Source organism: Oncorhynchus mykiss, chromosome 18, assembly GCF_057628025.1.
Source record: "Oncorhynchus mykiss isolate SJ-2025 chromosome 18, ASM5762802v1, whole genome shotgun sequence".
In the NCBI taxonomy this organism is placed as follows: Eukaryota; Metazoa; Chordata; class Actinopteri; order Salmoniformes; family Salmonidae; genus Oncorhynchus; species Oncorhynchus mykiss.
Window position 1 is genome coordinate 15,096,325 of NC_143039.1, and position 71,846 is coordinate 15,168,170.

The following is a 71,846-nucleotide window of genomic DNA, read 5'->3' on the forward strand; positions in this document are numbered from 1 at the left end:
ATTTTGGGTCCTGTTGCATCACCCAACTTCTGTTAAGCTTCAGTTGTCAGACAGATAGCCTTATATTCTCCTGATAAACTTGGGAATACATTTTTCTGTCGATGATAGCAAGCTGTCCAGGCCCTGAGACAGCAAAGCAGCCCCAAACCATGATACTCCCTCCACCAAACTTTACAGTTGGGATGAGGTTTTGGTGTTAGTGTGCTGTGCCTTTTTTTCTCCACACATAATGGTGTGTGTTCCATCCAAACAACTCAACTGTAGTTTAATCTGTCCACAGAATATTTTGCCAGAAGCGCTGTGGAACATCCAGATGCTCCTTAATGAACTTCAGATGTGCGGCAATGTGTTTTTTTGGACAGTAGTGGCTATTTCTGTTTTGTCCTCCCATGAACACCATCTTGTTTAGTGTTTTATGTATCGTAGACTCGTCAACAGAGATGTTAGCATGTTCCAGAGATTTCTGTAAGTCTTTAGCTGACTCTAGGATTCTTCTTAACCTCATTGAGTATTCTGCGCTGTGCTCTTGCAGTCATCTTTGCAGGACGGCCACTCCTAGGAAGAGTAGCAACAGTGCTGAACTTTCTCCATTTATATAAAATTTGTCTTACTATGAACTGATGAACATCAAGGCTTTTAGAGATACTTTTGTAACAATTAGGTCTTCTGATATCTCTCTTGTTCGAGACATGGTTCCCATCAGGCAATGCTTCTTGTGAATAGCAAACTCACATTTTGTGAGTGTTTTTATAGGGCAGGGCAGCTCTAACAAACATCTCCAAACTCGTCTCATTGATTGGACTCCAGGTTAGCTGACTCCTGACTCCAATTATATTTTGGAGAAGTCATTAGCCTAGAGGTTCACATACTTTTTCCAACCTATGAATGTTTAAATGATGTAATCAATATAGACAAGAAAAATACAATAATTTGTGTGTTATTTTTTTTACCTTTATTTAACTAGGCAAGTCAGTTAAGAACAAATTCTTATTTTCAATGACGGCCTAGGAACAGTGCCTTGTTCAGGGGCAGAATTAAATATTTGTACCTTGTCAGCTCGGGGGTTTGAATTTGCAACTTTCCAGTTACTAGTCCAACACTCTAACCACTAGGCTACCCTGCCACCACTATGTTATCTGTTGTTGTGACTAAGATGAAGATCAGATCTAATTTTATGACCAATTTATTCAGAAATCGAGACAATTCCAAAGGGTTCACATACTTTTTCTTGCCACTGTGTGTGTGCAGATAAGTGTCAGTGTGAGAGGACTGGGAAAGAAGACACTGATAGAGAGAGTCCACTAACTAACAAGCTAAAATAACCTCTTCTTGAACTTCAGCAGAACATCCATCATAGCTTGTATCCCAAATGGCACCCTATTCCCTTTATAGTGCACTACTTTTGACCAGAGCCCATAAAGCATAGTGCACTACTTTAGACCAGAGCCCATAGAGCATAGTGCACTATGTCGGGAATAGGGTTCCATTTTGGATGCAGGCCATACTCTGTGTAATGAAGCCTACACATGCACTTCTCCCCCTCATTCACTCCCTGCAGTCCTCTCTCCCTTCTGCACCTCTCCTCCTTGACTGTACTCCATCCCTCCATCCCTCTGTATATCTTCTATTATCTCTAACAGACAGTCATCCTTCTCTCCCTCCTCTAGACCTTCTGCTCTATCCCGCCCCCTAGTGTTTGTTATACGTCACTAGTTGGCCAGTTTGTGCACTGGAGAGAATGGTGACTAGGTAAGAGATGAGTCCACAGCCAATGGGTCATTATGTTGACCGACAGGATTGGTCAAGCTGTTTTACGATCAATCAAAGGTGACAAAACACACACACACACACACGATCGGGGTGAACAAATACAGAAGAGCAGAAACATACCCTCATGAAGGCTACAGGTATTGTACACACCACGATAATTAACACACACACTCAATTAGCCTACAAGCACAAACATATTCAAGTATTATCCTTCACTGACTGGTGTTTATTTAGAGGATTAAGTCTAAGATTTGTAGTCTTCTGAGTATTGTTCAGGGTTGGAGTCAATTCTATTTAAATTCCAGTCAATTCAGGAAGTACACTGAAATTCCAACTCCAATTATCTACGATGCTTTTCAATGAGGAAAATTTGGAATTGGATTTACTTTTCGAAATTGACTGGAATTGAAATGGAATTGAAATGGAATTGACTGGAATTGAAATGGAACTAACTGGAATTGAAATGGAACTAACTGGAATTGAAATGGAATTGACTGGAATTGAAATGGAATTGAAAGGGAATTGACATGGAATTGAAATGGAATTGAAATGGAATTGACTGGAATTGAAATGGAATTGACTGGAATTGAAATGGAATTGACTGGAATTGAAATGGAATTGAAAGGGAATTGACATGGAATTGAAATGGAATTGAAAGGGAATTGACATGGAATTGACATGGAATTGAAATGGAATTGAAATTGAAATGGAATTGACCCCAGCTCTGTTGCGGTTACACATCATGCGTTCTACCAGACTGGTCTCAGAACATATTTTATATTTTACTAAAATCTGTGCCACTCCAATAGAACATCTCCTTTTTGGCATATGTAAATCCACGGACACTCAAATGAGTATGATATGTTACGTTGGTATGACAGTAGGTTACTTAAGGCAGAGCAAACGTTTAGCAAGCCAAAGAATACATATTTCAATCTAATCACAGACAACTTTAGCATTTTAGCAGCTTTGCAGCTACTTACTACTTTTTAGGTACTTTGCAACTACTTAGCATGCAAGCTAACCCTTCCCCTAACCCTTTAATCTAACTCCTAACCTTAACTCCTAACCTAATGTAGCACATCAAACTAAAGCAGTCAAGTGTGATATATCAAACTAAAGCAGTTGAGTGTGATATATTATACTAAAGCAGTTGAGTGTGATATATTATACTAAAGCAGTTGAGTGTGATATATTATACTAAAGCAGTTGAGTGTGATATATCATACTAAAGCAGTTGAGTGTGATATATTATACTAAAGCAGTTGAGTGTGATATATTATACTAAAGCAGTTGAGTGTGATATATTATACTAAAGCAGTTGAGTGTGATATATTGTATCGTAAGCAGTTGAGTGGGATATATCAGTTGAGTGTGATATATTATACTAAAGCAGTTGAGTGTGATATATTGTATCGTAAGCAGTTGAGTGTGATATATCATACTAAAGCAGTTGAGTGTGATATATTATACTAAAGCAGTTGAGTGTGATATATTATACTAAAGCAGTTGAGTGTGATATATTGTATCGTAAGCAGTTGAGTGTGATATATCAAACTAAAGCAGTAGAGTGTGATATATCATACTGAAGCAGTCGAGTGTGATATATCACACTAAAGCAGTTGAGTGTGATATATCATACTAAAGCAGTTGAGTGTGATATATTATACTAAAGCAGTTGAGTGTGATATATCGTATCGTAAGCAGTTGAGTGGGATATATCATACTAAAGCAGTTGAGTGTGATATATCATACTAAAGCAGTTGAGTGTGATATATTATACTAAAGCAGTTGAGTGTGATATATTATACTAAAGCAGTTGAGTGTGATATATCGTATCGTAAGCAGTTGAGTGGGATATATCATACTAAAGCAGTTGAGTGTGATATATCAAACTGAAGCAGTTGAGGGTGATATATCAAACTGAAGCAGTGGAGTGTGATATATCACACTAAAGCAGTTGAGTGTGATATATTATACTAAAGCAGTTGAGTGTGATATATCAAACTGAAGCAGTGGAGTGTGATATATCACACTAAAGCAGTTGAGTGTGATATATCATACTAAAGCAGTTGAGTGTGATATATTATACTAAAGCAGTTGAGTGTGATATATTATACTAAAGCAGTTGAGTGTGATATATCGTATCGTAAGCAGTTGAGTGGGATATATCATACTAAAGCAGTTGAGTGTGATATATCATACTAAAGCAGTTGAGTGTGATATATTATACTAAAGCAGTTGAGTGTGATATATTATACTAAAGCAGTTGAGTGTGATATATCGTATCGTAAGCAGTTGAGTGGGATATATCATACTAAAGCAGTTGAGTGTGATATATTATACTAAAGCAGTTGAGTGTGATATATCGTATCGTAAGCAGTTGAGTGGGATATATCATACTAAAGCAGTTGAGTGTGATATATTATACTAAAGCAGTTGAGTGTGATATATCATACTAAAGCAGTTGAGTGTGATATATTATACTAAAGCAGTTGAGTGTGATATATCATACTAAAGCAGTTGAGTGTGATATATCATACTAAAGCAGTTGAGTGTGATATATCGTATCGTAAGCAGTTGAGTGGGATATATCATACTAAAGCAGTTGAGTGTGATATATTATACTAAAGCAGTTGAGTGTGATATATTATACTAAAGCAGTTGAGTGTGATAGCAGTTGAGTGTGATATATCGAACTAAAGCAGTTGAGTGTGATATATCAAACTAAAGCAGTTGAGTGTGATATATCGTATCGTAAGCAGTTGAGTGTGATATATCAAACTAAAGCAGTTGAGTGTGATATATCAAACTAAAGCAGTTGAGTGTGATATATCACACTAAAGCAGTTGAGTGTGATATATCACACTAAAGCAGTTGAGTGTGATATATCATACTAAAGCAGTTGAGTGTGATATCACACTAAAGCAGTTGAGTGTGATATATCATACTAAAGCAGTTGAGTGTGATATATCAAACTAAAGCAGTTGAGCGGGATATATCGTATTGTAAGCAGTTGAGTGGGATATATCATACTAAAGCAGTTGAGTGTGATATATCGTATCGTAAGCAGTTGAGTGGGATATATCATACTAAAGCAGTTGAGTGTGATATATTGTATCGTAAGCAGTTGAGTGTGATATATCATATCGTAAGCAGTTGAGTGTGATATATCAAACTAAAGCAGTTGAGTGTGATATATCGTATCGTAAGCAGTTGAGTGTGATATATCAAACTAAAGCAGTTGAGTGTGATATATCATACTAAAGCAGTTGAGCGTGATATATCAAACTAAAGCAGTTGAGCGTGATATACAGTGCCTTGCAAAAGTATTCGGCCCCCTTGAACTTTGCGACCTTTTGCCACATTTCAGGCTTCAAACATAAAGATATAAAACTGTATTTTTTTGTGAAGAATCAACAACAAGTGGGACACAATCATGAAGTGGAATGACATTTATTGGATATTTCAAACTTTTTTAACAAATCAAAAACTGAAAAATTGGGCGTGCAAAATTATTTAGCCCCTTTACTTTCAGTGCAGCAAACTCTCTCCAGAAGTTCAGTGAGGATCTCTGAATGATCCAATGTTGACCTAAATGACTAATGATGATAAATACAACCCACCTGTGTGTAATCAAGTCTCCGTATAAATGCACCTGCACTGTGATAGTCTCAGAGGTCCGTTAAAAGCGCAGAGAGCATCATGAAGAACAAGGAACACACCAGGCAGGTCCGAGATACTGTTGTGAAGAAGTTTAAAGCCGAATTTGGATACAAAAATATTTCCCAAGCTTTAAACATCCCAAGGAGCACTGTGCAAGCGATAATATTGAAATGGAAGGAGTATCAGACCACTGCAAATCTACCAAGACCTGGCCGTCCCTCTAAACTTTCAGCTCATACAAGGAGAAGACTGATCAGAGATGCAGCCAAGAGGCCCATGATCACTCTGGATGAACTGCAGAGATCTACAGCTGAGGTGGGAGACTCTGTCCATAGGACAACAATCAGTCGTATATTGCACAAATCTGGCCTTTATGGAAGAGTGGCAAGAAGAAAGCCATTTCTTAAAAATATCCATAAAAAGTGTTGTTTAAAGTTTGCCACAAGCCACCTGGGAGACACACCAAACATGTGGAAGAAGGTGCTCTGGTCAGATGAAACCTAAATTGAACTTTTTGGCAACAATGCAAAACGTTATGTTTGGCGTAAAATCAACACAGCTGAACACACCATCCCCACTGTCAAACATGGTGGTGGCAGCATCATGGTTTGGGCCTGCTTTTCTTCAGCAGGGACAGGGAAGATGGTTAAAATTGATGGGAAGATGGATGGAGCCAAATACAGGACCATTCTGGAAGAAAACCTGATGGAGTCTGCAAAAGACCTGAGACTGGGACGGAGATTTGTCTTCCAACAAGACAATGATCCAAAACATAAAGCAAAATCTACAATGGAATGGTTCAAAAATAAACATATCCAGGTGTTAGAATGGCCAAGTCAAAGTCCAGACCTGAATCCAATCGAGAATCTGTGGAAAGAACTGAAAACAGCTGTTCACAAATGCTCTCCATCGAACCTCACTGAGCTCGAGCTGTTTTGCAAGGAGGAATGGGAAAAAATGTCAGTCTCTCGATGTGCAAAACTGATAGAGACATACCCCAAGCGACTTACAGCTGTAATCGCACCAAAAGGTGGCGCTACAAAGTATTAACTTAAGGGGGCTGAATAATTTTGCACGCCCAATTTTTCAGTTTTTGATTTGTTAAAAAAGTTTGAAATATCCAATAAATGTCGTTCCACTTCATGATTGTGTCCCACTTGTTGTTGATTCTTCACAAAAAAATACAGTTTTATATCTTTATGTTTGAAGCCTGAAATGTGGCAAAAGGTCGCAAAGTTCAAGGGGGCCGAATACTTTCGCAAGGCACTGTATCATACTACAGCAGTTGAGTGTGATATATCATACTAAACGATACTGGTGCAATCAAGACGTAGGATACGTCCTACAATTCATATTATATTGTACGACCGCTATTACGTTGGTAAGCCAATGTAATGTAATCTAATGTAAAGTAACATATCATACTAAATGGAGTGGCATGGCTACGTTTGCTCTGAGACCAGGTTTCAGCGGTCTACACCATGAGGCGAGAGCCAGGGATGTAGTGAGACTCTTTCCAGATGTTTGTCTCTCCACAGTTCTCTGTCTTCCTCTTGCACTGGTAACAGCGGCGGTACTGCTCACACTGGTCAATCAGAAGACTGCTCCCAGACCTGTCATAGACATCAGAGATCAACGTCAGAATGTGGTCAATCAATCAGCAGACTGCTCCCAGACCTGTCATAGACATCAGAGATCAACGTCAGAATGTGGTCAATCAGCAGACTGCTCCCAGACCTGTCATAGACATCAGAGATCAACGTCAGAATGTGGTCAATCAATCAGCAGACTGCTCCCAGACCTGTCATAGACATCAGAGATCAACGTCAGAATGTGGTCAATCAGCAGACTGCTCCCAGACCTGTCATAGACATCAGAGATCAACGTCAGAATGTGGTCAATCAGAAGACTGCTCCCAGACCTGTCATAGACATCAGAGATCAACGTCAGAATGTGGTCAATCAATCAGCAGACTGCTCCCAGACCTGTCATAGACATCAGAGATCAACGTCAGAATGTGGTCAATCAGAAGACTGCTCCCAGACCTGTCATAGACATCAGAGATCAACGTCAGAATGTGGTCAATCAATTAGCAGACTGCTCCCAGACCTGTCATAGACATCAGAGATCAACGTCAGAATGTGGTCAATCAATCAGCAGACTGCTCCCAGACCTGTCATAGACATCAGAGATCAACGTCAGAATGTGGTCAATCAATCAGCAGACTGCTCCCAGACCTGTCATAGACATCAGAGATCAACGTCAGAATGTGGTCAATCAATCAGCAGACTGCTCCCAGACCTGTCATAGACATCAGAGATCAACGTCAGAATGTGGTCAATCAATCAGCAGACTGCTCCCAGACCTGTCAGAGACATTAGAGATCAACGTCAGAATGTGGTCAATCAGAAGACTGCTCCCAGACCTGTCATAGACATCAGAGATCAACGTCAGAATGTGGTCAATCAATCAGCAGACTGCTCCCAGACCTGTCATAGACATCAGAGATCAACGTCAGAATGTGGTCAATCAAACAGCAGACTGCTCCCAGACCTGTCATAGACATCAGAGATCAACGTCAGAATGTGGTCAATCAGAAGACTGCTCCCAGACCTGTCATAGACATCAGAGATCAACGTCAGAATGTGGTCAATCAGAAGACTGCTCCCAGACCTGTCATAGACATCAGAGATCAACGTCAGAATGTGGTCAATCAATCAGTAGACTGCTCCCAGACCTGTCATAGACATCAGAGATCAACGTCAGAATGTGGTCAATCAATCAGCAGACTGCTCCCAGACCTGTCATAGACATCAGAGATCAACGTCAGAATGTGATGGTACAGATAGCAGACGTCAACTATCATGACAGTGATCGACTCAATCAGCTGGTCCCAAATCACTACCTTTTTCTCCTTCTTAACCCTAACCCCCGATGCTAGTGTATCTGAAGGGTCTGGATAGGTATAAACAGTGTAGTGGTAGATCTGAAGGGTCTGGATAGGTATAAACAGTGTAGTGGTAGATCTGAAGGGTCTGGATAGGTATAAACAGTGTAGTGGTAGATCTGAAGGGTCTGGATAGGTATAAACAGTGTAGTGGTAGATCTGAAGGGTCTGGATAGGTATAAACAGTGTAGTGGTAGATCTGAAGGGTCTGGATAGGTATAAACAGTGTAGTGGTGGATCTGAAGGGTCTGGATAGGTATAAACAGTGTAGTGGTAGATCTGAAGGGTCTGGATAGGTATAAACAGTGTAGTGGTAGATCTGAAGGGTATGGATAGGTATAAACAATGTAGTGGGAAAGCTTCCATCATATTGTTTCCATCTTACAGATCTGTAAACATAGAAGGGTTAGGGCCAATCCAGGTTGTGATTTGAGTATATTACTTGATGAATTCCTTCTCCTCTCTGTCTCGGTGGCGTTTCAGTTCGGCGCTGCGTCTCCAGGTGTCCTCCAACGAGGCCCTCAGGTTACGCAGCTTCTCAAAGCGGTTGATGTGGTCGTTTATCAGTCTGCCAGGAGAGAGAGTGAGAGGAAAATATAGAAACAGAACATATAGACAAGACATCGCATATAAAATGGCCTTTAACCTTGAACCATTCCATATACCATTTTTTTTCTGCATTCTCATTTTATTCACTCACTTTCTGAATTTCAAGTGGAGAATTTCACCCTCCCCACTCCCCCGTCTCTCCATGACTCCCTCTCGCTCCCTTTCCCCCACCTCCCCCCCCTGCCTTCCCCCTTCCACTCACTCCTTCCTGTTCCTGTTGAGCATCTCTCTCTCGTTCTTCTGTTTGGTGCTGCGGTTAAGGAGCAGCTCTTTTCTCTTGTTATTAGCCGTGGTCAGTTGTTCCTGGGAGACCTTCTCCGCCCGCTGCCTCTGCTCTGACAGCCCAGCAGGGGTACAGTCCAGCTGGCCAAACACAGGGCCGTCCGAGTCGGGCAGGCGCGCTGGGAGGCCCGAGCCCTGGTACTCCACCTGGTAGATACGTTAATTAAATAACATCCATTAGATTTGTGGAGCATCAAGATCCTCAAATTATTTGTCTACTCAACCTGGGTGAAGATTACAATCACAGAGGAGCTCACAACTACTGGAAACTCATCTGTCATCTATAAGTACTGGAATCTCTCAACTATGACTTCCTGTTCTCGGTTAAAGAAGAGCCATTTGATTGGCAGAGCATGAAGATCACCAGTGTGCTGAGATTGTTTTCTACTCAACCTGGACTAAACATAGACACCACAGAGGAGCTGGACTACTGTTCAACCTGGACTAGACATAGACACCACAGAGGAGCTGGACTACTGTTCAACCTGGACTAGACATAGACACAACAGAGGAGCTGGACTACTGTTCAACCTGGACTAGACATAGACACCACAGAGGAGCTGGACTACTGTTCAACCTGGACTAGACATAGACATCACAGAGGAGCTGGACTACTGTTCAACCTGGACTAGACATAGACACCACAGAGGAGCTGGACTACTGTTCAACCTGGACTAGACATAGACATCACAGAGGAGCTGGACTACTGTTCAACCTAGACTAGACATAGACACCACAGAGGAGCTGGACTACTGTTCAACCTGGACTAGACATAGACACCACAGAGGAGCTGGACTACTGTTCAACCTAGACTAGACATAGACACCACAGAGGAGCTGGACTACTGTTCAACCTGGACTAGACATAGACACCACAGAGGAGCTGGACTACTGTTCAACCTGGACTAGACATAGACATCACAGAGGAGCTGGACTACTGTTCAACCTGGACTAGACATAGACATCACAGAGGAGCTGGACTACTGTTCAACCTGGACTAGACATCACAGAGGAGCTAGACTACTGTTCAACCTGGACTAAACATAGACACAACAGAGGAGCTGGACTACTGTTCAACCTGGACTAAACATAGACACAACAGAGGAGCTGGACTACTGTTCAACCTGGACTAGACATAGACACAACAGAGGAGCTGGACTACTGTTCAACCTGGACTAGACATAGACATCACAGAGGAGCTGGACTACTGTTCAACCTGGACTAAACATAGACACCACAGAGGAGCTGGACTACTGTTCAACCTGGACTAGACAGACACCACAGAGGAGCTGGACTACTGTTCAACCTAGACTAAACATAGACACCACAGAGGAGCTAGACTACTGTTCAACCTGGACTAGACATAGACACCACAGAGGAGCTAGACTACTGTTCAACCTGGACTAGACATAGACACCACAGAGGAGCTAGACTACTGTTCAACCTGGACTAGACATAGACACCACAGAGGAGCTAGACTACTGTTCAACCTGGACTAGACATAGACACCACAGAGGAGCTAGACTACTGTTCAACCTGGACTAGACATAGACACCACAGAGGAGCTAGACTACTGTTCAACCTGGACTAGACATAGACATCACAGAGGACCTGGACTACTGTTCAACCTAGACTAAACATAGACACAACAGAGGAGCTGGACTACTGTTCAACCTGGACTAGACATAGACACAACAGAGGAGCTGGACTACTGTTCAACCTGGACTAGACATAGACATCACAGAGGAGCTGGACTACTGTTCAACCTGGACTAAACATAGACACCACAGAGGAGCTAGACTACTGTTCAACCTGGACTAGACATAGACACCACAGAGGAGCTAGACTACTGTTCAACCTGGACTAGACATACACACCACAGAGGAGCTAGACTACTGTTCAACCTGAACTAGACAGACACCACAGAGGAGCTAGACTACTGTTCAACCTGGACTAGAGAGACACCACAGAGGAGCTGGACTCCTGTTCAACCTGGACTAGACAGACACCACAGAGGAGCTAGACTACTGTTCAACCTGGACTAAACATAGACATCACAGAGGAGCTGGACTACTGTTCCACCTGGACTAGACATAGACACCACAGAGGAGCTGGACTACTGTTCAACCTGGACTAGACAGACACCACAGAGGAGCTAGACTACTGTTCAACCTGGACTAGACATAGACACCACAGAGGAGCTAGACTACTGTTCAACCTGGACTAGACAGACACCACAGAGGAGCTGGACTACTGTTCAACCTGGACTAGACATAGACATCACAGAGGAGCTGGACTACTGTTCAACCTGGACTAGACAGACACCACAGAGGAGCTAGACTACTGTTCAACCTGGACTAGACATAGACACCACAGAGGAGCTAGACTACTGTTCAACCTGGACTAGAAATAGACACCACAGGGGAGCTAGACTACTGTTCAACCTGGACTAGACATAGACACCACAGAGGAGCTAGACTACTGTTCAACCTGGACTAGAAATAGACACCACAGGGGAGCTAGACTACTGTTCAACCTGGACTAGACATAGACACCACAGAGGAGCTAGACTACTGTTCAACCTGGACTAGACAGACACCACAGAGGAGCTGGACTCCTGTTCAACCTGGACTAGACAGACACCACATAGGAGCTAGACTACTGTTCAACCTGGACTAAACATAGACACCACAGAGGAGCTGGACTACTGTTCAACCTGGACTAGACAGACACCACAGAGGAGCTGGACTACTGTTCAACCTGGACTAGACAGACACCACAGAGGAGCTGGACTACTGTTCAACCTGGACTAGACATAGACACCACAGAGGAGCTGGACTACTGTTCAACCTGGACTAGATATAGACACCACAGAGGAGCTGGACTACTGTTCAACCTGGACTAGATATAGACACCACAGAGGAGCTGGACTACTTTTCAACCTGGACTAGACAGACACCACAGAGGAGCTGGACTACTGTTCAACCTGGACTAGACATAGACACCACAGAGGAGCTAGACTACTGTTCAACCTGGACTAGACATAGACACCACAGAGGAGCTAGACTACTGTTCAACCTGGACTAGACAGACACCACAGAGGAGCTAGACTACTGTTCAACCTGGACTAGACAGACACCACAGAGGAGCTGGACTCCTGTTCAACCTGGACTAGACAGACACCACAGAGGAGCTAGACTACTGTTCAACCTGGACTAGACAGACACCACAGAGGAGCTGGACTCCTGTTCAACCTGGACTAGACAGACACCACAGAGGAGCTAGACTACTGTTCAACCTGGACTAGACATACACACCACAGAGGAGCTGGACTACTGTTCAACCTGGACTAGACAGACACCACAGAGGAGCTGGACTCCTGTTCAACCTGGACTAGACATAGACACCACAGAGGAGCTGGACTACTGTTCAACCTGGACTAGACATAGACACCACAGAGGAGCTGGACTAGACATAGACATCACAGAGGAGCTGGACTACTGTTCAACCTGGACTAGACAGACACCACAGAGGAGCTGGACTACTGTTCAACCTGGACTAGACAGACACCACAGAGGAGCTGGACTCCTGTTCAACCTGGACTAGACAGACACCACAGAGGAGCTGGACTACTGTTCAACCTGGACTAGACATAGACACCACAGAGGAGCTGGACTACTGTTCAACCTGGACTAGACATACACCACAGAGGAGCTGGACTACTGTTCAACCTGGACTAGACATACACCACAGAGGAGCTAGACTACTGTTCAACCTGGACTAGACATAGACACAACAGAGGAGCTGGACTACTGTTCAACCTGGACTAAACATAGACACCACAGAGGAGCTAGACTACTGTTCAACCTGGACTAGACAGACATCACAGAGGAGCTGGACTACTGTTCAACCTGGACTAGACAGACACCACAGAGGAGCTGGACTACTGTTCATCCTGGACTAGATATAGACACCACAGAGGAGCTGGACTACTGTTCAACCTGGACTAGACATAGACATCACAGAGGAGCTGGACTACTGTTCAACCTGGACTAGACAGACACCACAGAGGAGCTAGACTACTGTTCAACCTGAACTAGACAGACACCACAGAGGAGCTGGACTACTGTTCAACCTGGACTAGACAGACACCACAGAGGAGCAAGACTACTGTTCAACCTGGACTAGACAGACACCACAGAGGAGCAAGACTACTGTTCAACCTGGACTAGACAGACACCACAGAGGAGCAAGACTACTGTTCAACCTGGACTAGACAGACACCACAGAGGACCTGGACTACTGTTCAATTCCCTCATCTACTGCATTTCCTTCCTCAACTGTCCTTCTTTAAGTTCTTCAAGTCTGGTTCAACTGTCCTTCTTTAAGTTCTTCAAGTCTGGTTCAACTGTCCTTCTTTAAGTACTTCAAGTCTGGTTCAACTGTCCTTCTTTAAGTACTTCATGTCCAACTGTCCTTCTTTACCATTAATTTTTCCTCCTCTTCCTCCCCATTTCTACTGCCTCTTTCCTTCCCTCTCTATCCCTTCCCTTCTTTTTCTTAAACCTCTCCATCTGTCTCCCCCTCTCCTCTCCTCTCCGTAGAGACTTGTCTATATTATGTTTCCTGCCTGCTCTGAGTCGTCTCCTGGTGCTGTCTGTCCCTGGATGGGCGGGAACATCACTCTCCTATCTCCCTTGGCCTTCTGCTTGCCCTTCCCTGTTTCCACCTGTACAACAAGACAGGTGGTCAGGTAAACATCAATCTGTAGTGGTCCCCTCTGCCTTGTTCAGCCTTAACCTGTGCAGCACACCTGGGAGTTCAGTTTTTCAATCCACAGCCTTTTTATCAACATAATAAATATCCCTCCACTTCAACCTGCACTTGTGTAACACATGGTGGGAGGCATGTCTTTGGTAGGTCTGGTATGGTAGGTTTGGTTGGGTAGGTCTGGCCTGGTAGGTCAGGCCTGGTAGGAAGGGGCTGGTAGGTATGGTAGGTAGGGTCTGGTAGGTATGGTCTGGTAGGTATGGTCTGGTAGGGAGGGTCTGGTAGGTCTGGTCTGGTAGGTCTGGTCTGGTAGGTGTGGTCTGGTAGGTATTGTCTGGTAGGTATTGTCTGGTAGGCATGGTCTGGTCTGGTAGGTGTGGTCTGGTAGGTGTGGTCTGGTAGGTGTGGTCTGGTAGGTGTGGTCTGGTAGGTCTGGTCTGGTAGGTGTGGTCTGGTAGGGAGGGTCTGGTAGGTCTGGCCTGGTAGGTATGGTCTGGTAGGTCTGGTCTGGTAGGTGTGGTCTGGTAGATCTGGTCTGGTAGGTATGTTCTGGTAGGTCTGGCCTGGTAGGTATGTTCTGGTAGGTCTGGCCTGGTAGGTATGTTTTGGTAGATATGGTCCGGTAGGTATGGTCTGGTAGGTCTGGCCAGGTAGGTATGGCCTGGTAGGTATGGTCTGGTAGGTCTGGTAGGTATGTTCTGGTAGGTCTGGCCTGGTAGGTATGTTTTGGTAGATATGGTCCGGTAGGTATGGTCTGGTAGGTCTGGCCAGGTAGGTATGGCCTGGTAGGTATGGTCTGGTAGGTCTGGTAGGTAAGGTCTGTTAAGTATGGTAGGTATGGTCTGGTCTGGTAGGTCTGGTCTGTTAGGTCTGGTCTGGAAGGTATGGTCTGGTAGGTAGGGTCTGGTAGGTAGGGTCTGGTAAGTATGCTATATAATATATGGTAGGACAGACTCTTACCTGTGTATCCAGGGCTTTCTTGTAGCAGCTAGTGTTCTTCTGTCTCAGGTGGAGCTGCTGGGACTTTTGCAAGGCGATTCTGAGACACACAATAGCTATTCACACACTGTCGAAACTGAGCAACAGACTGTACAATGACCACAGCAGTCTGTATGTACAGTAGAGACCACAGGCCTGTTGACATGGGTTCATGGCAGCAGGTGCACTTCCTCTTAGACAAACATATTGACGTGGTACCCTACTCCCTTTATAGTGCACTGAAGAGCCCTGGTCAAAACTAAGTAGTGCACTACATAGGGAATGGGGTGCCATATGGGACTCAGGTGCATCACCTACTCCTGTGCCAGCTGGACCTGTTGTAGCAGGTCGATGAGCTCCTGGTCCTGCTGAGTCTGGCTGACCTGGCCCTTCCTCCACTCCGCCTGGGCCCGCAGATCCCGCATGTAGCCGCGCTGCTTATGGACCCTGGGAGGGGTGAGGGGACGGCCCCTGAAGATGTACGAATCCTGTGGGGGGAGGGGGGGGGGGGTTCAATATCATCACGACATCATTCATTGATATGTTTAGACCATTGGCTAAGTGTTGCAATAGTAACTGTGCATAGACCAATGCATGCTGAATGCAGCAACTGAAAAGCTGTGGACCATTTGAACTCTAGAACACTTAAACCCCCTGAAGATCAGTGTGCTGATTGGACAAGGCCAGGGCTCACATGGAAGTGGGAGGAGCGAGCAACCTTCTTCTCCTTCATGGCTTCAGACACTGCCAGGTTGAACGCTGCCACCTTCTGGTTGTTCTCACGTATCTCCAGACGGTCCGCCTAACACACACACACACACACACCACCACATCACAAATACACACACACACCACCACATCACAAATACACACACACACACACACACACACACACACACACACACACACCACCACATCACAAATACACACACGCACACACACACACACACACACACACACACACACACCACCACCACAACACAAATACACACACCCCCACACCACATCACAAAGACACACACACCACACCACATATACACACACACAACCACACCACATCACAAATACACACACACACACACCACCACGTCACAAATACACACACCCCCCCACACACACACCACCACGTCACAAATATACACACACCCCCACACCACATCACAAATACACACACACACACAAACACACACACACACACACACACACACACCACATCAAAAATAAACACATACCACCACACCACAAATACACACAGGCTCAGTGTCACCTCGCTACTGAGTTTAATCTGACTACTGAGTTTAATGTGACTACTGAGTTTAATGTGACTACTGAGTTTAATCTGACTACTGAGTTTAATGTAACTACCGAGTTTAATCTGACTACCGAGTTTAATCTGACTACTGAGTTTAATCTGACTACTGAGTTTAATCTGACTACTGAGTTTAATCTGACTACCGAGTTTAATCTGACTACTGAGTTTAATCTGACTACTGAGTTTAGTCTGACTACTGAGTTTAATGTAACTACTGAGTTTAATCTGACTACCGAGTTTAATCTGACTACCGAGTTTAATCTGACTACCGAGTTTAATGTAACTACTGAGTTTAATCTGACTACCGAGTTTAATCTGACTACCGAGTTTAATCTGACTACTGAGTTTAATCTGACTACTGAGTTTAATCTGACTACCGAGTTTAATCTGACTACAGAGTTTAATCTGACTACTGAGTTTAATGTGACTCCAGGACTAAAACAGAAGTACTAATGCAGACTCTCCCCCTGGCTTTCAGTCTAGTAGTATTCTGTCTATTCATCACTCCAAGACAAAGAGTAAAAGACAACAGGGAACATGTTCCTCATCTCATCATCAGAGTGGTGTTGGCCTCACCTGCTCCCTCTGTAGGTAGTACTGGTCTCTGCGCTGCTCGTTGAACTGTAACACCTTCTCCTCCTCCTGCTGTTCTGTCAGCCTCTCCTCTGCCAGGTAGTGGGGGATGTTACGCTGGGCCCGCTGCATGCACAGGTAACACAACTCCTATAGGGAAGGATAGGTGATGTTATATACACAGGTAACACAACTCCTATAGGGAAGCATAGGTGATGTTATATATACAGGTAACACAACTCCTATAGGGAAGGGTAGGTGATATTATATATACAGGTAACACAACTCCTATAGGGAAGGATAGGTGATGTTATATACACAGGTAACACAACTCCTATAGAGAAGGATAGGTGATGTTATATACACAGGTAACACAACTCCTATAGGGAAACACACAGTTATTCATTGATTGATACACCTCATACACACCCACAAAGGCAGAGTGTCCGGCACACACACACACACACACCTGTCCAGCCCTGTTGTGGTTGACACAGGGCATGTCCAGATGAGAGTCCCCCCTCTTCACCTTCCCCTCCTTCAGAGCAGCGCCCTCCAGTGGTAAGATAGACACTGTGGACCTACAGGACAGCAGGTTGGAAACAGATAGAAGTCCTGGGTTATCTTTCAGCTCAGGGGCTATTCAGCCACAGTCCTGGGTTATCTTTCAGATCAGGGGCTATTCAACCACAGTCCTGGGAGACCAAAATACATCTGGTTATATACCCCAAATGGCACCCTATTCCCATAGTGCACTTCGTTTGACCAAAAGAAGTGCAGTGTGTAGGGAATTGGGTGCCATGTGGGACGAAGGATTGGTTTCCTTTCTTTCCTGTTAATCAAAGAGTGGACTCTCTGGCCAATCAATGTTGGCCAGCGGTATTTATTTTAATCAGGGAGAGGACTCTCTGGATAGTCAATAGTGACCAGCAGTACTTTCCACTTTAACTGGTGACAAACACTGAATACAGGCAGTTGCCTACAATGCGTCTCGAATGGCACCCTATTCCCTATATAGTGCACTACTTTTGACCAGGGCCCATGGCACCCTAATCCCTATATAATGCACTGCTTTTGCCCAGAGCCCTATGGGTTTCCTCAGAGTCATACATTAAGAGAGTTGGGCCAGGTTTTATAACGGACACCATGTTAAAACCTCTTAGCGCACGGATCCCGTTACCGGGATCAAAATCGAGAGCGAAGCTGAAGTGCGCCAAATTCCAATTACAAAATCGTAATATTAAACATTCATGAACATACAAGTGTCCTACATAATTTAAAAGCTTAATTTCTTGTTAATCCAGATGCTTTGTCAGATTTCAAAAAGGCCTTACGGCGAAAGCATACAATGTGATTATCTGAGGACAGAGCCCCACACACAAAAGCATTAAAAACATTTTACAAACCAGCAGAGATGTCACAAAAGTCAGGAATAGCGATAAAATAAATCACTTACTTTTGAAGATCTTCCTCTGTTTGCAATCCCAAGGGTCCCAGCTACACAACAAATGGTTGTTTTGTTCGATAAAGTCCTTCTTTATATCCCAAAAAAGTATGTTTAGTTGGCGTGTTTCATTCAGTAATCCACCCGTTCCACTAGTTCAACATGCATACAAAGGAATCCCAAAAGTTACCAATAAACCTCGTCTAAACAAGTCAAACAACGTTTCTAATCAATCCACAGGTACCCTAATATGTAAATAAACTATCAAATTTAAGACGGAGAATAGTGTGTTCAATCCCGGAGATAAATAATGAAGTTCTCGCCCTCAAGACTACAGTCCAAATGAGAGCCACCTTGAAAAACTACAAATTCTAGCTAATTTTTCAACAAAAAAAGCCTGAAACCCTTTCTAAAGACTGTTGACATCTAGTGGAAGCCAACTGCAATCTGGGAGGATTTCCTTTGATTTTCCCATAAACAAGCATTTGAATGGGCAGTCACCTCAAAAAAAAAAATCTGGATGGATTTTCATCGGGTTTTCGCCTGCAATATCAGTTCTGTTATACTCACAGACATTATTTTAACAGTTTTAGAAACGTTTCTATCCAATGCTACCAATTATATGCATATCCTAGCTTCTGGGCCTGAGTAACATGCAATTTACTTTGGGCACGTCATTTATCCGAACTTCCGAACACTGCCCCCTAGCCCTAAGAGGTTTCACGCCGTTATTCTCAACATGTAACAATACGTGAGCGCCTGCGACAGTTCCCTGTGAAATGACCCGCTGTAAACAAGCAAAACAGAGCAGCGGATTTAACAGACGTTTTTATTGATCAAAATGTTGGATAATGTGTATCCAAGTCTGTAGTGTGCTGTAGTGTCAACAAACTGCATATCTGCTTTCACATCTTCATAAGTTTACCAAACTAGCATTAATAAACAGCACAATGTGGAAGACTTCAATTATCACTTGGCTCCGGCTGTGCAGGAGAAAGAGACGCTCTCAGACCGTTCAACAGCATTGACCCAACTCTCTCTACTGATATATATATATATATTCAGGGTTTCCTGATGTGTCAAAAGTAGTGCACTATATAGGGAATAGGGTGTCATTTGGGACGCAGGCAGTGTCTGTATGGACAGAGGAAAGTCCAGAGGGGTCTAGTTTCAGAGCCCAGGGCCACAGGACCACTGTGGGGGGTACAGGGCAGACTAAACCTCAGGGCACTGTCTGAATGATCAGGTGGTGACAGGTGAGGAACTGTCCCACACAGGGAGAGCTGCATCATTCATGGAGCCACTACCCCAGGACAGGACAGTAACAGTGCATCAAAGCTGGGACCGAGAGACTGAAAAACAGCTTCTATCTCAAGGCCATCAGACCGTTAAACAGCCACCACTAACATTGAGTGGCTGCTGCCAACACACTGACTCAACTCCAGCCACTTTAATAATGGGAATTGATGAGAATTGATGTAAAATATATCACTAGCCACTTTAAACAATGCTACTTAATATAATGTGTACATACCCTGCATTACTCATCTCATATGTATATGTATATACTGTACTCTATATCATCTACTGCATCTTTATGTAATACATGTATCACTAGCCACTTTAAACTATGCCACTGTTTACATACTCATCTCAGATGTATATACTGTACTCGATACCATCTACTGTATCTTGCCTATGCCGCTCTGTACCATCACTCATTCATATATCCTTATGTACATATTCTTTATCCCCTTACACTGTGTATAAGACAGTAGTTTTGGAATTGTTAGCTAGATTACTCGTTGGTTATTACTGCATTGTCGGAACTAGAAGCACAAGCATTTCGCTACACTCGCATTAACATCTGCTAACCATGTGTATGTGACAAATAACATTTGATTTGATTTGACACAAGTACCCTCTCACAAGTTCCCTCCTGTGTTACAGTCCTGGATTAACAGGGTTAGAGGAGAGACCAAACAGGGTCTTGTGTCTCTGTCTTGGATTAACAGGGTTAGAGGAGAGACCAACCAGGGTCTTGTGTCTCTGTCCTGGATTAACAGGGTTAGAGGAGAGACCAACCAGGGTCTTGTGTTACAGTCCTGGATTAACAGGCTTAAAGGAGAGACCAACCAGGGTCTTGTGTTACAGTCCTGGAGTAACAGGGTTAGAGGAGAGACCAACCAGGGTCTTGTGTCTCTGTCCTGGATTAACAGGTTTAAAGGAGAGACCAACCAGGGTCAAGCGTCACTCACTATCCTGTGGCAGTGTGTGGGAATGTCCCAAATGGCACCCTATTCCTTATGCAGTGCACTCCCTTTGATCAAAGCCCTATGAAGTAGTGCACTACTTAACATATGGAATATGGTGCCATGTGGGATGCAGCCTGGTCAGTAGGAGATGAGGTTAGCAGTGTTAGCCGACAATAGCTGGGGTTAACAGTGTTAGCCGACAATAGTTGGGGTTAACAGTGTTAGCCGACAACAGCTGGGGTTAGCAGTGAGACCGACAATAGCTGGGGTTAACAGTGTTAGCCGACAATAGCTGGGGTTAACAGTGTTAGCCGACAACAGCTGGGGTTAGCAGTGAGACCGACAATAGCTGGGGTTAACAGTGTTAGCCGACAATAGCTGGGGTTAACAGTGTTAGCCGACAATAGCTAGGGTTAGCAGGGAGGCCAGCAATAGCTGGGGTTAACAGTGAGGCCGACAATAGCTGGGGTTAACAGTGAGGCCGACAATAGCTGGGGTTAGCAGTGAGGCAGACAACAGCTGGGGTTAGCAGTGAGGCCGACAATAGCTGGGGTTAGCAGTGAGGCCGACAATAGCTGGGGTTAGCAGTGAGGCCGACAACAGCTGGGGTTAGCAGTGTGGCCGACAATAGCTAGGGTTAGCAGTGAGGCCGACAATAGCTGGGGTTAGCAGTGAGGCCGACAATAGCTGGGGTTAGTAGTGAGGCCGACAACAGCTGGGGTTAGCAGTGAGGCCGACAATAGCTAGGGTTAGCAGTGAGGCCGACAATAGCTGGGGTTAGCAGTGAGGCCGACAATAGCTGGGGTTAGCAGTGTTAGCCGACAATAGCTGGGGTTAGCAGTGAGGCCGACAATAGCAAGGGTTAGCAGGGAGGCCGACAATAGCTAGGGTTAGCAGTGAGGCCAACAATAGCTGGGGTTAGCAGTGAGACCGACAACAGCTGGGGTTAGCAGTGAGGCCGACAATAGCTGGGGTTAGCAGTGAGGCCGACAATAGCTGGGGTTAGCAGTGAGGCCGACAATAGTTGGGGTTAGCAGTGAGGCCGACAATAGCTGGGGTTAGCAGTGAGGCTGACAATAGCTGGGGTTAGCAGTGAGGCCGACAATAGCTGGGGTTAGCAGTGTTAGCCGACAACAGCTGGGGTTAGCAGTGAGGCCGACAGTACCTGTCAGTTTTGGTCTCCGCTGGAGGTCTAGGCTCCAGGTCATCAGTGAGACTGATTCCGTTGACCTTGGCTGGGTGCAGGGTGTGTCTGGATCTGGACTGCGGAGTCCCCAGGGATTCTGGGTAAACATGGTAACATAACTACAGGTGAGAAAGACTCGGCAGATGAAGAGACATACATGTTCTGGGATACGCCCAAGTCTACATAATGTTATATTAGCTTACCTTTCTCTCCAACACTGGGGTTATCAAGGTTAAGTGAGCCCCAACACATATCTCTCACCAGAGACGTTACACCCATTAAAACCCCTCAATCTGATCGAGATATTAACTGAGTTAATCCAAATCAATTGAATATGGTCATCAGTTGAATATGGTCATCAGGTGAATATGGTCATCAGTTGAATATGGTCATCAGTTGAATATGGTCATCAGTTGAATATGGTCATCAGTTGAATATAGTCATCAGTTGAATATGGTCATCAGGTGAATATGGTCATCAGTTGAATATGGTCATCAGGTGAATATGGTCATCAGTTGAATATGGTCATCAGTTGAATATAGTCATCAATTGAATATGGTCATCAGTTGAATATGGTCATAAGTTGAATTTGGCCATAAAAACCCTTGTTTTTAGAGGACTAGATTACACCACTGTCTCTCCCTCACCTCTATTCTTCTCCTTCCTGTCTGAGTCTGTCTGGACCTGGGCCAGGGCCTCCTCTCCCCAGTCCTTCCCCCCCTGTTCGGAAGAGATCCTGGGGAGGATGATGGTGTTGCTGGTCCCTGTTATGCTGGATCTCTCAAACAGGACAGAGTTGCTGGTGCCAGGTCTCTGGGATAGAGAGTGGAGTAGGGGAATTGTCATCAACACAAATACAAACGCACTTGTACAATCATACACACCTGCTCACTCTCTCTCTCTCTGTCTGACACACACACACACACACACACACACACACACCCTACCCAACCCCCATACACACACTACCTACATGACATATCTAATCCACCCTACTGACATTGGAGAGTGCCAAGAGCAGCTTCCCGCTGCCGTCCAAGGCGGTGACAAAGTCGTGGTAGAACTTCATCTTGACTTTGCTCTGGCAGAACAACAGCTCTCCGATGGCGTGGAAGGTGAAGAGGACTGAGCGTCCGGCGGCCACGGCTCTCAGCAACACCAGCAGAGTCTCTCTCACACAGCCCTCCACCACGTGACGCTCAAACGGGCTCTCCACAGACAGGGCTGTGAAGTTGAGCTGGACTAGTGGCACATCCCCTGCTGTGATGACAGATGGATTACACACATTCCTAGTGTTAGTGTACTGGTCTCCTGTGATGATTAACCAGCTTGTCTTAAGACCTGAAGACTTAGTTATCCAGGTTAAAGCTATAGGCTTTAGCTCAGCAGTCGTGTATAGACAGACAACCTGGGTTGGATAAGATTCAGCCACACCAAGATGGCTCTCTCTAACCCACTCCCAACATGCTCTCCACAGACAGACATATGAACACACCAAGATGGCTCTCTCTATCCCACCCCCAACATGCTCTCCACAGACAGAGATGGCTCTCTCTATCCCACCCCCAACATGCTCTCCACAGACAGAGATGGCTCTCTCTATCCCACTTCCAACATGCTCTCCACAGACAGAGATGGCTCTCTCTATCCCACCCCCAACATGCTCTCCACAGACAGAGATGGCTCTCTCTATCCCACCCCCAACATGCTCTCCACAGACAGAGATGGCTCTCTCTATCCCACCCCCAACATGCTCTCCACAGACAGAGATGGCTCTCTCTATCCCACTTCCAACATGCTCTCCACAGACAGAGATGGCTCTCTCTATCCCACCCCAACATGCTCTCCACAGACAGAGATGGCTCTCTCTATCCCACTTCCAACATGCTCTCCACAGACAGAGATGGCTCTCTCTATCCCACTTCCAACATGCTCTCCACAGACAGAGATGGCTCTCTCTATCCCACCCCAACATGCTCTCCACAGACAGAGATGGCTCTCTCTATCGCATTCCCAACATGCTCTCCACAGACAGACATATTAACACACCAAGATGGCTCTCTCTATCCCACCCCCAACATGCTCTCCACAGACAGAGATGGCTCTCTCTATCGCATTCCCAACATGCTCTCCACAGACAGACATATTAAACACACCAAGATGGCTCTCTCTATCGCATTCCCAACATGCTCTTCACAGACAGACATATTAAACACACCAAGATGGCTCTATCGCATTCCCAACATGCTCTCCACAGACAGACATATTAAACACACCAAGATGGCTCTCTCTATCCCACCCCAACATGCTCTCCACAGACAGACATATTAACACACCAAGATGGCTCTCTCTATCCCACCCCCAACATGCTCTCCACAGACAGAGATGGCTCTCTCTATCCCACTCCCAACATGCTCTCCACAGACAGACATATTAAACCCACCAAGATGGCTCTCTCTATCCCACCCCAACATGCTCTCCACAGACAGACATATTAACACACCAAGATGGCTCTCTCTATCCCACCCCCAACATGCTCTCCACAGACAGACATATGAACACACCAAGATGGCTCTCTCTATCCCACCCCCAACATGCTCTCCACAGACAGGGCTGGGAAGTTGAGCTGGACCAGTGGCACATCCCCTGCTGTGACGACGGACGGACAGACGGGTGGCACAGGCACACGCATAGAAATACAATGACTAGAACGGACTTTTTGCTCCTGCTAAAAGCTGTGCACTGGGTTTTCTCATTCATTCTCTTTCATCATAGTGTTTCTATGGGACACATTGCTGGTATCAGTGTAACATAGTGTTTCTATGGGACACATTGCTGGTATCAGTGTAACATAGTGTTTCTATGGGACACATTGCTGGTATCAGTGTAACATAGTGTTTCTATGGGACACATTGCTGGTATCAGTGTAACATAATGGAAGAGGGTTGATTAATCATCTTTCCTGGCACCTGAAGAATTGTACTAGTTCCCCAAGCTACTGCCCAGGCTTTAGCTCAGCGGGCTATCAGCACAATTTTGTATAGCGCACAGACACACAACTCAGGCTTGATATCTGCGATCGTTCACATAAACGCGCCAGCGTTAACAGAAGATGTCTCATGTGTGTGTCTGTCTGTGTGCGTGCGTGCGTACGCGCGTGTGTGTGTGTGTGTTCTTGGCCCATCACCACTCACCTGCAGACAGCGGTTTGACCTGCTTGAGGCCGTGTGACTGGGACAGCTTCTCAGAGAGCAGGAAGATGGGTCGCTGGATCAAAACAAACTTGTTGCCTACGTCCAGCTTCTGCTGAGAGAAGGTGAAGGATCCCAGGCCTGCAATGTAGACCCCCTGGACAGACAGACAGACAGACAGACAGACAGACAGGCAGGCAGGCAGGCAGACAGGCAGGCAGGCAGACAGACAGACAGACAGACACAACAAGTTGTCAACCAGTTCTCCTAGACCTGATGATGAATATAGCTGAAAGACATCATGACTATTTATGCCTCTACTATTTATGATATGTCATATTTAATTCTCTAATGTCTCCTGACTGTCCTCAAAGCTAAAATATTTCTTAATGTCACTGAAAATTGGGCAATAAAATAGTTGCCAGTTTCAAATCTGTTACATGCAAAATAGTCCAATTTCAGAATTTATATTCATACACAGACCAAAAAAGTAAAGTTAAATTAAATTAATTCCAATCCCAATTAAAATACAACAGCTGGTTTTATTGGCTGACTGGCATTGCTCAGAGAGCAGCAGCCTGCGCCCTTTTCTCTCCCTTGTAGAAAGCAGAGAGCAGCAGCCTGCGTCCTTTTCTCTCACTTGTAGAAAGCAGAGAGCAGCAGCCTGCGTCCTTTTCTCTCACTTGTAGAAAGCAGAGAGCAGCTGCCTGCGCCCTTTTCTCTCACTTGTAGAAAGTAGAGAGCAGCAGCCTGCGCCCTTTTCTCTCACTTGTAGAAAGCAGAGAGCAGCAGCCTGCGCCCTTTTCTCTCACTTGTAGAAAGTAGAGAGCAGCAGCCTGCGCCCTTTTCTCTCACTTGTAGAAAGTAGAGAGCAGCAGCCTGCGTCCTTTTCTCCCACTTGTAGAAAGCAGAGAGCAGCAGCCTGCGCCCTTTTCTCTCACTTGTAGAAAGCAGAGAGCAGCAGCCTGCGCCCTTTTCTCTCACTTGTAGAAAGTAGAGAGCAGCTGCCTGCGCCCTTTTCTCTCACTTGTAGAAAGCAGAGAGCAGCAGCCTGCGCCCTTTTCTCTCTGGCTGGGCCTCTCAAGGACATTCAGACACTTGTCCCGAAGCCACTCTTGCATTCTCTTGACTGTGTGCTGAGGGTCATTGTCCTGTTGGAAGGTGAATCTTCGCCCCAGTCTGAGGTCCTGAGCACTCTGGAGCAGGTTTTCATCAAGGTTCTTTCTGTACTTGCTCCTTTCATCTTTCCTTCGATCCTGACTAGTCTCACAGTCCCTGCCGCTGAAAAACATACCCACAGCATGATGCTGCCACCACCATGCTTCACTGCAGGGATGGTGCCAGGCATCCTCCAGACATGATGCTTGGCATTCAGGCCAAAGAGTTTCTCATGGTCTGAGTATTCCTTTAGATGTCTTTTGGCAAACTCCAAGCGAGCTGTCATGTGCCTTTTACTGAGGAGTGGCTTCCATCTGGCCACTCTACCATAAAGGCCAGATTGGTGGAGTGCTGCAGAGATGGTTGTCCTTCTGGAAGTTTCTCCCATCTCCACAGAGGAACTCTGGAGCTCTATCAGAGTGACCATCGGGTTCTTGGTCACCTCCCTGACCAAGGCCCTTCTCCCCCGATTGCTCAGTTTGGCCAGGCAACCAGTGATCTTGGGGACCTTCAATGCTGCAGAAATGTTTTGGTACACTTCCCCAGATCTGTGCATCAACACAATCCGGTCTCGGAGCTCTATGGACAATTCCTTCAACCTCATGGTTTGGTTTTTGCTCTGACATGCACTGTCAACTGTGGGACCTTATATAGACAGGTGTGTGCCTTTCCAAATCATGTCTAATCAATTAAATTTACCACAGGTGGACTCCAATCAAGTTGTAGAAACATTTCAAGGAGGATCAATCGAAACAAGATACACCTGAGCTCAATTTTGAGTCTCATAGCAAAGGGTCTGAATGCTTATGTAAGTAAGGTATTTCTGTTTTTTATTTGTATTAATTTGTGAGAAAAAAAATCAACATTTATTTTAGAAAAAAATCAATTTTAGATAAAGGCTGTAACATAACAAAATGTGGAAAAAGGGGAAGGTGTCTAAATGCTTTCCGAATGCCCAGTAGCTGACTACTCGACAGAGGCACTATCCATTCAGCACCACGTCACGGAGCTCCACCCTATTCCTGTACCGAGGCGCTGTCCAATCAGAGGTGCTGAATCACGGGCGTGGTTTTATCACTTTTTCAAAAGTAGATTTTCCTTTTGTATTTCCTGATATTCGTCATTCTTTAGTCGAGTTTGTTTGTCTTCATGCGTCCTTGTCGATTGTAGGCTCTGCCTTTTATTTCAATGCATGTGTAGGATTTATCTGGCATCATTTGCATTCGCAGTCAGCTGTTTTATGCTCTGGTTACTCAAGCAATTAAAAGTCCTTTTTACATCAGCAGATGTCACAAAGTGCTCATACAGAAACCCAGCCTAAAAGCCCAAACAGCAAGCAATGCAGATGTAGAAGCACGGTGGCTAGGAAAAACTCTCTGGAAAGGCAGGAACATAGGAAGAAACCTAGAGAGGAACCAGGCTCTGAAGGGTGGCCAGTCCTCTTCTGGCTGTACTGGGTAGAGAGGAACCAGGCTCTGAGGGGTGGCCAGTCCTCTTCTGGCTGTACTGGGTAGAGAGAAACCAGGCTCTGAGGGGTGGCCAGTCCTCTTCTGGCTGTACTGGGTAGAGAGGAACCAGGCTCTGAGGGGTGGCCAGTCCTCTTCTGGCTGTACTGGGTAGAGAGGAACCAGGCTCTGAGGGGTGGCCAGTCCTCTTCTGGCTGTACTGGGTAGAGAGGAACCAGGCTCTGAAGGGTGGCCAGTCCTCTTCTGGCTGTGCCGGAATGGAGATTATAAGAGTACATGGCCATTAAGGCCAGATCGTTTCACACTGACGCCAGCATTTGATGTCGGGCCTTGTTGTGACTTGATAGCCTGTATTATGCATCTATTTCATGTTCACTGTATGTACTGTTCCACAAGTAAATGAGTCAATTTATGACGAGGTTGAGTAGTGGTTGACATTGTAGCCAGTGGTGTAAAGTACTTAAGCAAAAATACTTTAAAATACAACTTAAGTTGTTTTTTGGCGTAGCTGTACTTTACTTTTCTATTTATATTTTTTGACAACTTTTACTTTTAGTCCACTGCATTCTCAAAGAAAATAATGTACTTTTTTACTCCATACATTTTCCCTCCCGACACCCAAAAGTACTCGTTACATTTCGAATGCTCACCAGGACAGAAAAAAATTGTACAATTCACACGGACTCACTAAACACAAATGCTTCGTTTGTCAATTAAATCTGAGTTTTGGAGTTCGCCCGTCTGGCCGTGAAAAAAAAAAACAACAACAAGATAATGGTGGCATCTGGTTTGCTTAATATAAGGATAATGATTTATGCTTTTACTTTTGAAACTTGTTTATTTTTGCCATTACATTTACTTTGATACTTAAGTATATTTAAAAGCAAATACTTTTAGACTTTTACTGGGTGACTTTCACTATTACTTGAGTCATTTTCTATTAAGGTATCTTTACTTTTACTCAAGTATGACAATTGGGTACTTTTTCCACTACTGATTGTAGCCTACACGCGGTGATAATTAATGCCTGGTGTCATTTTGTTTGATTTTGCTCTTCATCAAATAGCATTTTAGAGTTTTAAAATGGTGTAGAAATGGAATAAATGAACTTCAACCTCCTAAAAACCTCCTCCTTTGCTATACCCTCGGTTCAGCTGAACTGACTGACAACTGACTATGGCAATATCGACTTTCTGAAGTGCTCTTACCTTTTGCAAGGTCATCTGTCGCTCCACGAAAGATGACACGTTCGACCAAATGCTGTCAACGTCTGAAATAAAGAACAATTTTCAGAAAATAAAAATTGCTCGTATAGCTAAATGCTTTAAAAAAATGACATGCACACCTTGATTCTAAATTGTGCAAAGTTTGCAAACAAATGGTATAGCCTATGTGTTTTTACGATGCGGCAAGGTGGGCTAGATCTTTTCAACTGTACAATATAATAGACTAGAAAGTGTGTCCTGTCCTGACCGTTTTCTGAGAGCTGAGAGAGGGTTGGAAAGGACTTCCTCTCCGCCTCCGACACCACGGACAGCAAGTCGGTCATCATGACAATTAGAGCAAAATCTCTTTAAAAAAAATAATAAAAGAAACCCAGAGTTGTTTCAGCTCAATCCACGGACTTCCAGATTCGGCTCAATTCACCGATTTCCAAATTCTCCCCCGCCTTCCAGATTCTCCCCTGCAGATAGCCCATTACAGTGCGTCTCCTCGGGTGATAAATCTCGATGCGAAATGCACCCGGGCGCGCAACTCCAACACTGACCTTGTTGCTACGAGCGACGTCACAATAGCCACTTGCACCCCCCGCAGCGACAGGCGCTGGGGCCAAAGTTTAGAAACTTCGTTTATTTTAACTTTAGCATGTCTTCTAAAAGCAAATAGGCCTGTATAATGACTTTAAGGATCCCTTCCGAGTTGAATCCAGATAGCTCATGTCATGAAAATTGTCCCTGTATTTCTGAGACCGATTTAACCAAAAATGGTAGATGAGCAATTGTGCATTGGCATCCCTCTTGTGAAGCAATTTTCCCAGCTATATCTGCTGAAACGTAATAAAGACTTAAATGTGCGTCATTCAGCAGGCTTTTGAAGTAAAGTGTAAACGAGCACATTGGCAGGTGCACAACTGACCGGGGAGTGAGGGTTGATTTTACGTGCTTTTGCTGTGATTGTTCATGTGAGTGTTTTTGGCTATTCATGTCCTCCGTACATTTTTGGAATTTGGGTCATAAGTATAATAACACACACTGCTGTGTAATGTGTAACTCTGTGTTGGTGTATGTGTCAAATTGCTATGCTTTATCTTGGCCAGGTCGCAGTTGCAAATGAGAACTTGTTCTCAACTAGCCTACATGGTTAAATAAAGGTGAAATAAAAACAACTTTTAAAATACTGCACACTTAGGCCCGAATCTGACCCGCTTTTTAAATTATTTAATTTTAGTAGCCAAGTCTAATTTTAAAAGGCTCTGTGCCTAATTTGTATATATTGAATGTGGACTGATTTTATATATTTTGTCATTTCAGAGTTGCATTGCCTAAAATGAATCACTCTGGGCCTGAGAAGCGCGAGCAGAAGTTCGTGCTCGACTGCATCGCTGTCAGTTCGGTTGCGCTCGGGTATGAACACATGCGCCCCCGGCTCTGGTCGGTGCTCCCCGGGTACGACGCACGCAATGACCCCCACGCTGCGCGCTACACGACCACCCCATCGGTGCAGAGGGTCCCACAGAAGACCACCCCGTCGGTGCAGAGAGACCCACAGAAGACCACCCCGTCGGTGCGGAGGGTCCGGCAGAAGACCGAGAACAAGGAACTGAAGAGCGCCGCTGCCCAAAAGTCCCTAGACCTGAGGAACACTTCCGGAGCAGGTAGGCTGTTCTATTATATTCTAGGATATTCTATTCTATTATATAGGCTGTTCTATTCTATTCTAGGATATTATATTATATTATATAGGCTGTTCTATTATATTCTAGGATATTCTATTCTATTATATAGGCTGTTCTATTATATTCTAGGATATTATATTATATTATATAGGCTGTTCTATTATATTCTAGGATATTCTATTCTATTATATAGGCTGTTCTATTCTATTCTAGGATATTCTATTATATTATATAGGCTGTTCTATTCTATTCTAGGATATTCTATTCTATTATATAGGCTGTTCTATTCTATTCTAGGATATTCTATTCTATTATATAGGCTGTTCTATTATATTCTAGGATATTCTATTCTATTATATAGGCTGTTCTATTCTATTCCAGGATATTCTATTCTATTATATAGGCTGTTCTATTATATTCTAGGATATTCTATTATATTATATAGGCTGTTCTATTATATTCTAGGATATTCTATTCTATTATATAGGCTGTTCTATTCTATTCCAGGATATTCTATTCTATTATATAGGCTGTTCTATTCTATTCTAGGATATTCTATTCTATTATATAGGCTGTTCTATTCTATTCTAGGATATTATATTCTATTATATAGGCTGTTCTATTCTATTCTAGGATATTATATTCTATTATATAGGCTGTTCTATTATATTCTAGGATATTCTATTATATTATATAGGCTGTTCTATTATATTCTAGGATATTATATTCTATTATATAGGCTGTTCTATTATATTCTAGGATATTCTATTTTATTATATAGGCTGTTCTATTCTATTCTAGGATATTCTATTATATTATATAGGCTGTTCTATTCTATTCTAGGATATTCTATTATATTATATAGGCTGTTCTATTCTATTCTAGGATATTCTATTTTATTATATAGGCTGTTCTATTCTATTCTAGGATATTCTATTCTATTATATAGGCTGTTCTATTCTATTCCAGGATATTCTATTCTATTATATAGGCTGTTCTATTATATTCTAGGATATTCTATTCTATTATATAGGCTGTTCTATTCTATTCCAGGATATTATATTCTATTATATAGGCTGTTCTATTATATTCTAGGATATTCTATTATATTATATAGGCTGTTCTATTATATTCTAGGATATTCTATTCTATTATATAGGCTGTTCTATTCTATTCTAGGATATTATATTCTATTATATAGGCTGTTCTATTATATTCTAGGATATTCTATTCTATTATATAGGCTGTTCTATTCTATTCTAGGATATTCTATTATATTATATAGGCTGTTCTATTCTATTCTAGGATATTCTATTCTATTATATAGGCTGTTCTATTCTATTCTAGGATATTCTATTCTATTATATAGGCTGTTCTATTATATTCTAGGATATTCTATTCTATTATATAGGCTGTTCTATTCTATTCCAGGATATTATATTCTATTATATAGGCTGTTCTATTATATTCTAGGATATTCTATTATATTATATAGGCTGTTCTATTATATTCTATGATATTCTATTCTATTATATAGGCTGTTCTATTCTATTCTAGGATATTCTATTATATTATATAGGCTGTTCTATTCTATTCTAGGATATTATATTCTATTATATAGGCTGTTCTATTCTATTTTTTATTTATTTATTTGCATTAAACGGGATTCATAATATGTCCTGTTTGACATCAAATTAGGTCCACAGAATCAGAGAAATAAGTTTACATTTACATTGTATAATTTGGTCATTTAGCTGACTCTTATCCACAGCTACTTTTTTACAGGTGGTGGCTTTTCTGGCCACCAGGTGGAAATAATCAAAGCATGCCATTGCTTTGACCTATCGAATTAAGGGTGGGGGAGATAGGCCTATAGCCTATGTGAAGTGACAAACAGTTTGGAGGAGACTGAAGAATAGGCTACAGTTCTATTCTGAAGAAACTATTCTATACCCTGCTGACATGCTCTTCTATTCTATTCAATAAATCAAGCTACTTTTATTTAGCAGTAGGTCTACATGGGATTCATCATATATACAGGTTTTACATCAGTAGGCCTACATGGGATTCATAATCAATACAGGTTTTACATCAGTAGGTCTACATGGGATTGATCATCTATACAGGTTTTACATCAGTAGGTCTACATGGGATTCATAATCAATACAGGTTTTACATCAGTAGGCCTACACAGGATTCATCATCTATACAGGTTTTACATCAGTAGGTCTACATGGGATTGATCATCTATACAGGTTTTACATCAGTAGGTCTACATGGGATTCATAATCAATACAGGTTTTACATCAGTAGGCCTACATGGGATTCATAATCTATACAGGTTTTACATCAGTAGGCCTACATGGGATTGATCATCTATACAGGTTTTACATCAGTAGGCCTACATGGGATTGATCATCTATACAGGTTTTACATCAGTAGGCATACATGGGATTCATAATCAACACAAGTTTTACATCAGTAGGCCTAAATGGGATTCATCATCTATACAGGTTTTACATCAGTAGGCCTACATGGGATTGATCATCTATACAGGTTTTACATCAGTAGGTCTACATGGGATTCATCATCTATACAGGTTTTACATCAGTAGGTCTACATGGGATTCATCATCTATACAGGTTTTACATCAGTAGGCCTACATGGGATTCATCATCTATACAGGTTTTACATCATCATCATCATTGCTCAGAGTCACTAGTATCTTGTCTCTGCACCGGACAGGTCACTCCCGAGAGCAGGTGAGCAACCACAGTGGTCTCATGTCGGACATCAAGCCGCTGATAGGCTACAACGGGCGGTTTGGGTTCCGGCGCAACACGCCCAACCTCCGGCGGAACCCGTCCAGCTTCGGAGAGGTGACCACGTTCCAACTCCATTGAGTCCAACGACCCGAAAAGGTATCATCGTCATTATGAAGTTCCAATGAGCAACAATAAATGCGTCCAGAGAATGTCACCCTATAACTTGATGAGTCATTATTTATGCCTGTTTATCTCTGCTTAACGCTGGGGTGATAATATAACAATAGTATTATTCTGTTCACAGACTGCTATAGCCTACTGTCACAGACTGCTATAGCCTACTGTCACAGACTGCTATAGCCTACTGTCACAGACTGCTATAGCCTACTGTCACAGACTGCTATAGCCTACTGTCACAGACTGCTATAGCCTACTGTCACAGACTGCTATAGCCTACTGTCACAGACTGCTATAGCCTACTGTCACAGACTGCTATAGCCTACTGTCACAGACTGCTATAGCCTACTGTCACAGACTGCTATAGCCTACTGTCACAGACTGCTATAGTCTACTGTCACAGACTGCTATAGCCTACTGTCACAGACTGCTATAGCCTACTGTCACAGACTGCTATATCCTACTGTCACAGACTGCTATAGCCTACTGTCACAGACTGCTATAGCCTACTGTCACAGACTGCTATAGCCTACTGTCACAGACTGCTATAGCCTACTGTCACAGACTGCTATAGCCTACTGTCACAGACTGCTATAGCCTACTGTCACAGACTGCTATAGCCTACTGTCACAGACTGCTATAGCCTACTGTCACAGACTGCTATAGCCTACTGTCACAGACTGCTATAGCCTACTGTCACAGACTGCTATATCCTACTGTCACAGACTGCTATAGCCTACTGTCACAGACTGCTATAGCCTACTGTCACAGACTGCTATAGCCTACTGTCACACTGCTATAGCCTACTGTCACAGACTGCTATAGCCTACTGTCACAGACTGCTATAGCCTACTGTCACAGACTGCTATAGCCTACTGTCACAGACTGCTATAGCCTACTGTCACAGACTGCTATAGCCTACTGTCACAGACTGCTATATCCTACTGTCACAGACTGCTATAGCCTACTGTCACAGACTGCTATAGCCTACTGTCACAGACTGCTATAGCCTACTGTCACAGACTGCTATAGCCTACTGTCACAGACTGCTATAGCCTACTGTCACAGACTGCTATAGCCTACTGTCACAGACTGCTATAGCCTACTGTCACAGACTGCTATAGCCTACTGTCACAGACTGCTATAGCCTACTGTCACAGACTGCTATAGCCTACTGTCACAGACTGCTATAGCCTACTGCCACAGACTGCTATAGCCTACTGCCACAGACTGCTATAGCCTACTGTCACAGACTGCTATAGCCTACTGCCACAGACTGCTATAGCCTACTGTCACAGACTGCTATAGCCTACTGTCACAGACTGCTATAGCCTACTGTCACAGACTGCTATAGCCTACTGTCACAGACTGCTATAGCCTACTGTCACAGACTGCTATAGCCTACTGTCACAGACTGCTATAGCCTTCTGTCACAGACTGCTATAGCCTACTGTCACAGACTGCTATAGTCTACTGTCACAGACTGCTATAGCCTACTGTCACAGACTGCTATAGCCTACTGTCACAGACTGCTATAGCCTACTGTCACAGACTGCTATAGTCTACTGTCACAGACTGCTATAGCCTACTGTCACAGACTGCTATAGCCTACTGTCACAGACTGCTATAGCCTACTGTCACAGACTGCTATAGCCTACTGTCACAGACTGCTATAGCCTACTGTCACAGACTGCTATAGCCTACTGTCACAGACTGCTATAGCCTACTGTCACAGACTGCTATAGCCTACTGTCACAGACTGCTATAGTCTACTGTCACAGACTGCTATAGCCTACTGTCACAGACTGCTATAGCCTACTGTCACAGACTGCTATAGCCTACTGTCACAGACTGCTATAGCCTACTGCCACAGACTGCTATAGCCTACTGCCACAGACTGCTATAGCCTACTGTCACAGACTGCTATAGCCTACTGCCACAGACTGCTATAGCCTACTGTCACAGACTGCTATAGCCTACTGTCACAGACTGCTATAGCCTACTGTCACAGACTGCTATAGCCTACTGTCACAGACTGCTATAGCCTACTGTCACAGACTGCTATAGCCTACTGTCACAGACTGCTATAGCCTACTGTCACAGACTGCTATAGCCTACTGTCACAGACTGCTATAGTCTACTGTCACAGACTGCTATAGCCTACTGTCACAGACTGCTATAGCCTACTGTCACAGACTGCTATAGCCTACTGTCACAGACTGCTATAGTCTACTGTCACAGACTGCTATAGCCTACTGTCACAGACTGCTATAGCCTACTGTCACAGACTGCTATAGCCTACTGTCACAGACTGCTATAGCCTACTGTCACAGACTGCTATAGCCTACTGTCACAGACTGCTATAGCCTACTGTCACAGACTGCTATAGCCTACTGTCACAGACTGCTATAGCCTACTGTCACAGACTGCTATAGTCTACTGTCACAGACTGCTATAGCCTACTGTCACAGACTGCTATAGCCTACTGTCACAGACTGCTATAGCCTACTGTCACAGACTGCTATAGCCTACTGTCACAGACTGCTATAGCCTACTGTCACAGACAATGGATTTCAGGTAGCACCATTGATGTACACTATATATACAAAAGTATGTGGACGCCCCTTACAATTTGGCTATTTCAGCCACACCCGTTGCTGACAGATGTATAAAATCGAGCACACCGCCATGCAATCTCCATAGACAAACATTGGCAGTAGAATGGCCTTACTGAAGTGCTCAGTGACTTTCAACGTGGCACCGTCATAGGATGCCACCTTTCCAACAAGTCAGTTTGTCAAATTTCTATCCTGCTAGAGCTGCCCTGGTCAACTGTTGTTGTTATTGTGAAGTGGAAACGTCTAGGAGCAACAACAGCTAAGCCGGGAAGTGGTAGGCCACACAAGCTCACAGAACGGGACCGCCGAGCGCTGAAGCACGTAAAGATCGTCTGTCCTCGGTTACAACACTCACTACTGAGTTCCAAACTGCATCTGGAAGCAACATCAGCACAATAACTGTTCGTTGGGAGCTTCATGAAATGAGTTTCCATGGTCAAGCGGCCGCACACAAGCCTAAGATCACCATGCGCAATGCCAAGTGTCGGCTGGAGTGGTGTAAAGTTCGCCGCCATTGGACTGGAGCAATGGAAACACGTTCTCTGGACTGATGAATCTGGCAGTCCGACGGACAAATCTGTGTTTGGCTGTAAAGTTTAGTGGGAGAGGAATAATGGATGTGCTTCCATCTTTGTGGCAACAGTTTGGGGAAGGCCCTTTCCTGTTTCAGCATGACAATGCCCCCATGCACAAAGCGAGGTCCATACATAGTTTTTTCGGGATCGGTGTGGAAGAACTTGACTGGCCTGCACAGAGCCCTGACCTTAACCCCATTGACCACTTTTGAGATTAGTTGGAATGCCGACTGTGAGCCAGTCCTAATCACCCAAAACCAGTGCCCGTCCTCAGTAATGCTATTGTGGCTGAATGGAAGCAAGTCCCCGCAGCAGTGTTCCAACATCTAGTGGAAAGCCTTCCCATTAGAGTGGAGGCAGTTATAGCAGCAAAGGGGGAACCAACTCCATATTGATGCCCATGATTATGGAATGAGCAGGTGTCCACATACTTTTGGTAATATATTGTATTAGTTTACTATCACTAACCAGGTTTCCATCCAAACTTTTTATGAGAATTAAGTAGACTACACTAAAAAAATTACAGACCTGATGGAAACTTTTTTTTGTAAACTTTCCAAATGTCCACAAAAACAAATGCTAGACATGGTGGGATCTTTTCTTGTCAGTAAAATTAATTATGCGAGAAACGTTATGGAAACACTTTTATGAGCCAATATTGATATAATAACCATCACATTAAAGTAAATGGTGTCAACTATGACTTGTGTTGTCCTCCCATTATGACGTAGTATAGAAAGCACGCAGTTAATTAGGCTACAGATGAAATCAATTACGATTCATTTCACAGGGTCTGATTCAGTTTGGCTTCCGTTTGACAAATACAAATATTCTTGCGTTCATCCACAACAATGTCATCATGTAGCCTACCTGCCTAGCCAGCCCGAGCTGTTGGCTAGAGCGCACGGGCCAAGACCCGAGTATGCGCATACTGAATGCTATTTAACTCCAGTGTTTGTGACAAAACTATATGTTGAGTTGAAAATGGGATGGAAACACATTGAACTTTAGGTTTTTTATTAGATACATGAAAACGCACAGATTTTCATCCACAAGTCATGTTGGTGGAAACACCACTGGTGGGGTAATTTTCATTCAGTATCTCTAGTTTAAAAAGTCTGGATTTTTATGGGGATTTGTTTTATTACGCTTATTAAAGGTGACTCGATCCACGGTAGGATGTTATGCCATAACAAATACACCTTTTCAGCTGCAGACTATGATGCTAATGTCCAGAACGGCACTGAAGTCTAACAAAACATGATGATCGATCCTCGACTGCTGTTTGACAAATAACAATACTCTGTGTCTTAAAATCATAACTATCTCATGTAGACTCACTAACCTGCCTGCACAGCCTTGTGCCAAGAACGGAGTAGGCACATTTGCTATTTTATGCAAGTTTTGGCGAAACTGCTGGTAGAGTTGAAAATGCGATGCAAACACATTGAACTCTAGATTTTATTCGGTACCTGCACATTTGAAGGAAAAACAACATTTTGTGTGCACTACGTCATCACATGCAGATTTTTTTTAATCCTAAACAAGTCAGTTTAGTGGAAACACCACTGGTGGGGAAGTGCGCATATTTTCAATATTATCATGAAAATCTGTCGCCAATTAGACGTACACCTAGCTAGTGTCGCGGTCTGCTCTCCTCACACACAGAAAGAAGGTGGCCCTAGATACGCCGGGATTTTCTGGGAAACCACAAGTATTATGTAACGCCTTGTCAAGTCTTTATATAGCACCTGCGATGGCACTAGAATCACAAAGTTTCACTTTGACATCTTCCAGTCAATAGGCTAAGTCTTCATCAGTGGATAGATAGCATGCAACTAGGCCACTCAACGGAGTCACGAGCTTTATTCACTCGGTCCATTTCACTATAGATTATAGGAGGAGTCATGTGAAATATAATATATGAAAATGGACATTCCAGTTCATACCGAGAACGAAACTGCTATTCTAAAGTTTAAAGGGAAGTAGCCTAGAACAGAAAGCATTACCTCAGTTTCTGTTTAATGGTCTGCGAAAATACACAATATAATCTTGGAATTTACCTCTACACTCACAGCTGAGTAAGTTATTAATTCCTTTACTGAATGTTATTGTATTGTAGGTTATTCTTATTCTATCTATAGTCGTGCAGCTTTCTATAACATAATACCATTATGCTGATCTGTTAGTACCTGTTTATAATTTAACTTTCATGAAATGTTCGCTTAAGTTTCTCTGCTGTCATTTTTTTCAATATATTTTTTAAGACTTGCGGTTCTGGGGGCTTTTCACCAATTGACTTTCTCTCTCTGTGTGTTTGTCTGTGTGTTTGTCTGTGTGTGAATTAAGAACATGGTGAAGATGACCCCACTGTTTATGTTCCTCGTACTCTCTGCAACCAAAGGTCTGTTAGAATGAGCAGGTCACAACATGTATTATAAGTAACACATGATGAGTATCCTGCTCTAGAAACTGCTGATAACCAACCAAAAAGACCATTCATACAACAAACCTTTCATCGCTAATTGTTGTACTATTGAGCACCCCCATAGCAATTTTAATGTTGGTGTAAAATGTTTATTTGTACCATATAAAATATTTGTACAGCACATTTAGGCTACCCTACATAGTGCACTACTCTTGACCATAGCCCAACGGGGAGCCCCGATCTAAAGTAGTGCACTATATATATAGGGAATAGGGTGCCATGGACCCTGGTCTAGTGAACTATATATAGGGAATAGGGTGCCATGGACCCTGGTCAAAAGTAGTGCACTATATAGGGAATAAGGTGCCCTCCGTCCTCCACTGAGACGGTCTATCTTGGATGTTCTTCCCACAGAGCTGTTCAGAGGAGGCTGTGCGTTATGTGACTCTCCTTCACATGAGCCTGTTGGTGTCCGGGAGGGAGAGATGGCAGTGCTACAGTGCCCACTGCCCACCATGGCAGGGCACATGGAGGGGAACCTGACCCTGGCATGGAGCAACCACTCTGGGCCTGGGGAGCTTCAGGAGCCTGCGGTGTGGATGTCTGACGACACTCTCGTCATCCTGAGGGTCTCTCCCAACCATCAGGGGTCCTACTCCTGCTCACTACTGTAAGTGTCTGTCTCTTACAAATCTAGTTGGCCTTTTATTGTCCGTTTTATCAATCATACTTTTGTTCTTTAATTGTTTTCTCCTTCCCTCTGATGTATTTTATGCGCCATTCTGTTCATGCGTTGATTCATTGACTGATTGAATGGTTGATGATGTGATTGATTGATTGATTGGTTGATTAATGGTCATATCTCTCTCTCTGGACTGTTTCAGCAACGCCAGTGGCCAGCCCCTGAGTACAGCGTGGTTTAACATCACAGTGTTCTCTGGCCAGTGTTACACAGATATGACTGTGTATCCAGTCACGTGCTATCTGAGACAGTCCTGTGAAAAGTTAACCTGCACGTCAGTCAGCGTCCCACAAAACTTCACAAAACATAATTATACGTGGTACAAGGTATGACCTCTTCTTTTCTTTACCCCCCCCCCCCCCCTCCCCCCAGCAGATGACAAAGTAGTTGTAAATATCCACTGATGTTGAGTTTCCACTAGTTCTAGTTCTTCTTACTTGCCTTTGGCTAAAACTAAAGACATGCGTCATTACATGTGCTTGAAGAGGTGAGTTTTCCCTCTAGCCGTTGGCAAGGTGCTATTGAATAGTCTGTAGATTTTTTTTCCACGAGACCAAAAGCCACAGGGTATTTCCCTGTTATATCATGTTTTTCCCCATGCCTGAGTGGGTGTCCTAGCTAGCACAGGGACCAGCATCAACGTTTTAGTTCACCAGTCATGGATGGTGCAGCAAAACTCTCACAACTCTCTGTTTTGTGATTAGCATCAATAGACACTGGCATTGTATTACCTGTTTATTACCAGTTGATTACCAGGTGATTACCAGGTGATTGATTACCTGTTTATTAATCACATTTATTTATAAAGTCCTTTTTACATCAGCAGATGTGACAAAGTGCTTATACAGAAACCAAGTCTAAAACCCCAAGCAGCAAGCAATGCAAATGTAGAAGCATGGTGGCTAGGAAAAACTCCCTGTGTATTATGTGTCTTACCTATTGTATTATGTGTCTTACCTTACCTAATCTTACCTTACTTATTGCCTGTTTATTACCTGTTATTGCCTGTTTATTACCTGTTATTACCTGTTATTGCCTGTTATTACCTGTTATTGTCTGTTATTACCTGTTAGTGTCTGTTTATTACCTGCTATTGCCTGTTTATTACCTGTTATTGCCTGTTTATTACCTGTTATTGCCTGTTATTACCTGTTATTGCCTGTTATTACCTGTTATTGCCTGTATTACCTGTTATTGCCTCTTATTGCCTGTATATTATCTGTGTCTTACCTGTTATTACCTGTTATTACCTGTTATTGCCTGTATATTATCTGTGTCTTACCTGTTATTGTCTGTTTATGACCTGATATTGCCTGTTTATTGCCTGTTATTACCTGTTATTGCCTGTTATTACCTGTTATTGCCTCTTATTGCCTGTATATTATCTGTGTCTTACCTGTTATTGCCTGTTTATTACCTGTTATTGCCTGTTTATTACCTGTTATTACCTGTTATTGCCTGTTATTACCTGTTATTGCCTGTTTATTACCTGTTATTACCTGTTATTGCCTGTTATTACCTGTTATTGTCTGTTATTACCTGTTAGTGTCTGTTTATTACCTGCTATTGCCTGTTTATTACCTGTTATTGCCTGTTTATTACCTGTTATTGCCTGTTATTACCTGTTATTGCCTGTTATTACCTGTTATTGCCTGTTATTACTTGTTATTGCCTGTTATTGCCTGTTTATTATCTGTGTATTACCTGTTATTACCTGTTATTGCCTGTATATTATCTGTGTCTTACCTGTTATTGCCTGTTTATTACCTGTGTATTATATGTGTCTTACCTGATATTACCTGTTATTACCTGTTATTGCCTGTGTATTATGTGTCTTACCTGATATTGCCTGTTTATTACCTGCTATTGCCAGTTATTGCCTGTTTATTACCTGTTATTGCCTGTTATTGCCTGTTTATTACCTGTTATTACCAGTTATTGCCTGTTTATTACCTGTTATTACCTGTTATTGCCTGTTATTGCCTGTTATTACCTGTTATTGCCTGTTATTGCCTGTATATTATCTGTGTCTTACCTGTTATTGCCTGTTTATTACCTGTGTATTATATGTGTCTTACCTGATATTACCTGTTTATTACCTGTGTATTATATGTGTCTTACCTGATATTACCTGTTATTACCTGTTATTGCCTGTTTATTATCTGTGTATTACCTGTTATTACCTGTTATTGCCTGTGTATTATGTGTCTTACCTGATATTACCTGTTTATTACCTGTGTATTATATGTGTCTTACCTGATATTACCTGTTATTACCTGCTATTGCCAGTTATTGCCTGTTTATTACCTGTTATTGCCTGTGTATTATATGTGTCTTACCTGATATTACCTGTTATTACCTGTTATTGCCTGTTTATTATCTGTGTATTACCTATTATTACCTGTTATTGCCTGTGTATTATGTGTCTTACCTGATATTGCCTGTTTATTGCCTGTTATTGCCTGTTATTGCCTGTTTATTACCTGATATTACCTGTTATTACCTGTTATTGCCTGTTTATTACCTGTTATTACCAGTTATTGCCTGTTTATTACCTGTTATTACCTGTTATTGCCTGTTATTACCTGTTATTACGCGTTATTGCCTGTTATTGCCTGGTATTACCTGTTATTACCTGTTTATTACCTGTGTATTATATGTGTATTATATGTGTCTTACCTGTTATTACCTGTTATTATCTGTTATTACCTGTTATTGCCTGTGTATTATCTGTGTCATACCTGTTATTGTCTGTGTATTCCCTGTGTATTACCTGTGTATTACCTGTGTCTTGATTAATGCATTGTAGAACTGTGACACAGAGTTACCCTCTGACTTTGGCGATGGATACCTGACGAGTGCTTCTGAAATTGACAATGGTTACTATACCTGCACTTCATACTACACATACAACTCAAACCTCCATGATGGACAGGTGTTTACCCTGTCCAGAACCACGGGGCGGACAGTTGAAGAAGGTAAGAAGTTACTGGACATTACTGGATATCAGGGTTGGGATACATTTTTACATTTCAGTCAAATTCAGAAAGTAAATCCAATTCAAATTTGAAATGTTTATTAATTGAAAAGAATTGAAGAGAATTAGAATTTCAGTGTACTTCCTGAATCGACTGGAATTGAAATAGAATTGACCCCAATCCTGCTGTATGGTTTTGGAGCTTCTGACCTTTTGCAAAGATACCTTGAAATGTATTTGTCAATTAAGATGTATTTCATGTTTGGTGGATCTGAACCTGGGTTACAGGGGAAGGCTAAAGACAATGCAAGGATCTGTAACTTATGTCCATGTTGATGCTTTATTCTGTTCAAAACTATTTATAGAAATAGTTTCCTTTTAACTACCTTCATGTTTGTGTTTCAGCTACATTCATATTTCTGTTTCAGCTACAGTGATATTTGGTATTAGGTGCAGTGATATTTGGTATTAGGTGCAGTGATATTTCTGTTTCAGCTACAGTGATATTTGGTATTAGGTGCAGTGATATTTGGTATTAGGTGCAGTGATATTTGGTACTAGGTGCAGTGATATTTATGTTTCAGCTACAGTGATATTTCTGTTTCAGCTACAGTGATATTTGGTATTAGGTGCAGTGATATTTATGTTTCAGCTACAGTGATATTTGGTATTAGGTGCAGTGATATTTGGTATTAGGTGCAGTGATATTTGGTATTAGGTGCAGTGATATTTATGTTTCAGCTACAGTGATATTTCTGTTTCAGCTACAGTGATATTTGGTATTAGGTGCAGTGATATTTATGTTTCAGCTACAGTGATATTTCTGTTTCAGCTACAGGGATATTTGGTATTAGGTGCAGTGATATTTCTGTTTCAGCTACAGTGATATTTGGTATTAGGTGCAGTGATATTTCTGTTTCAGCTACAGTGATATTTGGTATTAGGTGCAGTGATATTTATGTTTCAGCTACAGTGATATTTCTGTTTCAGCTACAGTGATATTTGGTATTAGGTGCAGTGATATTTATGTTTCAGCTACAGTGATATTTCTGTTTCAGCTACAGTGATATTTGGTATTAGGTACAGTGATATTTCTGTTTCAGCTACAGTGATATTTCTGTTTCAGCTACAGTGATATTTCTGTTTCAGCTACAGTGATATTTGAGTTTTAACTACAGTAATATTTGAGTTTTGACTACAGTGATATTTGAGTTTTGAATACAGTGATATTATTGTATTGTACAGGAAGTTCCCCGGTTATGCCAAAGATCATCGAACCTCGGGATGGGGAGGTTATTGAAGTAGATATGGGTGAGTTCCTCTCTACCTATCTGTATGGGTGTCAATTAGTGTCTTTACTGTCACGTGTGTGTGAATGTGTGTGCAGGGTTGGGGAGTAACAGATTACATGGAAGAGATTACAAAAAAACATTGTAACTGTAATCTATTACTTTACCAGCAAAACAATATTGTAATCAGATTACAGATACTTTTGAAAAACTAGATGATTACTTCGAGGATTACTTTTAAATTCAGAAAGGATGTTTGCGAAAACAAATATTTTATTTATTTATTTATTTTATTTCACCTTTATTTAACCAGGTAGGCTAGTTGAGAACAAGTTCTCATTTACAACTGTGATTCTGGCCAAGATAAAGCTTAGCAATTCGACACATACAACAACACAGAGTTACATATGGAATAAACAAAACATACAGTCAATAATACAGTAGAACAAAAGAAAACAAAAAGTCTATATACAGTGAGTGCAAATGAGGTAAGTTAAGGAAATAAATAGGCCATGGTGGTGAAGTAATTACATTATAGCAATTAAACACTGGAATGGTAGATGTGCAGAAGATGAATGTGCAAGTAGAGATACTGGGGTGCAAAGGAGCCAAATAAATAAATACCAGTATGGGGAGGAGGTAGGTAGATAGATGGGCTGTTTACAGATGAGCTATGTACAGGTGCAGTGATCTGTGAGCTGCTCTGACAGCTGGTGCTTAAAGCTAGTGAAGGAGATGTGAGTCTCCAGCTTCAGGGATTTTTGCAATTCATTCCAGTCATGGGCAGCAGAGAACTGGAAGGAAAGACAACCAAAGGAGGAACTGGCTTTGGGGGTGACCAGTGAGATATACCTCCTGGAGCGCGTGCTATGAGTGGGTGCAGCTATGGTGAGCTGAGATAAGGCGGGGCTTTACCTTGCAGAGACTTGTAGATAACCTGTAGCCAGTGGGTTTGGCGAGTATGAAGCGAGGGCCAACCAAGGTCGCAATGGTGGGTAGTGTATGGGGCTTTGGTGACAAAACGGATGGCACTGTGATAGACTGCATCCAGTTTGTTGAGTAGAGTGTTGGAGGCTATTTTATAGATGACATCACCGAAGTCGAGGATCGGTAGGATGTCAGTTTTACGAGGGTATGTTTGGCAGCATGAGTGAAGGATGCTTTGTTGCGATATAGGAAGCCGATTCTAGATTTAATTTTGGATTGGAGATGCTTAATGTGAGTTTGGAAGGAGAGTTTACAGTCTAACCAGACACCTAGGTATTTGTAGTTGTCCACGTATTCTAAGTCAGAGCCGTCCAGAGTAGTGATGCTGGACGGGCGAGCAGGTGCGGGCAGCGATCGGTTGAAGAGCATGCATTTAGTTTTACTTGCATTTAAGAGCAGTTGGAGGCCACGGAAGGAGAGTTGTATGGCATTGAAGCTCATCTGGAGGGTTGTTAACACAGTGTCCAAAGAGGGGCCAGAAGTATACAGAATGATGTCGTCTGCGTAGAGGTGTATCAGAGAATCACCAGCAGCAAGAGCAACATCATTGATGTATACAGAGAAGAGAGTCGGCCCGAGGATTGAACCCTGTGGCACCCCCATAGAGACTGCCAGAGGTCTGGACAACAGGCGCTCCGATTTGAGTTTGAGTTTATTTGATTTTTACAGGGCACATTAATCAACGTTTCAGTAAAAGTGCCAGTTTTAGCCAGCCGGCTAATTTTCAACCGCAGTCCCTGGGCAGGTTATTAAAAACAATTACAATATTCATAAAAGCAACAAAGTGTTTCCACACTTCACAAGCTACAGACAACAGACAACATGGATGCGGCAACACACAGCTAGGGACCATGATCACAAATCTGATTGACCTTTAGCCATGTATTCATACATTTTGTGAAAGTGTGATAGGTGGTGCAGTTATGTGTGTCTGATGGCAGTGTATTCCAGACATGGGAAGCTCTCACAGAGAAAGCAGATTTACTAAAGGTGCTTTTCCTTAACGGAACTATACAGTCACCTCTCATGGCAGACTTTGTGGATCTGCTGCCATTTGTTTGGGTTTTCTGTTTAACAAAAATACTGAGTGGAGGGGAGCCAGGCCATTTAGGCTCTTGAATACAAGACATGCGTCAGTGTACTGCACAAGATTTTCCCAACTCAGGAGCTCATGCTTTCTGAGGATGTAACAGTGATGATGGCTATTGGGCTTCCTCTCAAGCACTTTGAGAGCCTGTTTGCAGACAGGCTGAATAGGCTTTAATGTTGTACAGCAAGCTTGGGCCCAACTAGTCAAGCAGTATGTTAAGTGGGGGAGTATCATAGATTTTAAGTACAGTTTTGCTACCTCTGTAGTCAAACAATTTAGTATAAATCGGATATTAGCTAGGTTGAATTTGGTTATCTGAATAACCTTTTTCACATGCTTTTTAAAAGAGAGGTTGGAATCAAGTATGATGCCAAGGTACTTAAAATCAGATACCACCTGGAGCTTCTCCCCTGACCTCTTTGTAAAGGACATGCAAACAGTTTTTTTCACATTGAGATGGAAACACGAGTCACTGAGCCACTTTGTAACCTGGACCATTACAGTAGTGAGTTCTTGTGCAGCTTGTTGTTTGCTCTTTACATGCACATATATCACTGTATCATCTCTATACATTTGAACTTCAGACCCAGTACAGACAGAAGGCAGATCATTAATGTACAGGCTGAACATAATTGCGTTTTCAAAATAGTTTAATTCACTCTTAGGTATTCTTAGTTGATCCGGCTTTCTAACAGTAGAGAGGTTAAACCTGCTCTTAGACAGCTTTCTGGCTATAAGTGTCAGATTATGATCAGATAGCCCAGTATTTAGTCACTCTCTCTGGTTTATTACTGAGCACCAAATCAATCTGTGTTTTAGAGCAACAAGTCACCCTGGTTGGCCCTTTAACTAGCTGTGTAAGGTCAAAGGTATTAGTGACCTGTTTGAGGGTTTTCCGACAAGACTTGTCTTCATAAATAATTTTAAAATCTCCCATTAAGATGACCTCTTTCCCAAAATCACATTCCCTAAGCATGTTATTAAACTGATCAAAAAACACACTTTTGGTGGAAGGTGGCCTATACATTCCAATAAGGGTGACACACTGAACTCTGTCTGAGAAGTAGTTGGTAAACCAGGCGAGGCAATCATTTCAGAAACCAAGGCTGTCGAGTTTGCCAATAAGAATGTGGTGATTGACAGAGTCGAAAGCCTTGGCCAGGTCGATGAATATGGCTGCACAGTAATGTCTCTTATCGATGGCGGTTATGATGTCATTTAGAACCTTGAGCGTGGCTGAGGTGCACCCATGACCAGCTCTGAAACCAGATTGCATAGGGGAGAATGTACGGTGGGATTCTAAATGGTCAGTAATCTGTTTGTTGACTTGGCTTTCGAAGACCTTAGAAAGACAGGGTAGGATAGATAGTCTGTAGCAGTTTGGGTCTACAGTGTCACCCCCTTTGAAGAGGGGGATGACCGTGGCAGCTTTCCAATCTTTGGGGATCTCAAGACGATACAAAAGAGAGGTTGAACAGGCTAGTAATAGGGGTTGCAACAATTTCGGCAGATAATTGTAGAAAGAGAGGGTCCAGATTGTCTAGCCCGGCTGATTTGTAGGGGTCCAGATTTTGCAGCTCTTTCAGAACATCAGCTGACTGGATTTGGGTGAAGAAGAAATTGTGGGGGCTTTGGCGGGTTGCTGTGGAGGGTGCCGGGCAGTTGACCGGGGTAGGGGTAGCCAGGTGGAAAGCATGGCCAGCCGTAGAGTAATGCTTATTGAAATTCTCAATTATAGTGGATATATCGGTGGAGACAGTGTGTCCTAGCCTCAGAGCAGTGGGCAGCTGGGAGGAGTTGCTCTTATTCTCCATGGACTTTACAGTGTCCCAGAAGTTTTTGAGTTAGTACTACAGGATGCAAATTTCTGTCTGAAAAAGCTAGCCTTAGCTTTTCTAACTGCCTGTGTATATTTGTTCCTAACTTCCCTGAAAAGTTGCATATCACAGGGGCTATTCGATGCTAATGCAGAACGCCATAGGATGTTTTTGTGCTGGTCAAGGGCAGACAGGTCTGAAGTGAACCAAAGACTATATCTATTCCTAGTTCTAAATTTTTTGAATGGGGCATGCTTATTTAAGATGGTGAGGAAGGCACATTTAAAGAATAGCCAGGCATCATCTACTGACGGGATGAGGTCAATGTCATTCCAGGATATCCTGGCCAGGTCGATTAGAAAGGCCTACTCGCAGAAGTGTTTTAGGGAGCGTTTGACAGTGATGAGGGCTGGTCGTTTGGTCGCAGACCCATTACGGATGCAGGCAATGAGGCAGTGATCGCTGAGATCTTGATCGAAAACAGCAGAGGTGTATTTAGAGGGTGAGTTAGTTAGGATGACATCTATGAGGGTGGCCGTGTTTACGGGTTTGTAGTTGTACCTGGTAGGTTCATTGATCATTTGTGTGAGAGGGCATCAAGCTTGGATTGTAGGATGGCCGGGGTGTTAAGCATGTCCCAGTTTAGGTCACCTAGTAGCACAGCTGGGGGCAGAGGGAGGTCTATAGAAAGTGGCAACAGTGAGAGACTTGTTTCTGGAAAGGTGAATTTTTTGTTAAAGCTCGAATTGTTTGGGTACAGACTTGGATAGTAATACAGAACTCTGCAGGCTATCTTTGCAGTAGATTGCAACACCGCCCCCTTTGGCAGTTCAATCTTGGTGGAAAATGTTATAGTTAGCTTTGGAGATTTCAGGGTTTTTGATGGTTTTCCTAAGCCAGGATTCAGACACGACTAAGACATCCGGGTTGGCAGAGTGTGCTAAAGCAGTGAGTAATCAGATTTAGGGAGTAGGCTTCTAATGTTAACATGCATGCAATCAAGGCTATTACGGTTACAGAAATCAACAAATGAGAGCACCTGGGGAGTGGGAGTGGAGCTAGGCACTGCAGGTCCTGGATTAACCTCTACATCACCAGAGGAACAGAGGAAAAGTAGGATAAGGGTACGGCTAAATGCTATAAGAACTGGCCGTCTAGCACGTTCGGAACAGAGAGGAAAAGGAGCAGGTGCCTGGGCACGATAACATAGATTCAAGGCATAGTGTACAGACAAAGGTAAGGTAGGATTTGAGTACATTGGAGGTAAACCTAGGGATTGAGTAATGATGAGAGAGATATAGTCTCCAGAGACGTTTAAACCAGGTGATGTCATCGCATATGTATTAGGTGGAACAACATGGTTGGTTAAGGGATATTGAGCAGGGCTAGAGGCTCTACAGTGAAATAGGACAGTAGTGGCCAGCTATCATATTTATTGCCAGCTATCATATATTTGTTGATGTAAAGAGCGTGGGGCCTAGGATTGAGCCTTGGGGTACTCCTTTGGTGACAGGGAGTGGCTGAGGCTGTCTGACTTTATATATGGCACTCTATGAGAGGTAGCTAGCAAAGTGTTAGTGAATGTTATGTGTTTTCTCCAGGATCTACTGTGGTGGTGGTCTGCAGGGCTGTCCTGTCCTCTGAATTTGACAATGTATACTGGATGGAAAACAGATCTTTTGTGGAGAAGAACCAGAAGACCCTACCAGTATTTTATAACGTTTCACAGTGAGTACACTCACTACAGAACAGACCTGGGTTCAAATACTATTTAAAATCACTTAACATAACACACTTGACTGTTTCTCCAGAGAGAATGACCAGGCATCACTGGTGATCAGTCAGGTGTCAGAGGAGCAGCTGAGGAACACATACACCTGTCAACTGGATTATTCATCTGGGAACGACAAGGTCTCCATCACCTTCAAACAGAAGAGTAAGTCAAGCAGCCTCTTAAAGGGACATCTTAGCTTTCCAATCATCTAAAATATTACAGAGTCTTCCTTTATCAAACTCTAATGGTCATTTCACAGAACCCTCTCTTCTGCTCTTAGGTTACCATGACATTTAATCAAGAAGATATTATCTCTTCTGCTTTTAGGTTACTATGACATTTAATCAAGAAGATATTATTATCTATTCTGCTCTTAGGTTCCATGACATTTAATCAAGAAGATATTATTATCTATTCTGCTCTTAGGTTACCATGACATTTAAGCAAGAATATATGATCTATTCTGCTCTTCGGTTACCATGACATTTAACCAAGAAGATATTATCTCTCCTGCTCTTAGGTTACCATGACATTTAATCAAGAATATATTATGATCACTTCTGTGTGAAATGATGATGATTTTCTGTGATATTTTTTTCTCTCCAGTTTCTCTTTCTGCTGTACAGTAACAGCGGTTTGATATAACCAGGTTTATGTATGTATGTGTGTGTGTGTGTGTGTGTGTGTGTGTGTGTGTGTGTGTGTGTGTGTGTGTGTGTGTATTTCATGTCACCCTTTAGGTCCACCGCAGTTCCACTTCCTGGTGCTGGGTATAGTGGGGGTCTTTGTCGTAACGGTGGTGGTGGTGACTGTTGTCTATGTCAAGCTGAAGGTGGACATCATTCTATTTCTCAGAGATGATCTGGGTTGGCATCATCACAACGTCTCTGGTGAGAATAACACCTAACACCAAACATGCCAATGTCTCATGCAAACAGTCTCGTTGTAGATCGTGTTTCACCACATGATTTGGATTAATTGTGTTAGTTTCAAATGGGATGTGTAACAACACCTATGTACTGTGTTATAATGCCTATGTCCTGTGTTATAATGCTTATCTGCTGTGTTATAATGCCTATGTGCTGTGTTATAATGCCTATGTACTGTGTTATAATCCCTATGTGCTGTGTTATAATGCCTGTGCTGTGTTATAATGCCTATCTGCTGTGTTATAATGCCTATGTACTGTGTTATAATGCCTATGTACTGTGTTATAATCCCTATGTGCTGTGTTATAATGCCTATGTGCTGTGTTATAATGCCTATGTGCTGTGTTATAATGCCTATCTGCTGTGTTATAATGCCTATCCGCTGTGTTATAATGCCTATCTGCTGTGTTATAATGCCTATCTGCTGTGTTATAATGACTATGTCCTGTGTTATAATGTCTATGTGCTGCGTTATAATGCCTATGTCCTGTTTTATAATGCCTATGTGCTGTGTTATAATGCCTATGTTCTGTGTTATAACTTGCCTGAATGGTGTGTTTCAGATGGGAAGCGTTACGATGCCTTTGTGTTGTGTTATAAGAGTGACACAGAGTCAGATGTCAGTGAGGAGGACAGGCGTCAGGTGGAGGAGGTGCTGGAGGAGGAGTATGGTTACAGCCTGTGTCTCTACGACCGTGACGTGCTCCCTGGGGAGGGTGAGTCAGTCCACTGTCCTCACATTTCTCCTCATACTGGTGTGTGTGTGTGTGTGTGTGTGTGTGTGTGTGTGTGTGTGTGTGTGTGTGTGTGTGTGTGTGTGTGTGTGTTTGTGTATGCACTGTTCTCCTACCTCTACCTGTGCCTCTACCTGTTCATCTACCTGTTCCTCTTCCTCTACCTGTGCCTCTACCTCTACCTGTTCTTCTACCTCTACCTGTTCATCTACCTGTTCATCTACCTGTTCCTCTTCCTCTACCTGTTCATCTAACTCTACCTGTTCATCTACCTCTACATGTTCCTCTACCTCTACCTGTACCTGTATTCGTTCCTTTTCCTGTTCCTGAACTTGTTCCTCCACCTCTACATGTTCCTCTACCTGTACCTGTTCTTGTTCCTGTACCTGTTCTTCTTCCTGTACCTGTTCCTGTTCCTGTTCTTGTTCCTGTATCCATTCCTGTTCTTATTCTTACACCTGTTCCTGTATCCGTTCCTGTTCTTATTCTTGTACCTGTTCCTGTACCTGTTCTTGTTCCGTTCCTGTTCTTGTTTCTGTATCTGTTCCTGCACTCCTGTTCCTGTTCCTGTTCCTCTTCTTGTTTCTGTACCTGTTTCTCTACCTGTACCAGTTCCCATATCCATTCCCGTACCTGTTCCCGTTCCAGTTCCTGTACGTGTACCCGTACCCGTTTTTCTTCCTATTCCTGTATCCGTACCTGTTCCTGTACATGTTCTTATTCCTGTTCAGGTTCCTGTTCCTGTACAGGTTCCTGTTCCTGTATCTGTTCCTGTACCTGTTCCTGTTCCTGTACCCGTTACTGTTCCTGTACCCGTTCCTGTACCTGTTCAGGTTCCTGTTCCTGTATCTGTTCCTGTACCTGTTCCTGTACCCGTTCCCGTTCCTGTACCTGTTCCTGTACCTGTTCCTGTTCCTGTACAGGTTCCTGTATCTGTTCCTGTACCTGTTCCTGTACCCGTTCCTGTTCCTGTACCCGTTCCTGTACCTGTTCCTGTACCCGTTCCTGTACCCGTTCCCATTCCCATTTTTGTTCCCGTTCCTGAACCTGTTCCCGTTCCTGTATCTGTTCCTGCTCCTGTACCTGTTCCTATACCTGTTCCTGTACCTGTTCCTGTTCCTGTACCTGTTCCTGTATCTGTTCCTGTACCTGTTCCTGTACCTTTTCCTGCACCTGTTTCTGTATCTGTTCCTGTACCTGTTCCTGTATCTGTTCCTGTATCTGTTCCTGTTCCTGTATCTGTTCCTTTTTCTGTACCTGTTCCTGTATCTGTTCCTGTCCCGTTCCTGTTCCTGTATCTGTTCCTGTACCTGTTCCTGTATCTGTTCCTGTATCTGTTCCTTTTCCCGTTCCTGTTCCTGTACCCGTTCCTGTTCCTGTACCCGTTCCTGTACCTGTTCCTGTACCCGTTCCTGTACCCGTTCCCATTCCCATTTTTGTTCCCGTTCCTGAACCTGTTCCCGTTCCTGTATCTGTTCCTGCTCCTGTACCTGTTCCTGTACCTGTTCCTGTACCTGTTCCTGTTCCTGTACCTGTTCCTGTATCTGTTCCTGTACCTGTTCCTGTACCTTTTCCTGCACCTGTTTCTGTATCTGTTCCTGTACCTGTTCCTGTATCTGTTCCTGTATCTGTTCCTGTTCCTGTATCTGTTCCTTTTTCTGTACCTGTTCCTGTATCTGTTCCTGTCCCGTTCCTGTTCCTGTATCTGTTCCTGTACCTGTTCCTGTATCTGTTCCTGTATCTGTTCCTTTTCCCGTTCCTGTACCTGTTCCTGTATCTGTTCCTGTACCCGTTCCTGTTCCTGTACCCGTTCCTGTTTCTGTTCCTGTATCTGTTCCTGTATCTGTTCCTGTACCTGTTCCTGTATCTGTTCCTGTATCTGTTCCTGTACCCGTTCCTGTATCTGTTCCTGTACCTGTATCTGTTACTGTTCCTGTACCTGTATCTGTTCCTGTTCCTGTATCTGTTCCTGTTCATGTATCTGTTCCTGTATATGTTCCTGTATCTGTTCCTGTTCCTGTATCTGTTCCTGTATCTGTATCTGTTCCTGTTCCTGTTCCTGTATCTGTTCCTGTACCTGTATCTGTTCCTGTTCCTGTATCTGTACCTGTATCTGTTCCTGTTCCTGTTCCTGTATCTGTTCCTGTACCCGTTCCTGTTCTTGTACCTGTATCTGTTCCTGTTCCTGTATCTGTTCCTGTGCCTCTGTTCCTGTATCTGTATCAGTAAAGTATGTGCTCTGTGTTTCCAGCGGTGGCTGAGGCGGTGCTGGGGTGTATAGAGCAGAGCCGGAGACTGATCCTGGTGCCCAGCAGTCTGGGGCTGAACCCAGGGCAGGACAGCCAGTATAGTCTACTCACTGGGCTCCATGCTGCACTGGTGGAACGGCAGACCTGGCTAATCCTCATCCAGACAGAGTCAGCCCCAGACAGCCAGGTAGTTATGCCTAAGGACGAGTTCTGCCTATGGACGACAGTTTGCTTTGAGGGTGTGTCCCAAATGGCACCCTATTCCCTATATAGTGTTTTAGGCCCTGGTCTAAAGTAGTGCACTATAAAGGGAATAGGGTGCCATTTGGGATGATTCGTTGGTGAATGTGCGCTGTCCCTGTCAAATCAATTTCCCAAATTAACAGGTAGACCTGGAGCTGATGCCATGCTGTCTTTCTAACTAAATAAACAGGTAGACCTGGAGCTGATGCCATGCTGTCTATCTAACTAAATAAACAGGTAGACCTGGAGCTGATGCCATGCTGTCTATCTAACTAAATAAACAGGTAGACCTGGAGCTGATGCCATGCTGTCTATCTAACTAAATAAACAGGTAGACATGGAGCTGATGCCATGCTGTCTTTCTGTTTCAATTCCATTTCCTTTAAAACGCACAACTGCTTCTACTTATTTTCGAACTGCTTTCCAAAGCTGACTAGAAACATTATTTTTCCACTTTTGCAATTGGTTGTGCATGTTTGTCTTCAGTGCTTTTTCGAGATTCTATTTTGTAATGAAAAGCGCTACATAAGTTCAATTAGTAATTGTAACCTTAACACAACACCTAGTGATCTTGTTCAAGGGGTTTGGATCTCTTGGTGTAACAACTAAGGTGTTGGGTTGGTAGTCGGTGGACCTCCGTTCAAGTCCCGGTCGGGGCTACCCCCCCCCCCCCCCCAAAAGAACATTTCACTACATTATTCTGTAAACGTTTTAGGTGGATCTGAAGCTGGACTCCCTCCCTGAGGCCATGCGGCTGCTGGCCCAGTCAGGACACACCGTCACCTGGAGGGGCTCCCACTCCAAACCCCTGTCCTCAGCCTTCTGGAAGGAGCTGCGCTACCGTATGCCTGCCATGACCAGACGGCGCCCCCCGAAGGACGAGAGGACCATTCTGTGATTATATAGGCTCCAGGGCAGGGTTTGGGTTCAGTCAATTCACAAAGTAAACTCAAATTCAAATTATATAATGGCATCTATTTTCAATTATCTTCACCCCAACCCTGCTCCGGGGTGAAGATGAGTGAAATAAATGCATCTAATGTGATTAATGTGCCATTTTTAACTGTAAGAGTGAAATAGCTTAAAAAGCAGCTTTTCTGTGTTGGAATGGTGTGGGCTTACCCCAGCATCAGAATGGTGTGGGCTTACCCCAGCATCAGAATGGTGTGGGCTTACCCCAGCAACAGAATGGGGTGGGCTTACCCCAGCATCAGAATGGTGTGGGCTTACCCCAGCATCAGAATGGTGTGGGATTACCCCAGCATCAGAATGGTGTGGGCTTACCCCAGCATCAGAATGGTGTGGGCTTACCCCAGCAACAGAATGGTGTGGGCTTACCCCAGCAACAGAATGGTGTGGGCTTACCCCCAGCATCAGAATGGTGTGGGCTTACCCCAGCAACAGAATGGTGTGGGCTTACCCCCAGCATCAGAATGGTGTGGGATTACCCCAGCATCAGAATGGTGTGGGCTTACCCCCAGCATCAGAATGGTGTGGGCTTACCCCAGCATCAGAATGGTGTGGGCTTACCCCAGCAACAGAATGGTGTGGGCTTACCCCAGCAACAGAATGGTGTGGGCTTACCCCCAGCATCAGAATGGTGTGGGCTTACCCCAGCAACAGAATGGTGTGGGCTTACCCCAGCATCAGAATGGTGTGGGCGTATACCGGTCATTAAAAATATTAATGCGACTAGACCGCTGATTGGCCAGCTCGGCCAATGAGCCAACATTACATCATGTTCTATGAGGAAATAGCAAGAAGTGTATTTGAGATATAAGTTTGAGGTGGTTTTTTTTTGTGTGTTTTGTTTTCTCAAATGTATGCATTGGCCACAAATATGAGTATAGGACATTACTTGAGTTAATGGATTTTCACTGGACAGCTACTTTAAGACCCATTGACTCTGCTTGTCTAGTAGACAGAATAATTGTCTTTCTCGCTCTACCTGTTTCTCTACCTGTTTCTCTACCTGTTTCTCTACCTGTTTCTCTACCTGTTTCTCTACTTGTTTCTCTACCTGTTTCTCTCTGTTACCAGTCGGGGGCCAGACCCCCCCCCCCTTTAAGAGATTCAAGGAAAGCCCACCCACAGCAGCAGGTCACACCTCAGTGTAGTCACGTACACTCCCAACAAAACACGAGACAGAAATGACATTGAGAAGAAATGCATGCATTCCTTGGCCCTGGTATTTCACAGGGCTGCTGTGTGTAGTAGTCTGCTATGGTAATAATCCCAATAGAATCACCAAGTACATTGACATGAACCAGGAAGTTGACCTGGTGAACAACAGTAAACAGAATGTCCAGACAGGATATGTAGATGAAGAATGGGCTCATAATCCACATAGTATGAGTAGATGGGATTGTGACATGTGTTGATGAAGAATGGGCTCATAATCCACATAGTATGAGTAGATGGGATTGTGACATGTGTTGATGAAGAATGGGCTCATAATCCACATAGTATGAGTAGATGGGATTGTGACATGTGTTGATGAAGAATGGGCTCATAATCCACATAGTATGAGTAGATGGGATTGTGACATGTGTTGATGAAGAATGGGCTCATAATCCACATAGTATGAGTAGATGGGATTGTGACATGTGTTGATGAAGAATGGGCTCATAATCCACATAGTATGAGTAGATGGGATTGTGACATGTGTTGATGAAGAATGGGCTCATAATCCACATAGTATGAGTAGATGGGATTGTGACGTGTGTTGATGAAGAATGGGCTCATAATCCACAAGGTATGAGTAGATGGGATTGTGACATGTGTTGATGAAGAATGGGCTCATAATCCACATAGTATGAGTAGATGGGATTGTGACATGTGTTGATGAAGAATGGGCTCATAATCCACATAGTATGAGTAGATGGGATTGTGACATGTGTTGATGAAGTCCTATGACTGATTACATTTGTCTTGTTTTGTGTTAATGTACGTGGTGTTGTAGTTCTGTTTTATCGAGACAGTATTAATTATTAAGCCTTCATTTGGGCATTTAAGCCTGGACATACAAAGTCCTTAGGGTCTATGGGACCTGGTCTAAAGTAATGGACTATATGGGACACAGCCTCACTGATTCTGTCTAAAGTAATGGACTATATGGGACACAGCATCACTGATTCTGTCTAAAGTAGTGGACTATATGGGACACAGCCTCACTGATTCTGTCTAAAGTAGTGGACTATATGGGACACAGCCTCACTGATTCTGTCTAAAGATGTCAAACCAAGTCTTGAGAGGCTGTGCCAAAGCCTGTATCATTCATTACAGAACACATCTGTCCACCCTACTCTGTTTGCAATGTATTGGTCTATAGACTCACCACTGTTCAGTGTTACTAAGGTATTGGTCTATAGACTCACCACTGTTCAGTGTTACTAATGTATTGGAACTGTGCTTCAATAAATGTTTTTGACTTGTAACACAGCTGCCTTCTCTTACATCACAGATCAGCCTGGCATACTTACACATTTCACACTCCGTCTACCCACACCCACAGATGCACAGAATCCCAAAGATGGTGTGAAACTTCTAGAGAAGTAGAGCTCTCTGCATCTAACCAGGAAATGGACGTTGACACAGGAAACTGGTGGTCATGTTTTCTCATGGTGCATCTCTGAGGGAAGCCAGTATCAGATATGATTGGTTTCCAACCGTCTAAGAGGCAAGCTGCACAGACTAGTGGCTAAAGGAGAACAGAGCAGTGGAACGCAGGGAAACTAGTTCAGATGAGTCCCTTTTCATTTACTAGGAAAGGAAGGGACTGACAGTTATTTATCTGGTTTTAGAGTGGTGAAAGAGATTCTGTTTCCAGGAACCCCAGATCCTTGTGACAGTTAGGACACGCAGTGGTGGGTTTGATATTGGAATGAAGGAAGTGGTGGGTTTGATATCGGAATGAATGAAGTGGTGGGTTTGATATCGGAATGAATGAAGTGGTGGGTTTGATATTGGAATGAAGGAAGTGGTGGGTTTGATATTGGAATGAATGAAGTGGTACGGAGTGATGCACCCTGGACCGTCACTGGCTTTAGCAATCATCGCATGTTTTCTGCAGAGATACTTCTGTGAAAGTCTCTGGGACAAGGAAGAAGGTACTTATCTTTATTATCAAACAATTGTATAAAACAACATTTATAGATTTTTACCAGGTAGATATTCCATGTGCATGTAGACATATCATATGCCTTCAGTATTAATTGCATTATACGTACATCTGTGTGGAATGAGAGATGTCTTTCTTGTGTGACACGTGTAGGTTTGAAGCCAGGCTCAGAGACGTACGGCTACAAAGCTTTCTCTGGGGAGGGGTTTGTCATGCAATGTACCAAACCACAGTCCGCCGGCCTCTGTGAGCGCCTCTACAACATCACAGCCAGCTCTGAGGAAGCTGATTGGTCGAAGGCCGAGGGGGAAACCAACAGAGACAGAGATGACGGGGCCGTGACAGGAAGGGGGAACGCGCTCTGGTTCTCTACCGTTACTGCAAAGGACTCTGGGAAGTACACATGCCACACAGGGTAGGTAGTCTGTTGACGGTCTTTGGGTAGGCCCCTCTCTCTGTTTCACAGGATAGGTCACCTGTATTGACTCTGTTTGGGTAGGCCCCTCTCTCTGTTTCACAGGGTAGGTAGTCTGTATTGACTCTGTTTGGGTAGGCCCCTCTCTCTCTTTCACAGGGTAGGTCACCTGTATTGACTCTGTTTGGGTAGGCCCCTCTCTCTGTTTCCACAGGGTAGGTAGTCTGTATTGACTCTGTTTGGGTAGGCCCCTCTCTCTGTTTTCCACAGGGTAGGCAGTCTGTATTGACTCTGTTTGGGTAGGCCCCTCTCTCTGTTTCACAGGGTAGGCAGTCTGTATTGACTCTGTTTGGGTAGGCCCCTCTCTCTGTTTTCCACAGGGTAGGTAGTCTGTATTGACTCTGTTTGGGTAGGCCCCTCTCTCTGTTTTCCACAGGGTAGGCAGTCTGTATTGACTCTGTTTGGGTAGGCCCCTCTCTCTGTTTCCACAGGGTAGGCAGTCTGTATTGACTCTGTTTGGGCAGGCCCCTCTCTCTGTTTCCACAGGGTAGGCAGTCTGTATTGACTCTGTTTGGGTAGGCCCCTCTCTCTGTTTTCCACAGGGTAGGTAGTCTGTATTGACTCTGTTTGGGTAGGCCCCTCTCTCTCTGTTTCCACAGGGTAGGCAGTCTGTATTGACTCTGTTTGGGTAGGCCCCTCTCTCTGTTTCCTGCCCTTTGATCAGAAGAAGTGAGAGAAGCTTTGGTGGAATGGACGGATGAAGTGAAGTAGTGTAACTCTCCAAAACATTGCCACGTCATTACATGAATTCTCTTCAGGACCAAAACTCCTTTACAAAGACAGTACACATGCGGTTACTTAATTTGAACCGTTTGCCTGGGTTTGATTTTGAAAAACAGTTTGCCTATATTTTTTTGACCTTTCCAAGACACAATGTGTGAATTTGAATGTGTGTTGTTATTATCACAGTGGTATGGTGATCCACGTCTATGTGGAGGTGCTGGAGAGGGCCAGCCTGGGGTGCAGGGACACAGAGGAGAACAGAGTCACTCTGGTTCTGGGCAAAGGTGGCAGGATCCCATGCCCTGGGATCAAATGTCGGACACAGAGGTCAGAGGTCACATGGTACAAGGTGATTATTCCAGCAGATTTTTGGATGGATGAATGGATGGATGGTTGGATGGTTGGGTGGATCGATGGATGGTTGGTTGGATGGTTGTGGGTGGGTTTGTGGGTGGGTGGGTGGGTGAGTGGATGGGTGGGTGGGTGGGTGGGTGGGTGGGTTGGTGGATGGATGGATGGGTGGGTGGGAGGTTGGGTGGGTGGGTGTAGGTGGGTGGTTGGTTGGTTGGGTGGGTAGGTGTGTAGGTGTGTAGGTGGGTGGTTGGGTAGGTGTGTAGGTGGGTGGTTGGTTGGTTGGGTGGGTGGGTGGGTGTGTAGGTGGGTGGGTGGGTGGTTGGTTGGGTAGGTGTGTAGGTGGGTGGGTGGGTGGGAGGTTGGGTGGGTGGGTGTGTAGGTGTGTAGGTGGGTAGGTGGGTGGGTGTGTAGGTGGGTGGTTGGTTGGTTGGTTGGGTGGGTGTGTAGGTGTGTAGGTGCGTGGGTGGGTGGTTGGTTGGGTGGGTGTGTAGGTGGGTAGGTGGGTAGGTGTGTAGGTGGGTGGTTGGGTGGGTAGGTGGGTAGGTGGGTAGGTGGGTTGGTAGGTGTGTAGGTGATTGGGTGTGTAGGTGGGTGGTTGGTTGGGTAGGTGGGTAGGTGGTTGGGTGTGTAGGTGGGTGGTTGGTTGGGTAGGTGGGTGTGTAAGTGGGTAGGTGGTTGGGTAGGTGGGTAGGTGGGTGGTTGGTTGGGTGGGTGTGTAAGTGGGTAGGTGGTTGGGTAGGTGGGTGTGTAGGTGGGTGTGTAGGTGGTTGGTTGGGTGGGTGTGTAGGTGGGTAGGTGGGTGGTTGGTTGGTTGGTTGGGTAGGTGTGTAGGTGGGTGTGTAGGTGGGTAGGTGGGTGGTTGGTTGGGTAGGTGTGTAGGTGGTTGGTTGGGTGGGTGTGTAGGTGGGTAGGTGGGTGGTTGGTTGGTTGGTTGGGTAGGTGTGTAGGTGGGTAGGTGGGTGGTTGGTTGGTTGGTTGGGTAGGTGTGTAGGTGGGTAGTATATTGATGGACTGCAGGTTTTACCTGATGTTTGTTTCTCTTCAGAATGTAATTATGGTATCATTACACTGCATCTAAGACTTTACACAAACTCCTAACCTTTAGTAAACACAAGTACAAGCCTTACACACCCATGTGACCGGTTACACACCTGCTCACCTGTGACAGGTCAACACATGCATGGAATAAATAGACGAACGTACAAAGAAATGAACAAACGACTGAACAGGCAAACAAGTGAATAATGGCTTTACATCATGGGTTTCTCTGCAGGATGCCAGGCCTGTGTGTGAGATACAGGATAAGAGGACTATCTCTGTGGTAGACAGGTATACTCTTCTGCTGGGCACTGTCTATGTGAGTGATGCTACAGTGTATTTCTGTGACTACACCTACGAAGAAAACGGGATCCCCTGGACAGTCAGGAGATCTGTTAACGTCTCGGTCATACGTAAGTACGGGAGGACTGTTGCTGCAGGCTCTGTCTCCCAACACACACGCCAAGATGAACGCACGCCCATACACACACCACACAAGAGCGTTCAGATGAACGCACACCCATACACACACCACACAAGCACGCACTTACGAATCGCACACACATGCTCGTACACATACTGTACACACACATTCTAGTAAATGTCACTTTTACCTCCACAGCTGCTGACACCAAAGACCCTCCACAGATCACTTATCCCCATGGCAACGAGGAGGGCGTGGAGCTGGGTGAGTGCAGAGCCTGAGGTTGAATGATTGATTTGATGATGGCAGGTGTATAGAGTAGGATCACTGTGTTTCACCAGTTTATGGCTTCGTCCTAAATGGCATCTTATTCCCTATATAGGGCACTACTTTAGACCAGAGCCCTATGGGGTAGTGCACTACTTTAGACCAGAGCCCTATGGGGTAGTGCACTACTTTAGACCAGAGCCCTATGGGGTAGTGCACTACTTTAGACCAGAGACCTATGGGGTAGTGCACTACTTTAGACCAGAGCCCTATGGGGTAGTGCACTACTTTAGACCAGAGCCCTATGGGGTAGTGCACTACTTTAGACCAGAGCCCTATGGGGTAGTGCACTACTTTAGACCAGATCCCTATGGGGTAGTGCACTACTTTAGACCAGATCCCTATGGGGTAGTGCACTACTTTAGACCAGAGCCCTATGGGGTAGTGCACTACTTTAGACCAGAGCCCTATGGGGTAGTGCACTACTTTAGACCAGAGCCCTATGGGGTAGTGCACTACTTTAGACCAGAGCCCTATGTGGTAGTGCACTACTTTAGACCAGAGACCTATGGGGTAGTGCACTACTTTAGACCAGAGACCTATGGGGTAGTGCACTACTTTAGACCAGAGACCTATGGGGTAGTGCACTACTTTAGACCAGAGACCTATGGGGTAGTGCACTACTTTAGACCAGAGCCCTATGGGGTAGTGCACTACTTTAGACCAGAGCCCTATGGGGTAGTGCACTACTTTAGACCAGAGCCCTATGGGGTAGTGCACTACTTTAGACCAGATCCCTATGTGGTAGTGCACTACTTTAGACCAGAGCCCTATGGGGTAGTGCACTACTTTAGACCAGAGACCTATGGGGTAGTGCACTACTTTAGACCAGATCCCTATGGGGTAGTGCACTACTTTAGACCAGAGACCTATGGGGTAGTGCACTACTTTAGACCAGAGCCCTATGGGGTAGTGCACTACTTTAGACCAGATCCCTATGGGGTAGTGCACTACTTTAGACCCGAGCCCTATGGGGTAGTGCACTACTTTAGACCAGAGCCCTATGGGGTAGTGCACTACTTTAGACCAGAGACATATGGGGTAGTGCACTACTTTAGACTAGAGCCCTATGGGGTAGTGCACTACTTTAGACCAGAGCCCTATGGGGTAGTGCACTACTTTAGACCAGAGCCCTATGGGGTAGTGCACTACTTTAGACCAGAGACCTATGGGGTAGTGCACTACTTTAGACCAGAGACCTATGGGGTAGTGCACTACTTTAGACCAGAGACCTATGGGGTAGTGCACTACTTTAGACCAGAGCCCTATGGGGTAGTGCACTACTTTAGACCAGAGCCCTATGGGGTAGTGCACTACTTTAGACCAGAGACCTATGGGGTAGTGCACTACTTTAGACCAGAGACCTATGGGGTAGTGCACTACTTTAGACCAGATACCTATGGGGTAGTGCACTACTTTAGACCAGATACCTATGGGGTAGTGCACTACTTTAGACCAGAGCCCTATGTGGTAGTGCACTACTTTAGACCAGAGCCCTATGGGGTAGTGCACTACTTTAGACCCGAGCCCTATGGGGTAGTGCACTACTTTAGACCAGATCCCTATGGGGTAGTGCACTACTTTAGACCAGAGCCCTATGGGGTAGTGCACTACTTTAGACCAGAGCCCTATGGGGTAGTGCACTACTTTAGACCAGATCCCTATGGGGTAGTGCACTACTTTAGACCCGAGCCCTATGGGGTAGTGCACTACTTTAGACCAGATCCCTATGGGGTAGTGCACTACTTTAGACCAGAGCCCTATGGGGTAGTGCACTACTTTAGACCAGAGCCCTATGGGGTAGTGCACTACTTTAGACCAGAGCCCTATGTGGTAGTGCACTACTTTAGACCAGAGACCTATGTGGTAGTGCACTATTTTAGACCAGAGCCCTATGTGGTAGTGCACTACTTTAGACCAGAGCCCTATGGGGTAGTGCACTACTTTAGACCAGATCCCTATGGGGTAGTGCACTACTTTAGACCAGAGCCCTATGGGGTAGTGCACTACTTTAGACCAGAGCCCTATGGGGTAGTGCACTACTTTAGACCAGAGCCCTATGGGTAGTGCACTACTTTAGACCAGATCCCTATGTGGTAGTGCACTACTTTAGACCAGAGCCCTATGGGGTAGTGCACTACTTTAGACCAGAGCCCTATGGGGTAGTGCACTACTTTAGACCAGAGACCTATGGGGTAGTGCACTACTTTAGACCAGAGCCCTATGGGGTAGTGCACTACTTTAGACCAGAGCCCTATGGGGTAGTGCACTACTTTAGACCAGAGCCCTATGGGGTAGTGCACTACTTTAGACTAGAGCCCTATGGGGTAGTGCACTACTTTAGACCAGATCCCTATGGGGTAGTGCACTACTTTAGACCAGAGCCCTATGGGGTAGTGCACTACTTTAGACTAGAGCCCTATTAGGTAGTGCACTATATAGGTAATGGGGATGCATCCTAGTCCTTATATCAACCCTCTATTCCTCAGGGGAGCCTCATAATCTGAGCTGTCAGGTGCATTTTGGGTTCCAGAGGACCTTTGACCCAGTGGTCCAGTGGTGGATCAGTTCCCATAGCAACGGTGAAGGCATGATGAATCTGATGGAGATGGAAGCACAGTGAGTTGGATCTCATTTTTGTTGTTGATGCTCGTCATGTATTATTGTATATTAAGCATTAACATTAATGAATGAATGATTCATTCATTAAACTTGTTTTTGTCAGGCATCTACGTCCCAAAATGGCACCCTAGTCCCTACATAGTGCACAGTGTACTTTATAGGGAACATGATGCCATTTGGGCAACAACCAAATCAAATCAAATATATTTATATAGCCCTTCTTACATCAGCTGATATCTCAAAGTGCTGTACAGAAACCCAGCCTTAAACCCCAAACAGCAAGCAATGCAGGTGTAGAAGCACGGTGGCTAGGAAAAACTCCCTAGAAAGGCAGGAACCTTGGAAGAAACCTAGAGAGGAACCAGGCTATGAGGGGTGGCCAGTCCTCTTCTGGCTGTGCCGGGTGGAGATTATAACAGAACATGGCCAAGATGTTCAAATGTTCATAAATGACCAGCAGGGTCGAATAATAATAATCACATTAGTTGTCGAGGGTGCAACAGGTCAGCACCTCAGGAGTAAATGTCAGTTGGCTTTCTTGGTCGACCAGAGGGTCACCTTCTGTTTCCTCTCCAGGCAGGTGTGGGAAAGGAGTATTGAAGAGTTTGAGTTCACGGTCACCAGGACAGCTCAAATCCCAGAGGTGACCCAGCTACACCTGGACTCCACCTTCACCTGTCTGGCCCAGAACTCTGTAGGCAACAGCAGCGCCACCATCAGGCTGACAAGGAAATCTGCAGGTACCAGAAGAATACTGATGGGGTGCATCTCAATCATCGCTCCTTTCTCCCCAAGTGTGCACTTGTTCACTTCCCTTCATGGATTTTGAATGAAATGACTGTTTTATGACAACTCCCTCTGGCACCTGCCTGGTCCAATCCACTTCCCTTTATGGATTTTGAATGAAATGACTGTTTTATGACAACTCCCTCTGGCACCTGCCTGGTCCAGACCCATTGCTTTTCAATTGGTTGGGAGTAACGGACAAGTTCACACATCTAGAGGAAGTAGAGATTATTGGAACGCAGCCCTAGTCTCTCATTGCATCTGATTTGGTTCTGGGTACCAAGGTTAGCCTACCACGAGTCAGATCCATTTTTCAGAGAACACTAGCAATGTATTTTTAACTTAATAACCATATCTTGTCATACTGTTATCTGAGACAACAACGCTCCTATGTGTTAGAATTAAACAATAATGCCCGAGGGGGTGTGGTATGTGGCCAATATACCACGGCTATCGACTGTTCTTATCCACGACGCAATGTGGAGTGCCTGGACACAGCCTTTAGCCGTGGTATATTGGCAGTATATCACAAACCCCCAAGGTGCCTTATTGCTATTACAAACTGGTTACCAACGTAGTTAGAGCAGTAAAAATAAATGTTTTGTCATACCCGTGGTATACGGCTGTCAGCCAATCAGCATTCAGGACTGGAACCACCCCGTTTATAATGTGTATTTTGTAATGTTGTTTCAGTTTCCCGTGTGCTGGTGATAGTGTGTCCGGTGGTGTCTCTGCTGTTTGTAGCTGGGATGGGCATTACAGTGCACGTCTACTGGCTAGAGATCTCTATTCTCTACAGAATCTACCTCCCATACAAACAGACCACCACAGGTCAGAAACACATCTCTCTCTCTCTCACTCACTCACTCACACACACACACACACACACACAGAGAGACAGACAGACAGACAGACAGACAGACAGACAGACACAGACAGACAGACAGACAGACAGACAGACAGACAGACAGACAGACAGACAGACAGACAGACAGACAGACAGACAGACAGACAGACAGACAGGATAAGATAAGATAAGATAAGATAAGATAAGATAAGATAAGATAAGATATAAGGAAAACAAATCACAGGATATCTTAATTTAGGGTTTTCTCCTCCCATTCTTACCAAGTATCTAATGGTTGATATATGGTGCCCATCTCCTCCACTCCCAATCTTACACACACATGAAAACACACACTGTCAGATAAAAGCTATCTAGCATCTAGGCAAACCTCAAATCTAGCCATCAGGAAATGACTGTTTCAACTTGACTAGTTACAACCTCAAACCACACAGAAAGATGGCTGGGTGTTCTGGAAAAAAAAGCCAGTTGTTGTCAGTTCTTTGAAATTACGTCATAACTGTCATAACTGTCCTAACTGTTCTAACTGTGATCACTGTCCTAACTGTCATCACTGTGATCACTGTCCTAATTCTCATCACTGCCCTAACTGTCCTAACTGTTCTAACTGTGATCACTGTCCTAACTATCATCACTGTCCTAACTGTCATCACTGTCCTAACTGTCATCACTGTCCTAATTGTCATCACTGTCCTAACTGTGATCACTGTCCTAACTGTTCTAACTGTGATCACTGTCATAACTGTCATCACTATCCTAACTGTGATCACTGTCCTAACTGTGATCACTGTCCTAACTGTGATCACTGTCCTAACTGTGATCACTGTCATCACTGTCCTAACTGTGATCACTGTCCTAACTGTGATCACTGTCATCACTGTCCTAACTGTGATCACTGTCCTGTGATCACTGTCATAACTGTCCTAACTGTGATCACTGTCATCACTGTCCTAACTGTGATCACTGTCATAACTGTCATCACTGTCCTAACTGTCATCACTGTGATCACTATCATAACTGTCCTAACTGTGATCACTGTCATCACTGTCCTAACTGTGATCACTGTCATAACTGTTCTAACTGTGATCACTGTCCTAACTGTGATCACTGTCCCAACTGTGATCACTGTCATAACTGTCATCACTGTCCTAACTGTGATCACTGTCCTAACTGTGATCACTGTCCTAACTGTGATCACTGTCCCAACTGTTCTAACTGTGATCACTGTCATAACTGTCCTAACTGTCATCACTGTCCTAACTGTGATCACTGTCCTAACTGTCATCACTGTCCTAACTGTGATCAATGTCCTAACTGTGATCACTGTCCTAACTGTGATCACTGTCCTAACTGTCATCACTGACCTAACTGTCATCACTGTCCTAACTGTCATCACTGCCCTGTCATAACTGTGATCACTGTCCTAACTGTCATCACTGTCCTAACTGTGATCACTGTCCTGTCATCACTGTCCTAACTGTGATCACTGTCATCACTGCCCTAACTGTGATCACTGTCCTAACTGTGATCACTGTCCTAACTGTCATCACTGTCCTAACTGTCATCACTGTCCTAACTGTGATCACTGTCCTAACTGTCATCACTGTCCTAACTGTCATCACTGTCCTAACTGTGATCACTGTCCTAACTGTCATCACTGCCCTAACTGTCATCACTGTCCTGTCATCACTGGCATCACTGTCCTAACTGTGATCACTGTCCTAACTGTCACCACTGCCCTAACTGTGATCACTGTCATCACTGCCCTAACTGTGATCACTGTCCTAACTGTCATCACTGTCCTAACGGTCATCACTGTCCTAAATCAGTCAATTCGGGAAGTATCCTGAAATTGTAAAAAGAACACCTATTTTCAATGATTCATCAATAAACTGTATTGACCCTGTAGATGAATGTCTCTTCTATCTCCTTCCCTGTATTGACTGTACCCTAAATGTCTCTTCTGTCTCCTTCCCTGTATTGACTCTGTAGATGAATGTCTCTTCTCTTTCCTTCCCTGTATTGACTCTGTAACCTGAATGTCTCTTCTCTCTCCTTCCCTGTATTGACTCTGTAACCTGAATGTCTCTTCTCTCTCCTTCCCTGTATTGAATGTCTCTTTCGTCTCCTTCCCTGTATTGACTCTGTAGATGAATGTCTCTTCTGACTCCTTCCCTGTATTGACCCTGTAGATGAATGTCTCTTCTGACTCCTTCCCTGTATTGACTCTGTAGATGAATGTCTCTTCTCTCTCCTTCCCTGTATTGACTCTGTAGATGAATGTCTCTTCTATCTCCTTCCCTGTATTGACCCTGTAGATGAATGTCTCTTCTCTCTCCTTCCCTGTATTGACTCTGTAGATGAATGTCTCTTCTCTCTCCTTCCCTGTATTGACTCTGTAACCTGAATGTCTCTTCTCTCTCCTTCCCTGTATTGAATGTCTCTTTCGTCTCCTTCCCTGTATTGACTCTGTAGATGAATGTCTCTTCTGACTCCTTCCCTGTATTGAATGTCTCTTCTCTCTCCTTCCCTGTATTGACTCTGTAGATGAATGTCTCTTCTGACTCCTTCCCTGTATTGACCCTGTAGATGAATGTCTCTTCTGACTCCTTCCCTGTATTGACTCTGTAGATGAATGTCTCTTCTCTCTCCTTCCCTGTATTGACTCTGTAGATGAATGTCTCTTCTATCTCCTTCCCTGTATTGACTCTGTAGATGAATGTCTCTTCTGACTCCTTCCCTGTATTGAATGTCTCTTTCGTCTCCTTCCCTGTATTGACTCTGTAACCTGAATGTCTCTTCTCTCTCCTTCCCTGTATTGACTCTGTAACCTGAATGTCTCTTCTCTCTCCTTCCCTGTATTGAATGTCTCTTTCGTCTCCTTCCCTGTATTGACTCTGTAGATGAATGTCTCTTCTGACTCCTTCCCTGTATTGACTCTGTAACCTGAATGTCTCTTCTCTCTCCTTCCCTGTATTGACCCTGTAGATGAATGTCTCTTCTGTCTCCTTCCCTGTATTGACTCTGTAACCTGAATGTCTCTTCTGACTCCTTCCCTGTATTGACTCTGTAGATGAATGTCTCTTCTGACTCCTTCCCTGTATTGACTCTGTAGATGAATGTCTCTTCTGTCTCCTTCCCTGTATTGACTCTGTAGATGAATGTCTCTTCTATCTCCTTCCCTGTATTGACCCTGTAGATGAATGTCTCTTCTGTCTCCTTCCCTGTATTGACTCTGTAGATGAATGTCTCTTTCGTCTCCTTCCCTGTATTGACCCTGTAGATGAATGTCTCTTCTGTCTCCTTCCCTGTATTGACTCTGTAGATGAATGTCTCTTCTGTCTCCTTCCCTGTATTGACTCTGTAGATGAATGTCTCTTCTATCTCCTTCCCTGTATTGACCCTGTAGATGAATGTCTCTTTCGTCTCCTTCCCTGTATTGACCCTGTAGATGAATGTCTCTTCTGTCTCCTTCCCTGTATTGACTCTGTAGATGAATGTCTCTTCTATCTCCTTCCCTGTATTGACCCTGTAGATGAATGTCTCTTCTGTCTCCTTCCCTGTATTGACTCTGTAGATGAATGTCTCTTTCGTCTCCTTCCCTGTATTGACCCTGTAGATGAATGTCTCTTCTGACTCCTTCCCTGTATTGACTCTGTAGATGAATGTCTCTTCTATCTCCTTCCCTGTATTGACTGTAACCTGAATGTCTCTTCTGTCTCCTTCCCTGTATTGACCCTGTAGATGAATGTCTCTTCTGTCTCCTTCCCTGTATTGACTCTGTAGATGAATGTCTCTTTCGTCTCCTTCCCTGTATTGACCCTGTAGATGAATGCCTCTTCTGTCTCCTTCCCTGTATTGACCCTGTAGATGAATGTCTCTTCTATCTCCTTCCCTGTATTGACTCTGTAGATGAATGTCTCTTCTGACTCCTTCCCTGTATTGACCCTGTAGATGAATGTCTCTTCTCTCTCCTTCCCTGTATTGACTCTGTAGATGAATGCCTCTTCTGTCTCCTTCCCTGTATTGACCCTGTAGATGAATGTCTCTTCTCTCTCCTTCCCTGTATTGACCCTGTAGATGAATGTCTCTTCTCTCTCCTTCCCTGTATTGACTCTGTAGATGAATGCCTCTTCTGACTCCTTCCCTGTATTGACCCTGTAGATGAATGTCTCTTCTCTCTCCTTCCCTGTATTGACTCTGTAGATGAATGTCTCTTCTGACTCCTTCCCTGTATTGACTCTGTAGATGAATGCCTCTTCTGACTCCTTCCCTGTATTGACCCTGTAGATGAATGTCTCTTCTCTCTCCTTCCCTGTATTGACTCTGTAGATGAATGTCTCTTCTGACTCCTTCCCTGTATTGACTCTGTAGATGAATGTCTCTTCTCTCTCCTTCCCTGTATTGACTCTGTAGATGAATGTCTCTTCTCTCTCCTTCCCTGTATTGACCCTGTAGATGAATGTCTCTTCTGTCTCCTTCCCTGTATTGACTCTGTAGATTAATGTCTCTTTCGTCTCCTTCCCTGTATTGACCCTGTAGATGAATGTCTCTTCTGACTCCTTCCCTATATTGACTCTGTAGATGAATGTCTCTTCTCTCTCCTTCCCTGTATTGACTCTGTAGATGAATGCCTCTTCTGTCTCCTTCCCTGTATTGACCCTGTAGATGAATGTCTCTTCTCTCTCCTTCCCTGTATTGACTCTGTAGATGAATGTCTCTTCTCTCTCCTTCCCTGTATTGACCCTGTAGATGAATGCCTCTTCTGTCTCCTTCCCTGTATTGACCCTGTAGATGAATGTCTCTTTTGTCTCCTTCCCTGTATTGACTCTGTAGATGAATGTCTCTTCTCTCTCCTTCCCTGTATTGACTCTGTAGATGAATGTCTCTTCTGACTCCTTCCCTGTATTGACCCTGTAGATGAATGTCTCTTCTGACTCCTTCCCTGTATTGACCCTGTAGATGAATGTCTCTTCTGTCTCCTTCCCTGTATTGACTCTGTAGATGAATGCCTCTTCTGTCTCCTTCCCTGTATTGACTCTGTAGATGAATGTCTCTTCTGACTCCTTCCCTGTATTGACTCTGTAGATGAATGTCTCTTCTCTCTCCTTCCCTGTATTGACTCTGTAGATGAATGTCTCTTCTCTCTCCTTCCCTGTATTGACTCTGTAGATGAATGTCTCTTCTCTCTCCTTCCCTGTATTGACTCTGTAGATGACAAGGAATATGATGCCTTTGTGTCCTACGTGCCCAGCTCTTCCTCTGAGGAGGCGGGGAGAGGAGGAAGAGAGGAGGCGCTGGAGGTGCTCCTGCCCAAGGTTCTGGAGGGGCAGTGGGGCTACCACCTCTTTCTGCTAGAGAGAGACCTGCTGCCGGGCGGAGGTGGGTTCTAGGTTGCATCCTATTCCCTATTTAGTGTACTACTAAAACGTAGGGTACCATATAGAGAAAGGCTGCCATTTAGGACGCATATTAGTCTGATCCCAGACCAGTTTGTGCTGTAGAGCCAGCCAACGCCCATAGGAGTTGGCTATACTGCACAAACTGATCTAGGTTCAGGTTACAGTTGAGCAGGCCATGTGAATAGAAACAGTCACATTACCAGAGTAGACTGTAAAACATTACCGTTGACAGTTGGCCTAGAGATGGCAGCTTTGAAATGAAATGTATTCTGAAGAATTTGTGGTTCACAGTCACTGTTCTACTGTCAGATTGGGACAGTCTGCATAGCTATCATGTCAGCCTGCCAAGCATGACACTTGTGTGGTGTTTGTGTTTGTGTGTTCTGTGCTTTAGCGTATACAGAGGATGTGGTGTGTGCGATCCGCAGCAGCAGGCGACTGGTGTGTGTCCTGAGTCCTGACTACCTGGCCAGTACCTGTCTGTTTGAACTGGAGACAGGCATCAGAGCCTTACAACAAGACCCACACTTCAGACTCATCCTCATCTGGACCAGCCCCAACCCCAGCACCACCAGCCCCAACCCCAGCACCACCAGCCCCAACCCTAGCACCACCAGCCCCAACCCCAACCCCAGCACCACCAGCCCCAGCACCAGTCCTAGCCCCACCAGCCCCAGCCCCAACCCCACCAGCCCCAGTCCTAGCCCCACCAGCCCCAACCTCAGTCCTAGCCCCAGCACCACCAGCAGGCCTCTATCTCTACCCCTGTCTCACACCCTGGGCATGGTGACTCCAGCCTCACCGATGCCCCCAC

The 71,846-nt window shown here is 44.1% G+C and overlaps 4 protein-coding genes across 4 annotated transcripts in view; 3 read left to right on the forward strand and 1 right to left on the reverse strand.

The window, feature by feature from the left end:
* Positions 1–6,812: 6,812 nt before the first annotated feature.
* On the reverse strand, positions 6,813–29,648 carry LOC118941081 (coiled-coil domain-containing protein 81-like). Its single transcript, XM_036951588.2, has 14 exons — positions 29,080–29,648; positions 28,815–28,876; positions 24,986–25,139; positions 22,792–23,051; positions 22,439–22,604; positions 21,771–21,888; positions 17,376–17,487; positions 16,910–17,056; positions 15,716–15,823; positions 15,340–15,509; positions 15,004–15,082; positions 9,195–9,421; positions 8,826–8,951; positions 6,813–7,049 (listed from the first exon to the last, which is right to left on the reverse strand). Exons 1-14 carry the CDS (start codon positions 29,156–29,158, stop codon positions 6,911–6,913), a joined length of 1,947 nt encoding a protein of 648 aa, XP_036807483.2. The 5' UTR covers positions 29,159–29,648; the 3' UTR covers positions 6,813–6,910.
* Positions 29,649–30,027: 379 nt separating this feature from the next.
* LOC118965335 (sperm microtubule associated protein 1-like) lies at positions 30,028–33,481 on the forward strand. Its single transcript, XM_090207289.1, has 3 exons — positions 30,028–30,357; positions 30,412–30,481; positions 33,248–33,481. The coding sequence occupies exons 1-3, from the start codon at positions 30,154–30,156 to the stop codon at positions 33,403–33,405; spliced, it is 432 nt and encodes a 143-aa protein (XP_090063415.1). The 5' UTR covers positions 30,028–30,153; the 3' UTR covers positions 33,406–33,481.
* Positions 33,482–38,032: 4,551 nt separating this feature from the next.
* On the forward strand, positions 38,033–57,333 carry LOC118941082 (interleukin-18 receptor 1). The gene is made up of 12 exons (XM_036951589.2): positions 38,033–38,718; positions 38,987–39,041; positions 39,480–39,735; positions 39,950–40,133; positions 42,617–42,785; positions 44,030–44,095; positions 49,569–49,695; positions 49,779–49,903; positions 50,482–50,631; positions 51,234–51,386; positions 53,656–53,840; positions 54,612–57,333. Exons 2-12 carry the CDS (start codon positions 38,990–38,992, stop codon positions 54,792–54,794), a joined length of 1,650 nt encoding a protein of 549 aa, XP_036807484.2. The 5' UTR covers positions 38,033–38,718; positions 38,987–38,989; the 3' UTR covers positions 54,795–57,333.
* The window catches only part of LOC118965334 (interleukin-18 receptor accessory protein), a 16,314-nt gene continuing 1,195 nt past the window's right edge, over positions 56,728–71,846 (forward strand). The window contains exons 1-10 of the mRNA XM_090207305.1: positions 56,728–58,005; positions 58,170–58,431; positions 59,401–59,563; positions 60,842–61,019; positions 61,229–61,294; positions 63,847–63,976; positions 64,556–64,719; positions 65,459–65,596; positions 70,845–71,012; positions 71,427–71,846. The exon at positions 71,427–71,846 is cut by the window's right edge and continues 1,195 nt beyond it. Of these exons, the coding sequence (XP_090063431.1) occupies positions 57,900–58,005; positions 58,170–58,431; positions 59,401–59,563; positions 60,842–61,019; positions 61,229–61,294; positions 63,847–63,976; positions 64,556–64,719; positions 65,459–65,596; positions 70,845–71,012; positions 71,427–71,846 (1,795 nt within the window). The 5' untranslated portion in view covers positions 56,728–57,899. The remainder of the gene's footprint in view (positions 58,006–58,169; positions 58,432–59,400; positions 59,564–60,841; positions 61,020–61,228; positions 61,295–63,846; positions 63,977–64,555; positions 64,720–65,458; positions 65,597–70,844; positions 71,013–71,426) is intronic.

Bases quoted from the DNA above. Each gene is read 5' to 3' on its own strand.
- LOC118965335 (XM_090207289.1), top strand. From the start codon at position 30,154: ATGAATCACTCTGGGCCTGAGAAGCGCGAGCAGAAGTTCGTGCTCGAC. The intron at 30,358-30,411 runs GTGCAGAGAGAC...GTCCGGCAGAAG, and splicing joins CACAGAAGACCACCCCGTCG to ACCGAGAACAAGGAACTGAA. The intron at 30,482-33,247 runs GTAGGCTGTTCT...TGCACCGGACAG, and splicing joins GAGGAACACTTCCGGAGCAG to GTCACTCCCGAGAGCAGGTG.
- LOC118941082 (XM_036951589.2), top strand. From the start codon at position 38,990: ATGGTGAAGATGACCCCACTGTTTATGTTCCTCGTACTCTCTGCAACC. The intron at 50,632-51,233 runs GTGAGAATAACA...GGTGTGTTTCAG, and splicing joins GCATCATCACAACGTCTCTG to ATGGGAAGCGTTACGATGCC. The intron at 51,387-53,655 runs GTGAGTCAGTCC...CTGTGTTTCCAG, and splicing joins TGACGTGCTCCCTGGGGAGG to CGGTGGCTGAGGCGGTGCTG.
- LOC118941081 (XM_036951588.2), bottom strand. From the start codon at position 29,158: ATGATGACCGACTTGCTGTCCGTGGTGTCGGAGGCGGAGAGGAAGTCC. The intron at 15,510-15,715 runs GTGAGCCCTGGC...CTCCCCCCACAG, and splicing joins CTCGCTCCTCCCACTTCCAT to GATTCGTACATCTTCAGGGG. The intron at 15,083-15,339 runs GTAGGTGATGCA...TGTGTGTCTCAG, and splicing joins CAGGTCCAGCTGGCACAGGA to AATCGCCTTGCAAAAGTCCC.